This window comes from Coregonus clupeaformis, chromosome 1 (genome assembly GCF_020615455.1).
Source record: "Coregonus clupeaformis isolate EN_2021a chromosome 1, ASM2061545v1, whole genome shotgun sequence".
NCBI classification, from domain to species: Eukaryota; Metazoa; Chordata; class Actinopteri; order Salmoniformes; family Salmonidae; genus Coregonus; species Coregonus clupeaformis.
In genome coordinates, this window is record NC_059192.1 from 24072690 (window position 1) to 24144778 (window position 72089).

At 43.6% G+C, this 72089-nt stretch overlaps 2 protein-coding genes across 2 annotated transcripts; both read right to left on the bottom strand.

Moving 5' to 3' along the window:
- Positions 1-7217: 7217 nt before the first annotated feature.
- Positions 7218-38211, bottom strand: LOC121557798 (integrin beta-3). The gene is made up of 15 exons (XM_041871297.2): positions 38107-38211; positions 34671-34756; positions 32526-32730; positions 31851-32103; positions 25797-25959; positions 25508-25669; positions 23704-23799; positions 23476-23565; positions 19042-19176; positions 17587-18046; positions 14745-14967; positions 14418-14518; positions 13795-13914; positions 9608-9774; positions 7218-8684 (listed from the first exon to the last, which is right to left on the bottom strand). The coding sequence occupies exons 1-15, from the start codon at positions 38186-38188 to the stop codon at positions 8613-8615; spliced, it is 2415 nt and encodes an 804-aa protein (XP_041727231.1). The 5' UTR covers positions 38189-38211; the 3' UTR covers positions 7218-8612.
- Positions 38212-54132: 15921 nt separating this feature from the next.
- Positions 54133-57016, bottom strand: LOC121582224 (phenylethanolamine N-methyltransferase). Its single transcript, XM_041897897.1, has 3 exons — positions 56643-57016; positions 55041-55257; positions 54133-54589 (listed from the first exon to the last, which is right to left on the bottom strand). Exons 1-3 carry the CDS (start codon positions 56842-56844, stop codon positions 54148-54150), a joined length of 861 nt encoding a protein of 286 aa, XP_041753831.1. The 5' UTR covers positions 56845-57016; the 3' UTR covers positions 54133-54147.
- Between the last annotated feature and the right edge of the window lie 15073 nt (positions 57017-72089).

Here is a 72089-nt window from a genome sequence, read left to right on the forward strand (position 1 = left end):
AAAGTGTTCCTGGATTACATGATCATATCAGGAATGATGTTGCTCAATGTTCGCCTGTCCAGACAGAACGGACTATTCCCCTATTCACACTACTGAGCGGCAACCCAGCCAAAATCGTTTTATGTACTAATAGCACAAACTCATGGCGCAACGAACGCCATCAATGCCACGCCCCTTTTGAATTCCTTAACTCGATGCTCTCAGAGTTCTTGCTATTAGTTCAAATAAACATAACTGCATATTTGGACGTAGCTAGCTATTTTACAGTGAAAGCGAGGTAAGTTATCGGATAAGAAATGACCAATAATCTAGTATTTTCTGTAATTCTAGACTTTTATTTTAATCAGTTATGTGTATTGCTTTATCATCTTGTACACTGGAAGTGATCTTTACTCACTCTGGCCAACATTGTTGTTGTATGCTAACGTTAACGTTAACTTGTTGGTTCCTTGAAGCGTGTAGGCGTTTTAGTTACAGTAGCTGTTTAAAAATCTACTCGCTGTTAATATCCTTTATGTAAAAAGACAATCAATAATATCAATCGTGTAAGCACATGGAAATACTTTTTTGCGAATTATTTATTTCAGACTCTTGACTTAATTGGCGGGTTGTGAGTGACGGACTGTGAAACTCAATCTCCCATGATTCCGTAGTAACGGAACTGACCGTGTCATTTGCAATATAATTAATAAACTTAATTGTGTTGAATTCTGCACCAAACTTTAGAAAAAACATTGACTCTGCATATATTTTTTGGCATATAATGTACAATAGTAGAAGAACAATTGTATTTTTCATTTTAATTAGATCTGTGATAGTGTAGCTAGTTTCTTTATTGGCCTGTATGTGTCCAATATACAAATTACTGGTATGTCTTGTCTGTACAACCATTAAAATGATCAGAGAGAAAAAAATGAGAAAATCCTTTGTGCCTTAGTAGTTGCTCAGTGAAACATTATTGACAGTATATTGAGATGTTATTCACAGTACACTCAGAAAAGAAAGAGTGCTTTGGGACACCATTTGTACTTGTAGGGCAGGGTTCTTCAATTCTGGTCCTGGAGGGCCAAAACACCTCTGTTTTTCATCCTCTCCTTCTAATCAGGGGCTAATTCAGACCTGGGACACCAGGTGAGTGCAATTAACTACCAGGTAGAAATAAAAAACAGAAGTGTTTCGGCCCTCCAGGACCGGAATTGAAGAACCCTGCTGTAGGGGAACCCTCTTAAAAAAAAAAAAATCCAGATGAACCATTTAAGATCATATAATACTCTTTATTTTTTAGAGTGTTTATGATTCATTGTCCCACAGCTCACTGTCTTTATTGATGATCAGGTCGAACACAAAATGACTGTTGTAGCCTAAGTTTGTGTGCTGGGACAGCATCAGTGGACTAGACTGGGAAGGCTTACTGTCCAAGTCTACAGGGGCAACAGGGATGTGACCTGGCAATAGTGTAACCAGTAACACTATGACTTTGGCAAGACTGCCCTACAAAGGCAAAATACAGTAACTACAAATTTGGTAAAACATCTTTGATCTGTTTCCTGACACAAGAACAAGCCAGATGATCAAAATATATCATGGATTATCAGAAATTGCTGTCTGTCTAGAAAGAAAATTGTTTATAGTCAGATTGTGCAGTAAAAAACATTGCGTCTTTCCTGCGTTTTGCCTTTGTAGGGCAGAAGTGGGAGCCTAATAATAATATCTTACTACCAATATATAGCAACTATACAATCAAATATAGGCCTACAACATTTTACAATCATGGCGGAACCCAGTCTAAGTAGGCTACCCCTCAAGTAAGGTCATAGAAAAAAACAAAATAAAACTGTTGCATTAGGTCAAACGGACCTCCTAAATCTTTCTGTTGAGCACTTTGGCATTACAAGCCAGTTGCTAATAGTACTCCTAGAGTCATTGGAAGTACTATACAGATATCCAGTTTCTGTCTGGTTCTCTGCTCTGTCATGACCTCCAGAGAGTCTGGAGTCAGTCAAATAACTAACTCCAATAACTGAATCTGCCTTCTTAATCAGTTTATTGATCTTGTTTGTGATGTGGACAATTTAATATCCTCTACTTACTAAATAATCTAAATAATAAATAATCTAAATAATCCTCTACTTACTACCTCATTATGGAATTATGATTCACATAATATGACATGATGGTATGAGTATGATATTAAACAATTAGCCTTTTGTGTTCATATTGACAGATTTTAAAGATGCACATTGTCCTCAATTTCAGAAATGCCGGGATCAACAACAAAAAAAAGTGTCCAAGCTGTGCCCAAACCCTTGGGGTGAGGGCAAAAAAAGAAAGAAAAAAATGGAGGCTTGAAAAAATCTAAGAAGGGGTCCAGGACTGACGCTAAATTCGTCAGACTGTGGATAATGCATACCTCCATATGAGTTAAAATATTGTCGTCACAAGCATATCGGTTGATATTTTGTTTGTTGAGGCAGACACATCCACCAGCAAGGAGACTTGTGTGACTTTCCTTTGAAATTGTACAGAAATAATGAACATAACAATCTTTGGATGCAACTCAGCATTCTTTGTCCTCCAAACACGACGAGTTGAGTTTTTACAAAAAAGTTCTATTTTGGTTTCATCTGACCATATGACATTCTCCCAATCCTCTTCTGGATCATCCAAATGCACACTAGCAAACTTCAGACGGGCCTGGACATGTACTGGCTTAAGCAGGGGGACACGTCTGGCACTGCAGGATTTGAGTCCCTGGCGGCGTAGTGTGTTACTGATGGTAGGCTTTGTTACTTTGGTCCCAGTCTCTCTGCAGGTCATTCACTAGGTCCCCCGTGTGGTTCTGGGATTTTTGCTCACCGTTCTTGTGATCATTTTGACTCCACGGGGTGAGATCTTGCGTGGAGCCCCAGATCGAGGGAGATTATCAGTGGTCTTGTATGTCTTCCATTTCCTAATAATTGCTCGCACAGTTGATTTCTTCAAACCAAGCTGCTTACCTATTGCAGATTCAGTCTTCCCAGCCTGGTGCAGGTCTACAATTTTGTTTCTGGTGTCCTTTGACAGCTCTTTAGTCTTGGCCATAGTGGAGTTTGGAGTGTGACTGTTTGAGGTTGTGGACAGGTATCTTTTATACTGATAACAAGTTCAAACAGGTGCCATTAATACAGGTAACGAGTGGAGGACAGAGGAGCCTCTTAAAGAAGAAGTTACAGATCTGTGAGAGCCAGAAATCTTGCTTGTTTGTAGGTGACCAAATACTTATTTTCCACCATAATTTGCAAATAAACTCATAAAAAATCCTACAATGTGATTTTCTGGAATTTTTTTCCTCAATTTGTCTGTCATAGTTGATGTGTACCTATGATGAAAATTACAGGCCTCTCTCATCTTTTTAAGTGGGAGAACTTGCACAATTGGTGGCTGACTAAATACTTCCCCCCCCCCCCACTGTATAGGGCATACATTCATTAGCTGGCAATAAGTCATACTTCATCGGTATGTTTCTGGTCAATTTTGAAATATTGTTATAGTTTGATTGTACCACAGACACGATTGCCTCTACACAAAACATTTCTACATGACCGTTCTGTAACGTTGTGCCCTGCTGAACAGCTCCCGTATTTTTGGCAACAGCGACGTTTGATAGTAAAGCTCGCAATTATTACAATTAGAGGAAATTAATTGTACATTTTACAGGTTATGATCATAACTACAACTAAGTATCTGACATATAAAGAGGGAGAATGGTAAATATGCATTTCGAACAGTGTTGTCTTTGTGGTTTGCGTCACTGCTGTGTTTTTTCGGAACTGTGATACTTCCTTTGTTGGAAGGGTATCATGTGATCCTGTCACGTTTGTATTATTACTTTGTGATAGTATTCATAAATTATTGTAGCTGCATCTGTCTTTAATTTGAATCATGTTGACTTTTTCTTATGCAATATCTGTTTTTTATTAAATGTATGTAAAAATAATGACAAATGACATATTATCTCCCCTAAAACTGAAAAGTTGTGAACTACAAATATGGCGCCATTTTGTAGTTTATTTTTCTAACCCGAACCCTAATCGGATTCTTATCAATATCTTCGCCAATATCATTCTAATATGCGTGTAATGTACCTCCATTAAAACCTACCTAACGCTGTGCTGCATCAGCACATACCAACTCAATGTTTGAAGTGTTGCACTTTTTAAAAAGTGTTTTTCAGTCATTCATATTTAAGCTTGAAATGTGGGAGCCTCATAATTTAATTAAATCCCTTAGTAAACATTCATGTCAAGTAATGTTTGGATATGTTCATCAGTTCTTGACTTACAAATCCCAAAAGTTAGGAAAATTGCACCTTTGGGGGGCGCTAGTGAGCACCCCATGGCCAGCAGGGGTATGGGAATTGCACAGATATGTTTGATTCATCCCAAAGTCTGTGCTACAAAAAACAACTGTGAGCGGTGACTAACAGAGCCAAACTGAGCTGGCCTCATTGCTAGGCCTAATTTCTAACATATCAGCTTTGCACACTCTTGGCATTCTCTCAACCAGCTTAACCTGGAATGCTTTTCCAACAGTCTTGAAATAGTTCCCACATATGCTGAGCACTTGTTGGATGCTTTTCCATCACTCTGTGGTCCAACTAATCCCAAACCATCTCAATTGGGTTGAGGTCGGGGATTGTGGAGGCCAGGTCATCTGATGGAGCACTCCATCACTCTCCTTCTTGGTCAAATAGCCCTTACACAGCCTGGATGATAGTCCCACTAAGCGCAAACCAGATGGGATGGCGTATCGCTGCAGAATGCTGTGGTAGCCATGCTGGTTAAGTGTGCCTTGAATTCTAAATAAATCACAGACAGTGTCACCAGCAAAGCACCCCCACACCATCACACCTCCTTCTCCATGCTTCACGGTGGGAACCACACATGCAGAGATCATCTGTTCACCTACTCTGCGACTCACAAAGACACAGCGGTTGGAACCAAAAATCACTAATTTGGACTCATCAGACCAAAGGACAGATTTCCACCATTCTAAATAAATGTCCATTGCTCGTGTTTCTTGGCCCAAGCAAGTCTCTTCTTCCTATTGGTGTCCTTCAGTAGTGGTTATTTTGCAGCAATTCGACCATGAAGGCCTGATTCACTCAGTCCCCTCTAAACAGTTGATGTTGAGATGTGTCTGTTACTTGAACTCTGTGAAGCATTTATTTGGGCTGCAATTTCTGAGGCTGGTAACTCTAATGAACTTATCCTCTGCAGCAGAGGTAACTCTGGGTCTTCCATTCCTGTGTCGGTCCTCATGAGAGCCAGTTTCACCATAGCGCTTGATGGTTTTTGCGACTGCACTTGAAGAAACGTTCAAAGTTCTTCACATTTTCCGGATTGACTGACCTTCATGTCTTAAAGTAATGATGGATTGTCGTTTCTCTCTGCTTATTTGAGCTGTTCTTGCCATAATATGGACTTGGTCTTTTACCAAATAGGGCTATCTTCTGTATACCAACCCTTTTATTTTACCTAAAGGGGTCCTAAAATTCAAAATGAAATAGCTAAATTATCCATAATATGACCATCTTAAAACAATTCCATATGTCAGCTTAGAACCCCCGGCAACAAGATTGGAGAAATATGATGTCTTTCAGCATATCAGCATCTCTTCAGAAAACGCCAACGCAAGTGTAATGTGTTATCTTTGACACTGTTATGGAAGCAGACAGTATTTCAACCACATAAAATATGCAAACTGTAGTCTTATCAGAAACGTATTTTTATCGTTTTTTCTGCTTTTAATTTCCTTAGAACTGGTCAAACTGATGACATTTGGACATTTTACACAGGGCCAATCTTTCCTTTGTTTTGGAGTTATTGCGTTTTCTCCCCGGTCCCTAAACGAAACTGACAACTTTACCATTGTTAATTAGATTCGGTCTACTAATGCATTAATTCTATCAATGTAAGACATTATTCTGGTGAGCACTACTTTATTTATTGTTCTGGGGCAACAAGTTATGACAGAAGAGAAGCTGCATGTATTTAACTTGAGTTAACAAACAAATGTCCTACCAAATGTCAGAAATTATAAGCAGAAAGTTGTCCAAATTAGGGGTGAAAGTAGCCAGTAGGCTATACGACCCAGTCAATCAGCAAAATATATTATTGTGGATTGAACTGCCCAGGTAACCTACTTTTTTACGTGATTTGTTTGACAATCAGATGAAAACATCATCACACAACACCCATGATATGCGAAACTGAACCTGCGCAGACCGCGAAAAACAACAGTAAACGGGATAATATGTTTACATACCACAGTATCCCGTCGTAAAATCAGCATATCCCAGGCATTTTATCCGGGTTTCTCGTAACCGTTATACAAGTATTTTCGGGTTATTGTAAACAGGATATGATGTTTATGTGTCAACTCAAAAACAGAATACTTGAGTAGGCCTATCCCGAATAATACCGGGATATTGGTGTGCATGTAAACGTGGTCACTAACGGAATACATCGCTGATTCCAGAGGTTTGGACTGAATACATCACTTATTCCAGGGTTTGGGGTGGTCATCAGTCATCGACATTTTCTGCGGTGTATGAAGTGTCCAACAAAAGGCCTGCAATATGCATACAGGCCAGAAGAGGGCAGCATTGTTCTACACAATATGAATAATATGCTTAACAAACTGGCCCTTGGCCTCCTCGCTTTGGCCTCAGAGACACAAGCCCAGAGAGGATGGAAGGCTCTTTGACAAGCCCATCTCACAAGTAAAAAAGATTGAGTGGTTTATTTAACCAAAACTGCTAACCCCATTTCAGGGGTAAACTAAACAAGTCTTCACACACTGCAAGAAACCATAATCAACCTAATATATTGTTAATATATTAATTTAGTTTTACTCTGTAAACACTATTTTGTTGAGTATTCCAGTCATGCACTCTCACAGCGCAATATCAAAGTTGTTTTTAATTTTAAAACCCAGTAACCAATCATTCTGCATGCAGTGTTCTGCAATATTTAACTTTACAACAATTATATACTTAAGCAATAAATAGCAATTGCTATTATAAACTGGTTATAAATGTAATTAGAACAGTAAAAATAAATATTTTGTCATACCCGTGGTATACGGTCTAATATACCGTGGCTTTCAGTCAATCAGCATTCAGGGCTTGAACCACCCTGTTTATAATAAGAAACACATATCACACAAATTCAGTATCCATTTAAACCCATTATTTATTTATTTAAATGTTTCCCTTGCAAAAGTGGATATGAAAAACAATGTAAAAGAATTGCAAACATTTTTAAAACACAGACCCTGTGAATTTGATATGGAACGATGTCGTCATAGTAAGCGTAAGAGCGTACTCTGTGCTTCCTTCCTTTTCTGGTAATGGGATGTTTTGAGCAAATAAAAACAGTGTCCGGTGTCAGTGAAACCTATCATCAGTGACATCTTGGGGGCTGGAGGTCTAGTTAAAGTTAGGTCTTACAAATGATTGACAGCTTAACTGACCCATAATCAACAAGGGCAGTTGATTAAAGTAAACAAGTGCAACAATATATACAGTGAGCAAATATCTTAATAACACGTCACATTTATGAATACAAGACACTGACTATGATGCTAAAGGAGTAAATATACCATGTGATTGAGAGATGATTTGTGGTGTTGTGTCTGAAGAATGGTATACCTGAACATTATATTGACAATAACTGGGAATGTAAGAAGGCAGTGCTGGTTTCACATACAAACAAAGACTCCACACCTCTTTACCAATAGGTCATCTCACAGTAGGAGTCCTGATCTAGGATCAGGTTCCCCCTATCCATGTAATCCTATTCATTATGATCTGATCCTAAATCAGCACTCCTACTCTAATACGCTATAGATATGGGCCAATGTGCAGTACATAGAATCATAATGTACACCATAGCTGACGTAAAAACATTTAAGCATAATACTTTTGCATATCTGAGAGATATGTTACAAGTCAATGTCAACAGCTGAAGGAAACTATCTGTGAAATGTGAAAGCGAGAGAACCCAGAGGCGTTTTTCTGTTTTAGCAAAGTGACAGATCGCTAAACCACATCTCAGAAATGTTATTTGGCCAATGTGCTTATCATGTGGACAGGAAATTACAACACGCTGATGAGTAAGTGATGTCAAGCGTGTGCTATGAGTATCATTATTTGGCCTTCGCTTCTCTGTCACTAAAGAAAGAAATGTGCCTTATTCGAGTCACGTCTACCGTCGTACATTTATCTCTCAATGTAGCCTACTCTACTTTCATTAATGGACAGCTTAAGTTATATTTATGGATCGTGATAGAACTCAAAATTATGGATCGTGATAGAACTTGATGGTAGTTATTGTTGAAATGCCTCCTAAAAACATATTTGGTATCGTTTAAATACATATTTACAACAAACCACTACACAAATATTACATCTTCTTCTTGTGACAGTAGAGCCAGCACATGAAATCATAACATTCCAGAGGACATTGAAAGAATCCAATGGATGCAGTTATTTTAGTGATCCTTCAAATGATGCAGTCATTTCAGTGATCCTTCAAATGTTGCAGTCATTTCAGTGATCCTGGTTGCCATCACTCCTTGTTGCCTCTGTATGTGATGTTTGTGAAGGTTGAGGTGGCTCCTTTGTACAGGGGGTTATGGCCCTACAATTAAAAACAGAGAGTTTCAGAATGAATGTTATGGGGTCAACTACAGTTCAGCGCAAGTCAATTCAGTTGATGAATAGACATTTGTTTCTGGAAATGATTATTGTGCATTAGATTTCAAGATCCACCCATTCCTGAATTGACTTGAATGTGGGTTGTGAGTTGAACGTGGGCCTCAATTCAGGAGCTCTATGACGAGTTATGAACAGTAGCCTTACTTCAGACACATGGTACACCCGCCCGGCACTTGAGTTACAACAAATTGAGCACCTTTACGCAAGGAGGATTATGTGAGTTCTGGCATCCCATGCGCAGGATTAGGGGCACCAGATGAGGTCAGGACGGGACGTCTGATGGGAAGAGTGTGTGTGTGAGGCAGCCCCTGCCACTGCCAGTAAAGGCTAATTAGCGTAAGCTAATTTCAGTGCCAACCAAGCCACCCCTGGGGAGTGGAGGCTGCCTTTTCTTTCTGTATAGGGAGGAACATTGCAGCGAAAAAAATAATAAAAAGCATAATGAGAGAGAGAGTGAGAGAGAGACCCGACCTCCGCTTCCAACCAAACAATAGAAGTTTCAACAACACAAATGAACAAATATTTATTCTATTTTTTCTTCTTTAATACATTGCCTTGTATGGTAGGGGAGCAGTAGACACCATAGTATACCTGGTAGTTCATAGCCTTGCACTGTGACATCCTCAAATACAAAATTAAGTATAGAAAGCTGGCTGATTAATTGAATCCCACATCCGATTAATCTACTTCTGTTCTAAATGGTAGATTGTGCCCAGTTGAATGGTTGTAGCTCCCCTGGACCAGCGTTGTTGGCCACCCCTGGGCTATGGGTTGGTTTCAGCCTAGCAAGCCAAGAGTGTGTGTGTGTGTGCACAAGAGTGTGTGTGTGTGCATGTGCCCTCTTACCGTATCCCACTTGGCGTGGGCACGCTCCTCCACGAACTTGGCGAACTCACGGCGGTCATGAATGGTGACCAGTAGCTTCCAGATGAGCAGGCCAGCCAGACCCAGAAACAAGATGGCCCCGGCTACGGACAGCAGCACCACCAGGATGTCTGGACCTTTAGGGCAGTCTGGGGGAAGAGGGGCAACCAATGGATGTCTATTTTATTTATCTTTTATTTACTCTGGTGAAATCCCATTGAGATAGGAATCTCTTTTGTGAGAGAGCCCTGTCTACAATAATAAAATGTCAGCAAACTTCCACATAACACAATACAGCAATACACGAGGGCATCAAATATTAGTTGTCAGAAGCACAGAAAGACAAGCTTTTAACATTTGAGCCCTTAACAAAGCCTATTGTCCCTAAGCACTGTTTGCAAGTCAGTTTGACGCTTTTCGCATATGGTTAGGATTTAGGTAGGAGAAGCTGTTCTTAGATCAGGCTGAAAACAATTCCAAATGTCTCCAATAACTTTGTTGAAGAAGTGGGAGAGCTGTATCTGGTCTAAATATGTTTACATTATAAAGGCATTATATTAAGGCATTATACCATGGCATTGTTGAATACTCATTTCTGATACTGAACTAACTGTTAAATACTTAACCAAATAGCTACCCGGACTATCTGCATTGACCCTTGCACTAACCTTTTTGACTCATCACATACAGTGCATTCGTCCTGTGTAGCTCAGTTGGTAGAGCATGGCGTTTGCAACACCAGGGTTGTGGGTTCGATTCCCACGGGGGGCCAGTATGAAAAATATATGCACTCACTAACTGTAAGTTGCTCTGGATAAGAGCGTCTGCTAAATGACTAAAATGTAAAAATGTAATTCGGAAAGTATTCAGACCCCTTGACTTTTTCTACAGCCTTATTCTAAAATTGATTACATTATTTTTTTCCTCATCAATCTACACACAATACCACATAATGACAAAGTGAAAACAAGTTTTTAGAAGAAAGAAAAACAGAAATACCTTAATTACATAAGTATTCAGACCCCTTGCTATGATATTTGAAATTGAGCTCAGGTGCATCTTGTTTCCATTGATCATCCTTGATGTTTCTACAACTTGATTGGAGTCCACCTGTGGTAAATCCAATTGATTGGACATGATTTCGAAAGGCAAACACTTGTCTATATAAGGTCCCACAATTGCATGTCAGAGCAAAAACCAAGCCATGAGGTCGAAGGAATTGTCAGAGACAGAGACAACTCTTTGGCATCAATTCCAAGTGTCACGTCTGGAGGAAACCTGGCACCATCCCTACGGTGAAGCATGGTGGTGGCAGCATCATGCTGTGGGGATGTCTTTCAGCAGCGGGACTGGGAGACTAGTCAGAATTTAGGGAAAGATGAACGGAGCAAAGTACAGAGACATCCTTGATGAAAACCTGCTCCAGAGCGCTCAGGACCTCAGACTGGGGTGAAGGTTCACCTTCCAACAGGACAACAACCCTAAGCACACAGCCAAGACAAATAGGAGTGGCTTCCGGACAAGTCTCTGAATGTCCTTGAGTGGCCCAGCCAGAGCCCGGACTTGAACCCGATCGAACATCTCTGGAGAGACCTGAAAATAGCTGTGCAGCGACGCTCCCCATCCAACCTGACAGAGATTGAGAGGATCTGCAGAGAAGAATGGGAGAAACTCCCCAAATACAGGTGTGCCAAGCTTATAGTGTCATACCCAAGAAGACCCGAGGCTGTAATTGCTGCCAAAGGTGCTTCAACAAAGTACTGAGTAAAGGGTCTGAATACTTCTGTAAATGTGATATTTCCGTTTTTTTATAAAAAAAAAATAACTGTTTTGCTTTGTCATTATGGGGTAGTGTGTATAGATTGATGAGGGGAAAAAACTATTTAATCAATTTTAGAATAAGGCTGTAACGTAAAACAAAATGTGGAAAAAGTCAAGGGGTCTGAATACTTTCCGAATGCACTGTCTATCCTCCAAACACCGGCTTCTCAGGCATTATCACTTAAATAATGCACGGTCTAATTCAATGGCTATGAAGTTCATTCTTACAATGTTCTATGTTGGAGCTGCTTTTGAAAGCCAAAGTTGAATCGAAAACATTATTGGCATTGTTGAATTATATTTTCACAACAGTAAACTAGGACTGATGGTTTGGTTAGCTAAGCTAGCAAGTCTGTTTGGTTGGTTACCACGGCAAATAATGTAGCTATCTAGTAAACTTGCTAGTTAGCTACTTCAGTGGATGTTGAACACATTTCTACTGGCAAATGAAGAAATAATACAACTTTTCCATAGAACGCATAGCCCCTCGTTGATTATCCCTTACATAGCAAAACGGCTAGTGATGGACATGAGGAAGGGATGACCCATACCAGATGAGTTATACCTACTCCCCTTCACTCTGGTCTCTCGTTAGGTTCCATCCGTGTGTGTGTGTGTGTGTGTGTGTGTGTGTGTGTGTGTGTGTTTGTTGCGCAACATTCCGAGGAAGCAGGCAGGGGTGTACTTTTACAGCTACATCAAAGCAACTTCTTTGCTCCTACCTTCCAACTTCCCCTCTATGCATCATTCTTCTCATTCTATACCTGCCTCGCTCTAACTCAATTTCCTGTTGCTCTACCTCTCCTACTAGCTTCTCTTATCTCACGGCTCTATCCATCATCCCATCTTCATGGCTGAATAAGATGAGCCTGGACAATGTTAGGATATGATTATAGGATATGATTATAAATATTGGACATACAGTTACACTGGTTAAAAGTTCCCTTTTTTGTACTGCGTCGCGACTTAAATCAGTAAGTCCTACCCCATTCTAGCATTTCAAGTGTCTTTGTATGGCTTTGAATGGGTGATATGGTCCCCGACTCCTCATCAGAATACTCCACATTTTGATTCCACAAGTCGGTTTTATTTAGCCTGGTCTCAGATCTGTCTGTGCTGTTTTGCCAACTCCTACAGTATTGACAATATAAGTTGGCTACACAGCACAAGCAGATCTGGGACCAGGCTAGGTTTCATTAGTGTCTGTTTATAAAACGTAGGAGTCTGTACCGATTTTGTATGGGATGATGTTTCAGATTAAACATGCCTTGTTTATGGCAATATATACCATATGAGTATACACTCTTAGAAAAAAGGGTTCCAAACAGGTTCTTTGGCTGTCCCCATAGGAGAACCCTTTTTGGTTACAGTTAGAACTCTTTTGGGTAAAACCTTTCACCAGAGGGTTCTACATGGAACCCAATAGGGTTCTACCTGGAACCAAAAACGGTTCTTTAAAGGGTTCTCCTATGGGGACAGCTGGAGAACCCTTTTAGGTTCTAGATAGCACATTTTTAAGTGGAGGATATAGTAATTTTGTGCTAACCAAAGGTTTGTTTATTCTACCTCTGCTTATGTGAGTTGGACTTCAGGAATTCCAGTTCTGGCAGGCCCTACACATCAACTAAACCTAATACAAACCAAAATATGCGAGGCGGGTTCAACGTTTCTGTTTTCTATTTCTCCCTCTTTAACTCTCCCCCCCCCACCACCACCACCACCACTACCACTACCCCGCCACCTCTCTCTCCCTCATCCCTCCTTCCTCCCCAGAGGATTGTGAAGCGTCAGCGAGTTCCTCGGGAGCTGGGATGCTTGTTTACGAGCGTCTTTTTACAAGGTAGGACCGGTGCTTTGTGTTCAAGGGAATGTTTGGCTGCTACTTCCCTGCTACCCAAGTCGCGCCTAAATTGCACACGTGGGTCGATTAAAAGCAGGCCCAGGGACAGGCTTTCTCTGCGGGCTGTGGCTGTTAACAGCTTTTTGCAACCGACGACTCTTTCAACATGGCCGCTTAACAAGCAGATGGATGGATGGGGATGGATGGGGATGGATGGGGGTAGGTGGGATCAAAAGGGAGCACTGATTGAACACGAGGCTCCAAAGAGAGTGGGCCTGGTTGTGTTGGTTGGTGGTTGTGGTCTCATGTAGTCACTTTTACATTTGGTACGCAAAATAATAACAGCCATTAGTTCTTTTGTTCACAACATTTCAAACACACTTCTACTTTTGTCCAGTTTAGCATTTTGGCAAATACCGTTTAGCATTTTGTGGACACAAAAGATGTCCTCAAATATGTGTGTGTGTGTGAGTGCGCATTTGTGTGCGTGTGTATGTATGATTCTTACCAGGCTCTTTGACCACAAATAGGATGGACTTGCCACTGGCATCCTCATAATACTGGAAGCGCTCCACACAGTCATCCTCGTCCTTATAGGTGCAGTTCACAGCATTTTTATCATGGAACTCTGGGAGGCAGAGTGAAGGAAGAGGGAATCATCTTTCTCTTATCTTTACACAAAGTAGTCATATCATTTGATACGATGTCAGCCATCATGACAGTGGATAGTGTCATGCTAATTACAATTTCAAGACAGCTTCATGATGTTCATTTGGGTATTTATGTTGGGTATTAAACAGTGGTGGTTTGAAGCGTGTTTTTCAGTCAATGATTTGGTGTCTTATTTGCTTAAATGGACAACCATTTGGCTTTGTCGGTCACATATGCTGTGAACTGTCTGGACTAGATGGACATTTATACTCCAACCTTCGACCTGGCACAGTCAGAGGAGGATGGGCCTCACCTCTGAGTCTGGTTCCACTCATGGTTTCTTTCTTCTAGGGAGTTTAGCCTTACTACTGTGCTGCTGCTTGCTTTGGGGGTCAAGGTCGGGTTACTGTAAAGTACTTTGTGAATGTAGCTGTAAAAAGCAATTGAAATCGAATTGGATCAGAAATTGATTTGTCTTACCAAGGTCATCCACTAGCTGAATCTCGTCTCTGCAGATGCGGGTGCAGGTGTTGTCATTGAACAGCTTCCCTCTCTTGAAATGTTTACATTCCACACACTCTCTGTATCATTCCAGACACACACACACACACGCACGTCACCGTCTATTACTCACATTCTTCTCAACATGGGGCAATTACACATTCAATGACTCAACTGTCTGCGAGTCAGTTTAGCCTGAGTTGAACTGTACAGCACTTTATCTTAGGCACGACACTGTAGACGTCTCCTGTGTGTGTGTGTGTGTGTGTCTGTCTGTCTGTGAGTGTGTGTGGATACCGCACTCACTTCTTCATGGTGCAGGCATCGGGGCAGGTGGGGCACTTATCGCAGGTGGCCCCGTAGGCCCCCGGCTGGGTGCACTCGCAGGCCCCGCAAACACACTGGCCCCGGCCGCTACACAGCAGGCCAAGGCTGGACATACAGGTGTCAGTACGGCGGGAGCAGTTACAGTTCTCCCCCTGCCAGTCCGAGTCACACTGGCAGAACCCACAGTCACAGGTGCCGTGGCCTGGGGAGAAGAGAGAGAGGGAAGGAAGGAAGTAATGGGGGAGGAGGAAACGGAGGATGCAGAAATATGGGTGATGGGGGTGAGGGAAGGATAGAGGGAAGAGGAGAAGAAGAAGAATAGGGTATAGCAAAGACAGGAAGGTGAGAGAGGCGAGGAAGACGAGGAAGGTGAGTAGGGTTAAGGGAGAAGGAAGGGTGGAAAGTTGAGAGGGGGAGGAGAAAGCCAAAACATGGGTAATCGTTCAGGTGACTATAGTCTCAAATGTGTTCTTCCTATAATATATTTACAGAAGTTCATAATATTTCTGTGTACTTTTTGATGAATCCCAGTGAATGTGACATTAGAGATTGGTACGAATGAACACTATTTCTGAACCATGTTGAATACAGTCTTTTCATCAACAATCTATTTGCATTTCCAATCTCTTGATAACATATATGATAAATCATTGGTTACATAAGGAGATTTGCCATACATTCCACACATGTTCCAAATGGCACTCTATTCCCTATATAGTGCACTACTTTTCACCAGAGCCCTATGGGCCCGGTCAAAAGTGGGCACTGGTCAAAAGTAGTGCACTCAATAGGGAATAGGGTACCATTTTGGACGCAATGCATTGAACCCTATAAAGCATACTTGCGTGTTATCAAAAATCGCTAATGCACCCTAAATCCATCTGATAAAAAAAAGAAAAATGGGATTGGAATGGTGAGGAATTCCAGGAATTTAAAGCCAAATACTGGGAGGTAGCAAGTCCTGTTTCTGTAATAGTCGGAGCGCTGGAAGTGGAACTAATTCCATTGTTGTTTCTCTAGAACATGATGTGTCAGCGGTGTCTGGGTGCTTTTTTTGCCTCTGTGTGTGTGTGTGTGTGTGTGTGTGTGTATGTGTGTGTTATTTTGGTCCCAGTGCCAGTATGACAGTGACAGTGCAGAACATACATCTGTTGTTGTTGGTATATCACCACAAACCAGACTCCAGCTAAACAATAAGACAGGAAAACAATGAACGCAAGTGAGTGAACCGCCTCGATAACAAAATGACTAGTCAAAAACATACATTAAGGAAACCACAAGCCTTCCAACCACCACTCTCCTGTCATTATGCCATTCTCTAACTGCTTCTCTCTAAAACTGGTAAGCGGGCATTGTTCCCCACTCTGAACAATACACAACACACATACGCAGATACACACACCAGACCAGGTTTATTTTTAGCTCTATGACAGCATCAGCCAATGACAAAGCAGATAGGTATTTTCTCGATTATCATTGCACATTGGGAAATAGAGCAAATAAGGTTGTGAGAATTGGATTGGAGAGGGTAAATGTACGACTAAGCAGGCAGAGTACATGTTTTGCAGTGATGATGTTGGTTATAAGGGGATACAGGAATATGGGATACAAGCTAGTGACTTAGTGCTTGTGAGTGGATTTCAGTGAATGTAATGCTTTAAATCAAGAGTTATCAGAGCACTGGCCTAAAAGTGAATAGATTTACAGTACCCCAAATCCAGCATTACAGAAGGCCTTAATCCACTATTTGAAAGGGGCACAGATAATGTAGGCCTTTACATGTGTTCCCTGTGTTCAGTAGCCTTTTCGCCTTACCTCACAAGGCAGCCACTCTGGCATCGCTTACAGTTAATGACCTCAACCATTAGAGCTAAACTCTAAGGATGGTCATACATTAGAAATGTGCTTTCGTTGAACCACCCAAACTGAAGCTCAAATTGACACCACACTAACTACTTACTGTAAGAACTACTGTTAACACATTACTTAAAGCTTTCTTAAACTTGTGGTGCAGTTATAATGTATTGTAATACTTGACATAAGCATGATTAGCCTTTTTAGATCAAACTCAACCCACACTAACTACTTACACACAAACAATAAACCTTTAACTACTTGTTCTTTCTACGCGACATATGCAAAGTCGGAGCTTGGCAGGCACTTGTTCTATCATTACCTCAGGAGCTCAGCTCAAACACAAACACACCCGTCGAACGCATGGCTTAGCCCACACAGCTGCGGCACACAGCACAGAGCCACATGGTTGTTGTGAATGGAGCTAGCCCTTAGCAGAACAGAGAGAGAGAGAGAGAGAGAGAGAGAGAGAGAGAGAGAGAGAGTTAGCAGAACAGAGAGAGAGCGAGAGAGAGAGAGTTAGCAGAACAGAGAGAGAGAGAGAGAGAGAGAGAGAGAGAGAGACTGGCTGGCTGGCTGGCTGGCTGGCTGTTATTGTTGGTAATTCCTCCCAGTAAGGTGGGGATTGAGGATGGCTAATACTGGCCTGGAAAAAGCTTAAAGATTTTTCCCTAGAAACTCTGACAGAAACAACTGAATTTCTTCTGAGAATGTCTAAGTTTATCTTGGGAAATAGTGTTATAGAAGTTGTCTGAAGGTAAATCCCACCACATTAAAGGTCAGATTGTGATGAAAGATTATAGGGCAAAAACACTGAAATACCTATACAGTTATAGAACTTGCCGGAAATAAATTCCCAGCTAACTGAAATGTAAACACGTGACCAGACCAGGAAAAAGTCTGGGCTGTAGTTATAAGCACTTTGAAACCCCATCTTCCCATCCTCCCTCCTTCCCTCTACTCTCACCTGAGCACAGCTCGCCCTTGTAGCGCAGGCAGTTGAAGTCATCGCACTCGCACAACTTGCCCCACACCTTGCCAAAGTCGCTGCTGTGGCACACGCATTGGCCGCACACGCAGTCGCCCCTCCCAGTGCACACCGCTGCCCCAGGACCCCCTGCCCCCCCAATGCCCCCGGTGGAGGGAACACTACACCGGTCCTGTTCCTTGGCGCTGTAGTCACCCTCGGCACACTCGCACCGCGGCCCCAGTCGCCCCGGGTGACACAGGCAGATGCCGCACTCGTAGGTGCCGTTGCCATTGTTACAGACAGGGCTGAGTGGCTGGGCGTGGGCCTGGCACTTGCACTCGCACTCGAAGGTGACGGTGACGGTCAGAGAGTCCTTGAAGCCCACAGGCTTGATGACGAATGTCTTGCGCTTGTCCTTGGGGCAGCCGCGCGCCCGCGCCTCCACGCTGAAGGAGACCTGGGTGGAGGAGTGGAGAAGTAGAAGGGAGGAGGAGTGGAGGTAGAAGAGGTTAGGACAGTGAGTAGATGGGTAGCACACAGGAGGAATGTGTAATGTGAATATGTGGTTCTAGAGAAGGGGATGTTTAGTGTGTTTTTTTGTTTAGTAAGTTAAGTGTGTGTGTCTTGGGTGCGGGACTGCGGGTGTCTATGAGTATACGAGAAGTGTGCAGTGTATATGAGCATCTCTCTTTTCGGATGTTTTCTGTGTGTATATGACTGACCCCCTCCACATGCGAGTGCGCGTGTGTGACTGTCCTAAGCTAGACAGTTGGACATGGATCATGAGGCTGGCACGAGTGAGTCAGAGCACTGGGGCAGTGTGCAGGAAACGGGCTGGTGCCAGGCCCAGACACACACACAGACAAACACACACACACACACACACACACACACACACACACACATGAGTAACACACCCATCAAATGACAAGGCGAAAGAAAGAAATGTACCCCCTCCCCCATAATAGGAGAAAACAAATAAAGAGAATAAAAGAGGGAAGGAAGCAAGCTCCCTGGAGGAGCGCATGCAGATCCGTAATGACCTCTCAGGAAAATGAAATAATAATAAGGACGGAGTGAGAAAAGAGAGTATAGAGTTCCTTGACCCTGTTTGAATCCTTAAAAAATACACCCTTCCTTCGTCCCTTCCTTGAAGTAATCATTGATCTGACATGACTAGCTAGGTGAAAGTGTTTTAATGGAACCCTTCCTAATCTATCAATTTGTGCTAGATCAGTGATTACTTCAAGGAAGAGAGGAGGGAAGGGTGCATACATTTTTTTTTTTTTTTAAGTATTATTTGTTAAGGGCTCCGGAGAGGACCATGTCTTCTATTTTGAGTCTAGCAGGAGCGTATAGGCTAGGGATGACCTCTCAGGAAAAGGAGAAAAAATAAGGAAAGATGAAGTGATAGGAAGAACAGTTAAAAGAGAGGCGAAAAAGCCCTCTTACCGTGTCTCCTATCTTGAGTCCAGAGCAGGACTTGATGCCAGGGATGACCTCTCCATTGAGACAGGTGGCGCTGAAGGATAGAGACAGCTCCTCAGGTACCCCTTGTGTCTCCATGTCAATCACCGAGCGGATTTTCTGTCCGCAGAAATACACACAGATGAAACAAGCCATAAAACACACACATGAAACATAAAACACTAATATATCTGGATTGGATAAGTATTCAACCCCCTGAGTCAATACATGTTAGAATCACCTTTGCAGCCATTACAGCTATGAGTCTTTCTGGGTAAGTCTCTAAGAGCTTTCCACACCTGGATTGTGCAACATTTGCCTATTATTCTTTTCAAAATTCTTCAAGCTCTGTTGAATTGGTTGTTGATCATTGCTAGACAAACATTTTCAGGTCTTGCCATAGATTTTCAAGCAGATTTAAGTCAACACCGTAACTTGGCCAGCCGGGAACATTCACTGTCTTCTTGGTAAGCGACTCCAGTGTAGATTTGACCTTGTGTTTTAGGTTATTGTCCTGCTGAAAGGTGAATTCATCTCCCAGTGTCTGGTGGAAAGCAGACTGAACCAGGTTTTCTTCTAGAATTTTGCCTCTGCTTAGCTCCATTCCATTTATTTTTTATCCTGAAAAACTTCCCAGTCCTTAGTACAGACTGGGATATGTTCCAGGATTAATCCGATAACATTGAGGAGTTTACCACAACAGTCACGGGCTTCATCAATAATCAATAGGGCATAGACGATGTCATCCCCACAGTGACTATAAGAACGTATTCCAACCAGAAACCATGGATTACAGGCAACATCCACACTGGGCTAAAGGCTAGAGCTACCAGCTTACAATAAATGGGACACAGACATGGACGTATACAAGAAATCCCACTACGTCCTCCGACGAGACATCAAACATGCAAAATGACAATAGGAGGAAGGTGGAAACCTATTACACCGGCTACGACGCTCGTCGTATGTGGCAGGGCTTGCAGTGTCAGAGGAAGGCCCAAAAAAATTGCCTAAGACTCCAGCCACCCAAGCCATAGACTGTTCACTCTGCTACCGTCTGGCAAACAGTACCGGAGCATCGGCTCTCGGACCAACAGGCTCTAAGACAGTGTCTACCCCCAAGCCATAAGACTGCTAAATAGCCAGACTGCTAAATAGCCAGACTGCTAAATAGCCAGACTGCTAAATAGCCAGACTGCTAAATAGTCAATAGTCAATTAATGGTACCCAAACTATCTGCACTGACTCTATCTTGCACTGACCCTACACCCACTCACTAGACTTTATATACACACCATATATATGTAGACACTCACACACACACACACACTACACTGTCGCTCCCACACAAATCCCTAACACATTCAAACACTACATACACACACACATACCGACACAACACAAACAAACATACATACACACACTCACTTTCACACTCGTCATTTGCTGCTGCTACTCTGTTCTTTATTTTACTCTTATTATTATCTATCCGGATGCGTAGTCACTTTACCCTGCCTTTATGTACATATCTACCTCAAGTACCTTGTACCTCTGCACATTGATCTGGTACTGGTACAGTGGGGAAAAAAAGTATTTAGTCAGCCACCAATTGTGCATGTTCTCCCACTTAAAAAGATGAGAGAGGCCTGTAATTTTCATCATAGGTACACGTCAACTATGACAGACAAAATGAGATTTTTTCCCCCAGAAAATCACATAGTAGGATTTTTAATGAATTTATTTGCAAATTATGGTGGAAAATAAGTATTTGGTCAATAACAAAAGTTTCTCAATACTTTGTTATATACCCTTTGTTGGCAATGACACAGGTCAAACGTTTTCTGTAAGTCTTCACAAGGTTTTCACACACTGTTGCTGGTATTTTGGCCCATTCCTCCATGCAGATCTCCTCTAGAGCAGTGATGTTTTGGGGCTGTCGCTGGGCAACACGGACTTTCAACTCCCTCCAAAGATTTTCTATGGGGTTGAGATCTGGAGACTGGCTAGGCCACTCCAGGACCTTGAAATGCTTCTTACGAAGCCACTCCTTCGTTGCCCGGGCGGTGTGTTTGGGATCATTGTCATGCTGAAAGACCCAGCCACGTTTCATCTTCAATGCCCTTGCTGATGGAAGGAGGTTTTCACTCAAAATCTCACGATACATGGCCCCATTCATTCTTTCCTTTACACGGATCAGTCGTCCTGGTCCCTTTGCAGAAAAAACAGCCCCAAAGCATGATGTTTCCACCCCCATGCTTCACAGTAGGTATGGTGTTCTTTGGATGCAACTCAGCATTCTTTGTCCTCCAAACACTGACGAGTTGAGTTTTTACCAAAAAGTTCTATTTTGGTTTCATCTGACCATATGACATTCTCCCAATCCTCTTCTGGATCATCCAAATGCACTCTAGCAAACTTCAGACGGGCCTAGACATGTACTGGCTTAAGCAGGGGGACACGTCTGGCACTGCAGGATTTGAGTCCCTGGCGGCGTAGTGTGTTACTGATGGTAGGCTTTGTTACTTTGGTCCCAGCTCTCTGCAGGTCATTCACTAGGTCCCCCCGTGTGGTTCTGGGATTTTTGCTCACCGTTCTTGTGATCATTTTGACCCCACGGGGTGAGATCTTGCGTGGAGCCCCAGATCGAGGGAGATTATCAGTGGTCTTGTATGTCTTCCATTTCCTAATAATTGCTCCCACAGTTGATTTTTTCAAACCAAGCTGCTTAGCTATTGCAGATTCAGTCTTCCCAGCCTGGTGCAGGTCTACAATTTTGTTTCTGGTGTCCTTTGACAGCTCTTTGGTCTTGGCCATAGTGGAGTTTGGAGTGTGACTGTTTGGTTGTGGACAGGTGTCTTTTATACTGATAACAAGTTCAAACAGGTGCCATTAATACAGGTAACGAGTGGAGGACAGAGGAGCCTCTTAAAGAAGAAGTTACAGGTCTGTGAGAGCCAGAAATCTTGCTTGTTTGTAGGTGACCAAATACTTATTTTCACCATAATTTGCAAATAAATTCATAAAAAATCCTACAATGTGATTTCCTGGATTTTTTTCCCCTCAGTTTGTCTGTCATAGTTGACGTGTACCTATGATGAAAATTACAGGCCTCTCTCATCTTTTTAAGTGGGAGAACTTGCACAATTGGTGGCTGACTAAATACTTTTTTCCCCCACTGTATATAGCTGGTACTGTATATAGCTCCATTCTATTTTATTCCTCTTGTGTTAGTTACTATTGTATTATTTTTTTAAATACTTTTTTAAAACTCTGCATCATTGGGAAAAGTTTGTAAGCAAGCATTTCACTGTAAAGTCTACACCAGTTGTATTCGGCGCATGTGATAAATAACATTTTATTTTGATTTGATAACATGATGCAGCCACCACTATGCTTGAAAATATGGAGAGTGGTACTCAGTAATGTGTTGTATTGGATTTGCCCCAAACATAACATTTTGTATTCGGGACAAAAAGTTAATTGCTTTGCCACATTTTTTTGCAGTATTACTTTAGTGCCTTGTTGCAAACAGAATGTATGTTTTGGAATATTTTTATTCTGTACAGGCTTCCTTCTTTTCGCTCTGTCAATTAGGTTAGTATTGTGGATTAACTACAAGGTTGTTGATCCATTCTCAGTTTTCTGCTATCACAGCCATTAAACTCTATAACAGTGTTAAAGTCACCATTGGCATCATGGTGAAATCCCTAAGCGGTTTCCTTCCTCTCCGACAACTGAGTTAGGAAGGACGCCTGTATCTGTGACTGGGTGTATTGATACACCATCCAAAGTGTAATTAATAACTTCACCATGCTCAAAGGGATATTCAATGCTTGCTTTTTTTTTTTACCCATTTACCAATAGGTGCCCTTCTTTGCGAGGCATTGGAAAACCTCCCTGGTCTTTGTGATTGAATCTCTGTTTGAAATTCACTGCTTGACTGAGGGACCTTACAAATAATTGTATGGGTGGGGTACAGAGATGAGGTAGTCATTCAAAACTCATGTTAAACACTATTATTGCACACAGAGTGAGTCCATGCAACTTATGATGTAACTTGTTAAGCACATTTTTACTGAACTTATTTAGGCTGGCCATAACAAAGGAGTTGAATACTTAATGACTCAAGAGATTTCAGCTTTTCATTTTGTATTAATTTGTAAAGATTTCTAAAAACATAATTCCACTTCGACATTATGGGTTATTGTGTGTAGGCCAGTGACAAAAAAATCGAAATTCAGGCTGTAACACAACAAAATGTGGAAAAGGTCAAGGGGTGTGAATATTTCTGAAGGCACTGTAGATACAAACACATACACACACACACAGAGACTCATGCACGCACCTACCCACACGCAGACACACACAAAGACACAAACACAGACACACACACACGCACACACACGCAGGCCCACTCACCGCATAGGCATTCAATATGAGCTGGATGACATTGCCTGAGTCATTGGACAGGGTGCCCACAGTGGTCCCAGGAATCAGCTCACTGTAGTTCTGTCAAACAAATAATTGAATACATTTTAATTCCATTGTAAGTCAAAACATGTGAAGATTGGTGGAAACTTTCCAAGGACACTGTAAATCAAATGTGATTGATTGGTTGGTTGGATGGATGAATTAATTGTTACTGACCTGGTAGAGGGGCACCACAGGACTGGTGACAGCAAAGATGAGGTTGATGTTGTTCTCTGACATCTTCTCTGTGATCAGAGCCAGTGACGGGTAGTCCTGGAAGAGGAAGAGCAGGGTGAGGAGTTTTAAACACACGAGCACACACATGCATATACAGTGAGGGAAAAACGTATTTGATCCCCTGCTGATTTTGTACGTTTGCCCACTGACAAAGAAATGATCAGTCTATAATTTTAATGGTAGGTTTATTTGAACAGTGAGAGACAGAATAACAACAAAAAAAAACAGAAATAAATGTTATAAATTGATTTGCATTTTAATGAGGGAAATAAGTATTTGACCCCCCTCTCAATCAGAAAGATTTCTCGCTCCCAGGTGTCTTTTATACAGGTAACCAGCTGAGATTAGGAGCACACTCTTAAGGCAGTGCTCCTAATCTCAGCTTTTTACCTGTATAAAAGACACCTGTCCACAGAAGTATTTAATCAATCAGATTCCAAACTCTCCACCATGGCCAAGACCAAAGAGCTCTCCAAGGATGTCAGGGACAAGATTGTAGACCTACACAAGGCTGGAATGGGCTACAAGACCATCGCCAAGCAGCTTGGTGAGAAGGTGACAACAGTTGGTGCGATTATTCGCAAATGGAAGAAACACAAAATAACTGTCAATCTCCCTCAGCCTGGGGCTCCATGCAAGATCTCACCTTGTGGAGTTGCAATGATCATGAGAACGGTGAGGAATCAGCCCAGAACTACACGGGAGGATCTTGTCAATGATCTCAAGGCAGCTGGGACCATAGTCACCAAGAAAACAATTGGTAACACACTACGCCTTGAAGGACTGAAATCCTGCAGCGCCCGCAAGGTCCCCCTGCTCAAGAAAACACATATACAGGCCCGTCTGAAGTTTGCCAATGAACATCTGAATGATTCAGAGGAGAACTGGGTGAGTAGTGTTGTGGTCAGATGAGACCAAAATCGAGCTCTTTGGCATCAACTTAACTCGCCGTGTTTGGAGGAGGAGGAATGCTGCCTATGACCCCAAGAACACCATCCCCACCATCAAACATGGAGGTGGAAACATTATGCTTTGGGGGTGTTTTTCTGCTAAGGGGACAGGACAACTTTACCGCATCAAAGGGATGATGGACGGGGCCATGTACCGTCAAATCTTGGGTGAGAACCTCCTTCCCTCAGCCAGGGCATTGAAAATGGGTCGTGGATGGGGTATTCCAGCATGACAATGACACAAAACACACGGCCAAGGCAACAAAGGAGTGGCTCAAGAAGAAGCACATTAAGGTCCTGGAGTGGCCTAGCCAGTCTCCAGACCTTAATCCCATAGAAAATCTGTGGAGGGAGCTGAAGGTTCGAGTTGCCAAACATCAGCCTCGAAACCTTAATGACTTGGAGAAGATCTGCAAAGAGGAGTGGGACAAAATCCCTCCTGAGATGTGTGCAAACCTGGTGGCCAACTACAAGAAACGTCTGACCTCTGTGATTGCCAACAAGGGTTTTGCCACCAAGTACTAAGTCATGTTTTGCAGAGGGGTCAAATACTTATTTCCCTCATTAAAATGCAAATCAATTTATAACATTTTTGCTATGCGTTTTTCTGGATTTTTTTGTTGTTATTCTGTCTCTCACTGTTCAGATAAACCTACCACTAAAATTATAGACTGATCATGTCTTTGTCAGTTGGCAAACGTCAAAATCAACAGGGGATCAAATACTTTTTTCCCTCACTGTACACATGCACATGCACACACACAAACGACACATGATGCGCCAACCCGACTGACCATGATAGTAGACATGCTGTACATGTTCTCTGAGTTGAGGTGGCACTGCCCGTCATTGGGCTGCACGATACCCGCCAGGCGCCCGTCCAGCGCCACGTGGGTCTTGGCATCGGTGGTGAAGATCAGGAGGTGAGAGGCACCCTGACGCCAGCCGATCTTCTCCTGAGGTTGACCAACAGAGGATGGGTGAGTGAACAAAAATGGTAAAAAGATAAAGAGTTAGACACTGTGTGTGTGTGTGTGTGTGTTTGTGTGTGTGTGTGTGTGTGTGATGTTACACTGGCCTCACATTACACACAGCAGCCTGTATGATGGCGTCGAAGCCTCCCTCAGGGGCATCTCTGTTCCTGGACACGATCTGTTTCTTCACTTCCTCAGTGAAGCGGCCCACCTCCTCAGTCAGAGACAGCACATGCTTGTAGCCAAACTGGGGCAGGCATGTGGTGTTGATCCTGCCAATCAATTAATTCATTAATTAATCAATCAGAATCAATTAATTAATCAATCAATCCATCCATCCATTCAACCCACTGTTCTATTTGTACAAAGAGAGATTTTTAAAAAATATATTTACATCAGTGGAGGCTCCTCAGAGGAGGGGAGGACAATCCTCTGTGAATTTCTTTTTTAATGTTTTACTATAAAAAAAAAAAAGTTATCCTTTTTAGATAAAACTATATTAAATATATTCATGTCACCAAATAATTGATTAAAACACACTGTTTTGCAATGAAGGTCTACAGTAGCCTCAAAAGCACTCTGTGGGGTAGCACCATGGTGTAGCCGGAGGACAGCTAGTTTCCGTCCTCCTCTGGGTACATTGATTTCAATACAAAACCTAGGAGGCTCATGGGTCTCACCCCCTTCCATACACTTACACAGTAAGTATGACAACTTCCGGAGGATGTCCTCCAACCTATCAAAGCTCTTGCAGCATGAACTGAGATGTTGTCCACCCAATCAAAGGATCAGAGAACGAATCTAGTACTGAAAGCAAAAGCTACAGCTAGCTAGCCCTGCAGTGCATAAAATGTGGTGAGTAGTTGACTCAAAGCGAGAGAAAGACAATATTTAAACAGTTTTGAACAAATTAATTTCTTTAAAAATGAAGGAGAAGCAAGAGAGAGAGAGAGAGAGACAGCTAGCTATATTTTGTTGTAATTTGTTCACTTTCATTTACATTTTACATTTACGTCATTTAGCAGACGCTCTTATCCAGAGCGACTTACATTATTATTATTTTTTCATACCCCCTGTGGGAATCAAACCCACAACCCTGGCGTTGCAAACGCCATGCTCTATCAACTGAGCTCCCTCCCTGCCGGCCCTGCCTCCCCTACCCTGGACGACGCTGGGCCAATTGCGCGCCGCCCCATGGGTCTCCCGGTCACGGCCAGCTACGACAGAGCCTGGATTCGAACCAGGATCTCTAGTGGCACAGCTAGCACTGCGATACAGTGCCTTAGACCACTGCGCCACTCAGGAGACACTTTCACTTCGCTAGCGAATGCAGTTAGCTAGTTTAGCCTACTAAAAATACCTGGCTCAAAACAGAGAGGGATGCTATGTTAACTAGCTGGCTATGGCTATCCAACACTGGAACTCTTCCAAGTCAAGGTAAGCATTTGCTTTTATTAATTTATTGCCACCGGGGCCCACAGGTGTAACTGCTAAACTGCTTACTGACTGTACACTGTACTACATGACTGTAGCAGGTTTACTAGCTAGTTGTTATGTTGACTATGACGTTATTAGCTGATATGGTGAAAACTACAGTGAGGGAAAAGAATATTTGATACCCTGCTGATTTTTTACGTTTGCCCACTGACAAAGAAATGATCAGTCTATAATTTTAATGGTAGGTTTATTTGAACAGTTAGAGAAAGAATAACAACAAAGAAATCCAGAAAAACGTATGTCAAAAATGTGATAAATTGATTTGCATTTTAATGAGGGAAATAAGTATTTGACCCCTTCTCAATCAGAAGGATTTCTGGCTCCCAGGTGTCTTTTATACAGGTAACAAGCTGAGATTAAGAGCACACTCTTAAAGGGAGTGCTCCTAATCTCAGTTTGTTACCTGTATAAAAGACACCTGTCCACAGAAGCAATCAATCAATCAGATTCCAAACTCTCCACCATGGCCAAGACCAAAGAGCTCTCCAACGATGTCAGGGACAAGATTGTAGACCTACACAAGGCTGGAATGGGCTACAAGACCATCGCCAAGCAGCTTGGTGAGAAGGTGACAACAGTTGGTGTGATTATTCGCAAATGGAAGAAACACAAAATAACTGTCAATCTCCCTCGGCCTGGGGCTCAATGCAAGATCTCACCTTGTGGAGTTGCAATGATCATGAGAACAGTGAGGAATCAGCCCAGAACTACACGGGAAGATCTTGTCAATGATCTCAAGGCAGCTGGGACCATAGTCACCAAGAAAACAATTGGTAACACACTATGCCGTGAAGGACTGAAATCCTGCAGCGCCCACAAGGTCCCCCTGCTCAAGAAAGCACATATACAGGGCCGTCTGAAGTTTGCCAATGAACATCTGAATGATTCAGAGGAGAACTGGGTGAAAGTGTTGTGGTCAGATGAGACCAAAATCGAGCTCTTTGGCATCAACTGAACTCGCCGTGTTTGGAGGAGAAGGAATGCTGCCTATGACCCCAAGAACACCATCCCCACCGTCAAACATGGAGGTGGAAACATTATGCTTTGGGGGTGTTTTTCTACTAAGGGGACAGGACAACTTCACAGCATCAAAGGGACGATGGACGGGGCCATGTACCGTCAAATCTTGGGTGAGAACCTCCTTCCCTCAGCCAGGGCATTGAAAATGGGTCGTAGATGGGTATTCCAACATGACAATGACCCAAAACACATGGCCAAGGCAACAAAGGAGTGGCTCAAGAAGAAGCACTTTAAGGTCCTGGAGTGGCCTAGCCAGTCTCCAGACCTTAATCCCATAGAAAATCTGTGGAGGGAGCTGAAGGTTTGAGTTACAAAAACGTCAGCCTCAAAACCTTAATGACTTGGAGAAGATCTGCAAAGAGGAGTGGGACAAAATCCCTCCTGAGATGTGTGCAAACCTGGTGGCCAACTACAAGAAACGTCTGACCTCTGTGATTGCCAACAAGGGTTTTGCCACCAAGTACTAAGTCATGTTTTGCAGAGGGGTCAAATACTTATTTCCCTCATTAAAATGCAAATCAATTCATAAAATTTCTGACATGCGTTTTTCTGCATTTTTTGTTGTTGTTATTCTGTCTCTCACTGTTCAAATAACCCTACCATTAAAATTATAGACTGATCATGTCTTTGTCAGTGGGCAAACGTACAAAATCAGCAGGGGATCAAATACTTTTTTTTCCCCTCACTGTATGTAGACTGTGTGTACCAGATAGCTGTTATGATATGAAGGTTTGTCTTGGAAAGGTTTTTTCGCATGGTCACGGACAGCTGATGTATTGTGCACTGAAGTCTACAAGCAAAGGGAAAAGGTCAGAGGAGGAGAGTGTGTAGATGCTAGAAGGAATTATGCAACGAGCAAAATGTTCATGCTGTAAGTATGTGGCTACTATGAAAGTGAACCGTGTTTGCGTGTGATCAGGGGTGTATTCATTCCGCCGATTCTGTTGATGCAGGCAAGAGTGTGCAAGGCGGTATTGAATGTGTCACTGTCTGTCACCTTCATTACGTTGTAAACTTTCATTGATAGGCTAGGTTGTAGCAACCTCATGATGGGTATAGGGAAAATTTGAGAACCATGTACATTTTTACATTACATTTTACGTCATTTAGCAGACGCTCTTATCCAGAGCGACTTACAGGAGCAATTAGGGTTAAGTGCCTTGCTCAAGGGCAGATCGACAGATTTTTCACCTAGTCGGCTCGGGGATTAGAACCAGCGACTTTTTGGTTACTGGCACAACGCTCTTAACCACTAAGCTACCTGTCGCCCCAATGTAGTAGCCTAAACCTATTGATGTTACATTGAGCTGGGTGAATGGAATATGAATGACAGTCATCCATTGTGCTGTAATAGAAATAAGGCCATGCTCATAAAAAAAAATATTGTCTTCCCTCATTTTAAACGTCACCGACCGCCATTGATTTACATTGCATTCGGAAAGTATTCAGACCCCTTGACTTTTTCCGCATTTTGTTACGTTACAGCCTTATTCTAAAATGGATTAAATTGTCCCCCCCCATCAATATACACACAATACCCCATAATGACAAAGAAAAAACAGGTTTTTAGACATTTTTGCAAATGTATTATTGTATATATTGTGTACAGACAAAGTATATTACCTACATACAGTGCCTTCGGAAAGTATTCAGACCCCTTGACTTTTTCCACGTTTTGTTAGCTTACAGCCTTATTCTAAAATTAATTAAAAACATTTATTTCCCCTCATCAATCACACAATACCCCATAATGAGAAAGCAAAAACAGTTTTTTGTAAATGTTTGCTAATTTACTACAAATAAAAAACTGAAATATCACATTTTACATAAGTATTCAGACCCTTTACTAATTACTTTGTTGAAGCACCTTTGGCAGTGATTACAGCCTCGAGTCTTCTTGGGTACGACGCTACAAGCTTGGCACACCTGTATTTGGGGAGTTTCTCCTATTCTTCTCTGCAGATCCTCTCAAGCTCTGTCAGGTTGGATGGGGAGCGTCGCTGCACAGCTATTTTCAGGTCTCTCCAGAGATGTTCGATCCAGTTCAAGTCCGTCCTCTGGCTGGGCCACTCAAGGACATTCAGTCACTTGTCCCAAAGCCACTCCTGCATTGTCTTGGCTGTGTGCTTAGGGTCATTGTCCTGTAGGAAGGTGAACCTTCGCCCCAGTCTGAGGTCCTGAGCGCTCCAGAGCAAGTTTTAGGTGTCTTTTGGCAAACTCCAAGCGGGCTGTCATGTGCCTTTTACTGAGGAGTGACTTCCGTCTGGCCACTCTACCATGAAGGCCTGATTGGTGGAGTGCTGCAGAGATGGTTGTCCTTGTGGAATGTTCTTCCATCTCCACAGAGGAACACTGGAGCTCTGTCAGAGCGACCGTCACGTTCTTGGTCACCTCCCTGACCAAGGCCCTTCTCCCTTGATTGCGCAGTTTGACCGGGCGGCCAGCTCTAGTAAGAGTCTTGGTGGTTCCAAACTTCTTCCATTTAAGAATGATGGAGGCCACTGTGTTCTTGGGGACCTTCAATGCTGCAGAAATGTTTTGGTACCCTTCCCCAGTTCTGTGCCTCGACACAATCCTGCCTCGGAGTTCTGCGGACAATTCCTTCGACCTCATGGCTTGGTTTTGCTCTGACATGCACTGTCAACTGTGGGACCTTATATAGACAGGCGTGTGCTTCTCCAAATAATGTCCAATCAATTGAATTTACCACAGGTGGACTCCAATGAAGTTGTAGAAAAACATCTCCAGGATGATCAATGGAAACAGGATGATAAGTATCCAGATCCTTTGCTATGAGACTCGAAATTGAGCTCAGGTGCATCCTGTTTCCATTGATCATCCTGGAGATGTTTTTCTACAACTTCATTGGAGTCCACATAAGGTTTTCTGTTTTTTATTTTTAATACATTTGCAAAAATGTTCGACAGACCTGTTTTTGCTTTGTCATTATGGGTTATTGTGTTTACATTGATGCTGATTATTCTTTTTTTAATCAATTTTAGAATAAGGCTGTAACGTAACAAAATGTGGGAAAATTGAAAGGGTCTGAATACTTTCCGAATGCACTGTAGATATACAGTCCTGTTCTATTTTGGAGAGAGAGCGAGCGAGATAGAGAGACAGAAATAGAGAGAGTGAATGATAATGTGGGTGTGAGAGGAAGCAAAGCCTCAAATCTGTGAAAAGCGAGTTCAACTAAACCAGGGTGGAGTCAGACAATCTTGTAATTGCTGCTTAAACCCCTGTTGAGATCTCTGGATTACCTCTGTCTGACTCCTACATGCTGACTAAGCATCATCACCCACAGAGTCTCACAATGACTCAACAACAACAGCTAGCTTTTACACAAAACAGTTTAAAGGCACAACCTACAATTTCAACAGCCTGACCTTGCCACTGTTTGGTGAGATGAAGGACTGGGCTGGGGAAATGTAACCACTCTCAAGTTTAAAGAGGGAGTTATACAAGGACTGATAGTTCTTGGTGTTTTTTTGAGAGAAGTGTGCAAATGGGTGTCAATGTGGTTGAACAGAGCTTTCCTCTTCCCTATTCTAAAATATATATTTCCCATCTTAATGTTATTAACCTGTATAAATTAAGGATAAACTAAAACAAAGTTAACCCTAGTTTAATAACCCTGGTTTACCCGTGACAGGGGTTGAGCAGGGCCTCCTTGGGGGAGATGTACATGTAAGGCGACAGTGGCTTGTCCACGAAGGCTCCGAAGCCCATGCGCAGGTTGCTGGTGGTGCGTCCCATTTCCTTGGCCAGGCCTTTCCCCAGGGTGCGGAGGCGGAACAGGTCGTCGTTCATGGAAAAGGACAGGTCCATGAGGTAGTACAGGTCCACCGGGTAGTCCTCTACCTGGCGCACCTTCACTGTGAACCGCTTGGAGTCGTCTGACAGGGGGAGAGGTGGAAATTTGGGATGAGCTGGTCTGTATGTAATGACCTCACCGGGTCTCATGTAATAATATCACCTGGTCTGAGGGTGATGGAGTCTCAGTCTAATAATCTCACCTGGTGTGAGGGTGATGTGAAGTCTCACTTGGTCTGAGTGTGTAATAATCTCACCTGTTTTGAGTGCAATAATACCACCTAGTATCAGTGTAATAATCTCACCTAGTTTGAGTGTAATGATTTTACCTGTTGTCAGTGTAATAATCTCACCTGGTCTGGGGATTTAATAATCTCACTTGGCCTGAGTGTAATAATCCCACCTGGTCTCATTGTGTTAATCCCACTTGGCCAAAATGTAATAGGCATAATCTCTTTTGATCTGAGTGTAATAATCTCACCTGGTCTCAATCTAATAATCTCACCTGGTCTGAGGGTGATGTGAAGTCTCTGAGGTTGGATCTGGGTGGCGTCGACCGTGTCTCCGGCTGCCTTGTCGCTGAGGGGCCGGTCCTCTTTCACCTGCAGCTTGCTGGTGGGGAACTCAAGGGCGGTCTGATCACAGCCCGCCGCCACCAGGTTACGCTTCAGGTCACAACGAGAAGAGCCTGCCACCCCCTGCCCAAAGTCCTGATGGAACAATCCAGGAAGTTAGTTAGAGAAACAGGAAGTGTTTACTGATGGTTGATAGTTTGGCAACACTTTGTATAAAGTGTGACTTTTTGGGGCTCTTGAAGTATTAAGTAGCAGTACACATCATGAACAATATAGTTCCTGAAATGGCGTGCTGCAGTGCAGTGATCTCTCCCCTTCCTTCCCTTCAACAAAGCTAAAAGTAGCAGTTATAACACTGCCTATGTGTTGTGTGGGGAAGGCCATCTTGTTTTTAGCCAGGCCATGGAGGTGAAAGGGCAAGTCCTGACATGCCCCATACCATAGAAGGGTCGTTCCACGAATAGAGTACTTTTGCATCACTTTGATATTTTGATTAGAAATTGTGGACCAATATTGAATTTAAAAGCCTGTTATATTAAACGAAATGCCCTTTAATATAGACCACATGGAGAATTCAAGAAATCATATTTTTTATATGAATAAATGCTTGCTAAAGTGCCAAAATCCTTCATTTTAACATGTCAACCACCGTCAACCGGTGTCACTTCTAGGAAGATTTTAACCTACTTAATCCCAAAATGTCTCCAAATTTCACCATCATTGTAAGACCCTAGTTATTTTGTTGCTTTGACAAAGTCATTTCTGAAGATGATTATTTATTTCATGTGATTAGTGATTGATTTACTTCTGTCCCACATTTTAAGGTCAACCCTGTTACATGAACTGAACTCTTGTTTTAAAGGGATACTTTGGGATTTTGGCAGTGAAGCCCTTTATCTACTTCCCCAGAGTCTGATGAACTCATGAATATCATTTTTATGTCTCTGCATCTGGTATGAAGGAAGTTAGAGGTAGTTTCGCGAGCCAATGCTAACTAGCATGCTAGCAGTTATCATAGACTTCCAGTCATTGTGCTAACACTAGTTATCAATTGCGCTAACGCTAGTTAGCAACTTGCTTCAAACAGAGAAATAAAAATGTTATCCACGAGTTCATCTGACTCTGGGGAAGTAGATAAAGGGCTTCATTGCCAAAATCCTGAAGTATCTCTTTAATATGGTGAAACTATTCCTTTTTAAATATTTTTTTCAAAAGAAACACTGAACATCTAATAATCAAATCATAGAGTAAAAGGTGTGCTGGTTGTACTCTTTTTGGCAATTTCTGGTATTTTGTGGTGGAAAACTGAGCAGGCCGAGCATAACACGTAAACCCTGTTACCCATAAATAGACAGGCTAGAACTGTTTTAACAATTTCATATTATTTTTTTAAAAGCTTGCATTCAATTGCCACTCCCTGCTGCACACAACACGCTTCAATTCCCCCTGTCATAAGTGGATTCATGGCTGATTTAAGAAGAAATCGTCAACCCTGTTACTTTATTTGGCACTTAACAGGCACTTACTTGAGAGTTGAACATGTGCTTTTTCTAACACAATGTTAAAATTAGGTCAATTAACGTTTTTTTTTACCAAGTTACACTTCTCAAAAGACACTGAATTGGTGGAACGACCCAGAAATAGAATCATAGGGAGAATTCATGGAGAAAATGAATAAACATTTCAGGGAGGAAGGGACTAACACATGCCAGGGAGTTGCCAAAGGGCAGTCCCCAGCCATTGCCAGTAATTACAATTACAACACTATTCTGTGGCCCAACTAACGTCATGTCATACAATGAGAATTCATTGCTCTAACCATTTCCTGTGATTCATCACCAGATTGATTACAACATGTCCAAACAGGAGTCATCTGCGTGCTACAAGACTGTGTTAGCCTTCTGAGCTAAGCCTAGGCATTAGATCAGGGGACCTAGCATGAGTCTTTAGGTTATAGGCAAGCTTATTTTTACTCATCATGTAATCTATATTCACCAAACCATCTCTGTTACACAGGACAGTGATCCCTCAGGAAAGGAGAATTGAAGGACAAATTAGGGAGAATTTAGGCCCACCTCTTGGAAGCACCACGCACAGGTAGGATGTACAGCCAGACACTGCTTACATGTGCTGGCCCCTCGGGATGTACAGATGTTGGAACCTGGAATGACAGTGGAGTCACTCACCAAACTCTACGTAAACATAGCATGTAGACACACATGCACACACATATGCATAGTACACATACAGCAATCATACATATAGAAACGTGCAAGGTCGCACACAAACAAACAGGTTTCATAACAACAGAAAGAAGCACAATCTGCTAAATGTATTACTGACCCAATTCGGTGTGTGTGGCTCTTACAAAAAAGTCCTACAGGAATCATGCAGGAATTCGACCCTTTGTGAAGGAATTGTGAAGGTGTTGAAATTCCTGCAGGACCATGACAATTGCTGCAGGAATCCTGCAGGACCGAAACCTGCAGGATTCTGATATTCCTGCAGGATATGGAAATTCCTGCTGGACCAAGTAAATTCCAGCACGAATCCTGCAGGACTGAATCCTGATGTTGTTGGTGTACCAGCCATATTAAAACCAACTATCACCAAGTTTACCATAGCAGACATTCGTTTCCCTTTACACCAATACACATAAGCTGTTCATGTGATGTCACCATTACTCTCACTCTTTTACCTATGCTTTTACCATTTTTATTAAAAATCGCATATTTTCTTTCTCCTAGGAATCATATTTTATGCAATGCTGGTGAAATGGAACATGCCCGCTGTTGCTGCATTGAATAATACAATTGCTATGCAATCAGATATCTTGTGCTTTATGTGGATGAGGAAGGGATCCCGCGGGTTGTACTACAGGAAAATGGCCCTGCAAATCTTTTAGAATTACCGTCAGGAATCTTACCTACAGGATGTCCAACAGCATTGTGGGTCCATTTTGCTGTAGGTAGTGCTTCAGGAAATAATCCTGCAGGATTTATTTGAGGACTATTTTCAGGATTCCTGCTGGATTGTTTTCTTGAAGGACTACCTGCATGATTCCTACAGTTTCCTGTCCTACAGGAAAATGGCTCTGAAAATCCAGTGGGATATCCTGCAGGAATAGGAAGTCCTGCAGGATATACAGTGGGGAGAACAAGTATTTGATACACTGCCAATTTTGCAGGTTTTCCTACTTACAAAGCATATAGAGGTCTGTAATTTTTATCATAGGTACACTTCAACTGTGAGAGACGGAATCTAAAACAGAAATCCAGAAAATCACATTGTATGATTTTTAAGTAATTAATGTGCATTTTATTGCATGACATAAGTATTTGATACATCAGAAAAGCAGAACTTAATATTCGGTACAGAAACCTTTGTTTGCAATTACAGAGATCATACGTTTCCTGTAGGTCTTGACCAGGTTTGCACACACTGCAGCAGGGATTTTGGCCTACTCCTCCATACAGACCTTCTCCAGATCCTTCAGGTTTCGGGGCTGTCGCTGGGCAATACGGACTTTCAGCTCCCTCCAAAGATTCAGGTCTGGAGACTGGCTAGGCCACTCCAGGACCTTGAGATGCTTCTTACGGAGCCACTCCTTAGTTGCCCTGGCTGTGTATTTCGGGTCGTTCTCATGCTGGAAGACCCAGCCACGACCCATCTTCAATGCTCTTACTGAGGGAAGGAGGTTGTTGGCCAAGATCTCACGATACATGGCCCCATACATCCTCCCCTCAATACGGTGCAGTCGCCCTGTCCCCTTTGCAGAAAAGCATCCCCAAGGAATGATGTCTCCACCTCCATGCTTCACGGTTGGGATGGTGTTCTTGGGGTTGTACTCATCCTTCTTCTTCCTCCAAACATGGCGAGTGGAGTTTAGACCAAAAAGCTCTATTTTTGTCTCATCAGACCACATGACCTTCTCCCATTCCGCCTCTGGATCATCCAGATGGTCATTGGCAAACTTCAGACGGGCCTGGACATGCGCTGGCTTGAGCAGGGGGACCTTGCATGCGCTGCAGGATTTTAATCCATGACGGCGTAGTGTGTTACTAATGGTTTTCTTTGAGACTGTGGTCCTAGCTCTCTTCAGGTCATTGACCAGGTCCTGCCGTGTAGTTCTGGGCTGATCCCTCACCTTCCTCATGATCATTGATGCCCCACGAGGTGAGATCTTGCATGGAGCCCCAGACCGAGGGTGATTGACCGTCATCTTGAACTTCTTAAATTTTCTAATAATTGCGCCAACAGTTGTTGCCTTCTCACCAAGCTGCTTGCCTATTGTCCTGTAGCCCATCCCAGCCTTGTGCAGGTCTACAATTTTATCCCTGATGTCCTTACACAGCTCTCTGGTCTTGGCCATTGTGGAGAGGTTGGAGTCTGTTTGATTGAGTGTGTGGACAGGTGTCTTTTATATAGGTAACGAGTTCAAACAGGTGCAGTTAATACAAGTAATGAGTGGAGAACAGGAGGGCTTCTTAAAGAAAAACTAACAGGTCTGTGAGAGCCGGAATTCTTACTGGTTGGTAGGTGATCAAATACTTATGCCATGCAATAAAATGCAAATTAATTACTTAAAAATCATACAATGTGATTTTCTGGATTTTTGTTTTAGATTCCGTCTCTCACAGTTGAAGTGTACTACCTATGATAAAAATTACAGACCTCTACATGCTTTGTAAGTAGGAAAACCTGCAAAATCGGCAGTGTATCAAATACTTGTTCTCCCCACTGTATACTCTGCAGGATTCCTGTAGGATTTTTCATGCAGGATTCCTGTAGGACTTTTTTGTAAGGGTGTAGATAGCCTAATTCGGTGTGTGTGTACATGTGTGTGTTTGACATAAGACACCTTTTTAATAAATAGTGATTCTTCTTTGCAATCAATCAAATCACTTTTGGCATGCTTATTGAACTTCAAGGAATGGGACACACCTGCACACAAGCTCGCATGCACACACACGCACACACACACACACACACACACTATTAACATGATGAAGCTACTTATGACTGATGGTCCTCTTACTAGCACAATGCTAAGCCTATAATTCCCCTTTGTCATCTCATCAGGTGGTAAGGAATCATAATGGGAAACATGGAAACTGGAGGCCAGTCTCAAACAGTCTGAGGAGAGCACGGAGAGCGATGTGGACAGATTTAGGCAAATTACAACAAAACGAGTTTGGGGTTAAATTATTTTATCCATTTATCCAGTTATAATTAATTTAGTTTGATCAAATATAATGATTCTCTATAATAATATCCAAAATTATGTTACTGAATCTATGAAATGTTCATCTTTGTAACGATCTTACCATTTCATGGGACCGTTTAGAAACTACAGTGTCAAACTTGTGCTTGTAGCTGTAGCCTATTTCCCTGTCTCAACTGCGTTTTGCGCCCTCTCCCAACAATTATTAATTATTACACCGATGTTGAAAATGCAGCAAAAGCACACGGCTAGAAGTAGTACATTTAGATCACATAGTTCAAACTTACCCAAAACATCAATAACTGCAAATAAAACTAAATAACATATCCAAAGTTTAATCCTTTGCGTTATGTGAGTAGGGCTACACATCTTGGCGAGGGCACTTCGTCAGGACGAACGGCGCAGGCGTTTGGCAAGACAGTTCGTTTGGGCTACTTTAAATGCCCCCCTCCCTTCCGCCTTCGCTCAGTCTGCGATCCCATACAACTCCAAATAGAGTAAACTCAAAAGCACTTTTTTCCTCTATCCGGAAAGTCATAGCCTACTGCCTTTTGAGAAAAAAAAGCACAAGCATTTTATGCCCTTTTCTTATCCAAAAATAATATTCATCTGAATGTAGGCCTACCAGTCAATATACAATTATGAAGCACATTTTAGAACACTATATTTTAATGTTTAAGCTTTGTAAATACTTTTTGTCTTCAATATGTTGAATATTTGTATTAGGCCTATATCATAGCTATAATAGCTATAATAATACATAGTATTAAGTCTTATTATATTACATAACGTTTTTAAATACGATTGAAATACATGTATGACACATATGGAGTAACTTGATACTATGTTAGGTAGGTTTAAAATGGTCGGGTTTGAAGTTGAAATTTGGAATTTTCTTTGGTTTACTCAAGTCAACTAATATTTTAAAGATATTACCTACAGTATTGCTACAAATCGTCCTAGTAGTATTACAGACCACTACTTAGTTAAATAAAGTTTACAGTCAGAACAATATCCCATTGTGAACACAGTTATGAGTCAATTCTGCTGACATGGTCGCAATGAGTCAGTATGATAAGGTGTTGATTATGAAGCTGCTTTATGGCCCATCCGGAGTACTTCAGTTATTGCAGTGACACCGACACACACACCACACACACACACACACACACACACACACACACACACACACACACACACACACACACACACACACACACACACACACACACACACACACAGTCCATTGTCATATGTATGAAGAGTCCATTGTTATAATACAATCATTTGATGTACAATGTGTTATATGTTTTCAGTAAGTGCAGTAGCACACTTTCCCCTCAAGGAAATATGAGATGAGGGCAAGCAGTTCAACACAGGTAGGTCACATTAGGCTATTCACAATTTTGGGCATTTTTGGTCCATTATGACATCACAACTACATATTAATGTGAGCCCATAGAATTAGAATTGTCATTCTTATTCTATGTGTGAGCCAGCCAATTAGGTAGAACGGGAAACTTAAATCCGTTCTACCTAATTTCTACCAGCATGTTAAATGTGCAACCAGAGGGAAAAAAACTCTAGACCACCTTTACTCCACACACAGAGACGCATACAAAGCTCTCCCTCGCCCTCCATTTGGCAAATCTGACCATAACTCTATCCTCCTGATTCCTGCTTATAAGCAAAAACTAAAGCAGGAAGCACCAGTGACTCGGTTAATAAAAAAGTGGTCAGATGACGCAGATGCTAAGCTACAGGACTGTTTTGCTAGCACAGACTGGAACATGTTCCGGGATTCTTCAGACCGCATTGAGGAGTACACCATATCAGTCACTGGCTTCATCAATAAGTGCATCGATGATGTCGTCCCCACAGTGACCGTACGTACATACCCCAACCAGAAGCCATGGATTACAGGAAACATCCGCACTGAGCTAAAGGGTAGAGCTGCCGCTTTCAAGGAACGGGACTCTAACCCGGACGCTTATAAGAAATCCCGCTATGACCTCCGACAAACCATCAAACAGGCAAAGAGTCAATACAGGTCTAAGATTGAATCGTACTACACTGGCTCTGACGCTCGTCGGATGTGGCAGGGCTTGAAAACTATTACAGACTACAAAGGGAAGCACAGCCGCGAGCTGCCCAGTGACACAAACCTACCAGACGAGCTAAACCACTTCTATGCTCGCTTCGAGGCAAGCAACACTGAAGCATGCATGAGAGCACCAGCTGTTCCGGATGACTATGTGATCACGCTCTCCGTAGCCGATGTGAGTAAGACTTTTAAGCAGGTCAACATTCACAAGGCCGCAGGGCCAGACGGATTACCAGGACGTGTACTCCGAGCATGTGCTGACCAACTGGCAAGTGTCTTCACTGACATTTTCAACATGTCCCTGACTGAGTCTGTAATACCAACATGTTTCAAGCAGACCACCATAGTCCCCGTGCCCAAGGACTCTAAGATAACTTGCCTAAATGACTACCGACCCGTAGCACTGACGTCTGTAGCCATGAAGTGCTTTGAAAGGCTGGTCATGGCTCACATCAACAGCATTATCCCAGAAATCCTAGACCCACTCCAATTTGCATACCGCCCTCAACAGATCCACAGATGATGCAATCTCTATTGCACTCCACACTGCCCTTTCCCACCTGGACAAGAGGAACACCTACGTGAGAATGCTATTCATTGACTACAGCTCAGCATTCAACACCATAGTGCCCTCTAAGCTCATCACTAAGCTAAGGATCCTGGGACTAAACACCTCTCTCTGCAACTGGATCCTGGACTTCCTGACGGGCCGCCCCCAGGTGGTAAGGGTAGGTAACAACACATCTGCCACACTGATCCTCAACACGGGGGCCCCTCAGGGTGCGTGCTCAGTCCCCCTCCTGTACTCTCTGTTCACCCATGACTGCATGGCCAGGCACGACTCCAACACCATCATTAAGTTTGCCGACGACACAACAGTGGTAGGCCTGATCACCGACAACGATGAGACAGCCTATAGGGAGGAGGTCAGAGATCTGGCCGTGTGGTGCCAGGACAACAACCTCTCCCTCAACGTGACCAAGACAAACGAGATGATTGTGGACTACAGGAAAAAAAGAGGACTGAGCACGCCCCCATTCTCATCGACGGGGCTGTAGTGGAACAGGTTGAGAGCTTCAAGTTCCTTGGTGTCCACATCACCAACGAACTATCATGGTCCAAACACACCAAGACAGTCGTGAAGAGGGCACCGACAAAGCCTATTCCCCCCTCAGGAGACTGAAAAGATTTGGCATGGGTCCTCAGATCCTCAAAAAATTATACAGCTGCACCATCGAGAGCATCCTGACTGGTTGCATCACCGCCTGGTATGGCAACTGCTTGGCCTCCGACCGCAAGGCACTACAGAGGGTAGTGCGTACGGCCCAGTACATCACTGGGGCAAAGCTTCCTGCCATCCAGGACCTCTATACCAGGCGGTGTCAGAGGAAGGCCCTCAAAATTGTCAAAGACTCCAGCCACCCTAGTCATAGACTGTTCTCTCTGCTACCGCACGGCAAGCGGTACCGAGTGCCAAGTCTAGGTCCAAAAGACTTCTCAACAGCTTCTACCCCCAAGCCATAAGACTCCTGAACAGCTAATCATGGCTACCCGGACTATTTGCACTGCCCCCCCACCCCATCCTTTTACGCTGCTGCTACTCTGTTAAGTATTTATGCATAGTCACTTTAACTCTACCCACATGTACATATTACCTCAACTACCTCAACTAGCCGGTGCCCCCGCACATTGACTCTGCAACGGTACCCCCCTGTATATATAGCCTCCCTACTGTCACTTTATTTTACTTCTGCTCTTCTTTTTCTCAACACTTTTTTTATTGTTGTTTTATTTTTAAACTTTTTTTTGTTTAAAATAAATGCACTGTTGGTTAAGGGCTGTAAGTAAGCATTTCACTGTAATGTCTGCACCTGTTGTATTCGGCGCATGTGACCAATACAATTTGATTTGATTTGATTTGATTTGATGTCACAACTGATCAATACATTCCAAATGTCAATTTGAACATTCTGGTGACTGACTACTGAACATAAAACACCAGTACCAAGCCAATCTACCAGAATCCCCCTGAGATATAGTTATTACAGTAAATCACAATAAAATATAGAAAGTGTTACCAGATAAAAGATGCTGCTTTCAATCTCCTTAATGCTGAGGAGATTCCTGCAGCCGCTACAGGAAGATAATGCTTTAACAGGGAACCTTGGTGCTGCCAGTGACAACTCTCTTCAGCCTACCACACCATCTCAACCCAAGGCCACTGAGAGGCTTCCAGACCTCAACCAGAAGGTTCTACACATCTCGCATTCACTCTCCAGAATCGCAGTACTGGAGGAAGAAGGCCATCTGCAATGGGAAGAGTCAAGGACTGCATGTAGCTCCAACATCTCAGCAGAGCGGGGAGGCTACTGTTCCTCCCATCCGGAAGCTACTGCATCCCATCCGCAACAAGAGGGATCAAACCTGTGTGGTGAAAGACATCTACCTCCATTTCACCAAGCCATTGAAGGCAGTCCATGGAGCCAAAATAGTCGCCAAGATGCCACTGCCTCCCATTAGAGCCAGAGTGCCAAACAATGATGCCAAGAAGGAGCCATTCCAGCCAGTCAGACCAGAGGGCAGCCCTCGTCCTGCTGCTTCAAAGATCAGAAGGCAGGTTGTGAAGAAACACATTCAGTTCAAGACCCTAACTGTACAGGATCTATCACCATGCCCCGATGAGATGGTATGGGTTGTCTTCAATTCGGAGGCTGAGCAGGTGATGGCATATCTGAAGGCTAAGCTGATCAGTGTCACCCAGGAATTAAACCTGATCAAGGGTGTGGCCAAGATGGATGCTCAGGCTTTGGAGGAGAAAAATGCAAAGGAACAAGGTGAAGAAGTACATCTGGGAGATCTGCCTGATGAAGGTGGATACTGACCTATGGGAGATGATGAGATAATGAAGAGGAGGAAGAAAGGAGGAAAGAGGTGATGAAAAACGGAGGAGAAGAGGGCAGTGTGGCAAGTAAGCCAAAGCAGACAGCAGCCAAGAGATACATGAGCAGGGACAGGGTCCAAGTCAAGAAGAGTGTGAATGAGGAGGATGAGAAAAAGAAGAACGGAGAGGTAAATTAGTCTACTGCTGATCTAGTTCAGTGTTGTGATCATGTTTAGGCTTATTTGTATTACATACTGTATGTTGTATAGTTTGCCCATCTGATAACGAGGAGGACCACAATGGAAATAAGTCTGTTGACTTTGTGTTTTTTATCCTTGAGCATTTTAATGTGTGTAGTGTTGTATTCACAATGGCTGAAGCAACTCAATGTGGCCTATTTTAAATTTGTCACATAAATAAACAAATTCATTCCTTCATTCAGGTGGTAACAAAACATAGATTTGAAGCCGTGTGAGCACTGCGGCCGGTGCTTTGATCCTAGCCGCCTGGAGAAACACAGCAAGATCTGTGCCAAGCTCTCCTCCAAGAGCTCTAGACGGGGGGTCTATGAATCCACCAAGCACCGGCTCAAGGGCACTGAACTGGCCGGCTACGTGAAGCGATCTGTGGTGTGATGTACCAAGGGACCTGGGTCTGTCTGGAAATTACCACTCTTTTTGATTGAACAGAGAGACAGGACAGACAGATAGACAGACAGACAGAAAGGAGGAGGAGATAGACAGGACAGAGAGGAAGAGCGGTGGGGCTGGGATTCGAGAACACGCCAAAACAGACATAGATGTGCTGTTGGCATCGGCGGTGACTGCTATAGACCAATGTCAGACCAACTGCTAGACCACCTGTTATTCAAAAGATGACCTCTACTTTGGAATCGGCGACAATTCCAATAAGAGGCAGTACTACTAGGAGGCAGTATTCTACCCAGAACCATCTAAATCAACAGTGTTCAGCAGTTCCTCAAATCCACAGAAACACCTGTAGTTCTCCAATAAAATAAGGAATCCAAAGAACTCATTCAAACTGTTTCAGTCAGATGTGTTGCAGGAAAGTAAAGGAAATTCAATATTATTGCATAGTATTCCTTTAATAACTTCTGCTCTCCATACCTGTGCATTTCAAATCAAATCAAATCCCCGGTACAGAGTCAATGTGCGGGGGCACAGGTTAGTTGAGGTAATTGAGGTAATATGTACATATGGGTAGAGTTAAAGTGACTATGCATAGATAATAAACAGAGAGTAGCAGCAGCGTAAAGAAGGGGTGGGGTGGGGGGACAATGCAAATAGTCCGGGTAGCCATGATTATCTGTTCAGGAGTCTTATGGCTTGGGGTAGAAGCTGTTAAGAAGCCTTTTGGACATAGACCTGACGCTCCGGTACTGCTTGCCGTGCGGTAGCAGAGAGAACAGTCTATGACTAGGGTGGCTGGAGTCTTTGACATTTTTTAGGCCCTTCCTCTGACACCGCCTGGTATAGAGGTCCTGGATTGCAGGAAGCTTGGCCCCAGTGATGTACTGGGCCGGATGCACTACCCTCTGTAGTGCCTTGCGGTCGGAGGCCAAGCAGTTGCCATACCAGGCGGTGATGCAACCAGTCAGGATGCTCTCGATGGTGCAGCTGTAGAACCGTTTGAGGATCTGAGGACCCATGCCAAATCTTTTCAGTCTCCTGAGGGGGAATAGGCTTTGTCGTGCCCTCTTCACGACTGTCTTGGTGTGTTTGGACCATGATAGTTCATTGGTGATGTGGACACCAAGGAACTTGAAGCTCTCAACCTGTTCCACTACAGCCCCGTCGATGAGAATGGGGGCGTGCTCAGTCCTCTTTTTTTCCCTGTAGTCCACAATCATCTCCTTTGTCTTGATCATGTTGAGGGAGAGGTTGTTATCCTGGCACCACAAGGCCAGCTCTCTGACCTCCTCTCTATAGGCTGTCTCATCGTTGTCAGTGATCAGGCCTACCACTGTTGTGTCGTCGGCAAACTTAATGATGTGTTGGAGTCGGGCCTGGCCATGCAGTCATGGGTGAACAGGGAGTACAGGAGGGGACTGAGCACGTGTTTAGTCCCAGGGTCCTTAGCTTAGTGATGAGCTTTGAGTGTACTATGGTGTTGAACGCTGAGCTGTAGTCAATGAATAGTATTCTCACACAGGAAGCATTCCACTTCCTTGTCACCTGTGTGCTTTTATGTGAACCTTAATTGGAACAGCGCCGGAGAAGATGGCTGCCGTTTTACAGCCCTCTAACCATTTGTACTATTATGTGTGTTTTTCCGCGTTATTTGTAATTTATTTTGTACATAATGTTTCTGCCATCGTCTCTTATATCCAAAAAGAGCTTCTGGATATCAGGACAGCGATTACTCACCTCGTATTGGACGAAGATTTTTTCTTCAACGAGGCGGCAGCGAAGGATATCATACAGACACCCGACAAGGCCCAAATCCCCGTCATTCGCGTGAGGAAGAGACGGAGATATCGTGGACGTAGATCGGGGTGCCTTGTAAGGATCCGACGGCGAGCGAGTAAACTGCCTCTTCCATCAATCCCATTAGCCAATCTTCAATCATTGGATAACAAATTGGATGACCTAAGATTACGGTTATCCTACCAACGGGACATTAAAAACGGTAATATCTTATGTTTCACCGAGTCGTGGCTGAACGACGACATGGATAACATGCAGCTAGTGGGATATACGCTACATCGGCTGGATAGAACGGCTGACTCCGGTAAGACAAGGGGTGGCGGTCTGTGTATATTTGTAAACAACAGCTGGTGCACAAAATCAAATACTAAGGAAGTCTCGAGGTTTTGCTCGCCTGAGGTAGAGTATCTTATGATAAGCTGTAGACCACACTATTTACCAAGAGAGTTTTCATCTATATATTTTCATAGCTGTCTATTTACCACCACAAACCAATGCTGGCATTAATATTGCACTGAATGAGTTGTACAAGGCCATAAATCAACAGGAAAACGCTCATCCAGATGCAGCGCTCCTAGTGGCCGGGGACTTTAATGCAGGGAAACTTAAATCAGTTCTACCTAATTTCTACCAGCATGTTAAATGTGAAACCAGAGGAAAAAAAACTCTAGACCACCTTTACTCCACACACAGAGACGCATACAAAGCTCTCCCTCGCCCTCCATTTGGCAAATCTGACCATAACTCTATCCTCCTGATTCCTGCTTATAAGCAAAAACTAAAGCAGGAAGCACCAGTGACTCGGTTAATAAAAAAGTGGTCAGATGACGCAGATGCTAAGCTACAGGACTGTTTTGCTAGCACAGACTGCAACATGTTCCGGGATTCTTCAGACAGCATTGAGGAGTACACCACATCAGTCACTGGCTTCATCAATAAGTGCATCGATGATGTCGTCCCCACAGTGACCGTACGTACATACCCCAACCAGAAGCCATGCATTACAGGAAACATCCGCACTGAGCTAAAGGGTAGAGCTGCCGCTTTCAAGGAACGGGACTCTAATCCGGACGCTTATAAGAAATCCCGCTATGCCCTCCGACGAACCATCAAACAGGCAAAGAGTCAATACAGGACTAAGATTGAATCGTACTACACTGGCTCTGACGCTCGTCGGATGTGGCAGGGCTTGAAAACTATTACAGACTACAAAGGGAAGCACAGCCGCGAGCTGCCCAGTGACACAAGCCTACCAGACGAGCTAAACCACTTCTATGCTCGCTTCGAGGCAAGCAACACTGAAACATGCATGAGAGCACCAGCTCTTCCGGATGACTATGTGATCACGCTCTCCGTAGCCGATGTGAGTAAGACTTTTAAGCAGGTCAACATTCACAAGGCCGCAGGGCCAGACGGATTACCAGGACGTGTACTCCGAGCATGTGCTGACCAACTGACAAGTGTCTTCACTGACATTTTCAACATGTCCCTGACTGAGTCTGTAATACCAACATGTTTCAAGCAGACCACCATAGTCCCCGTGCCCAAGGACTCTAAGATAACCTGCCTAAATGACTACCAACCCGTAGCACTGACGTCTGTAGCCATGAAGTGCTTTGAAAGACTGGTCATGGCTCACATCAACAGCATTATCCCAGAAACCCTAGACCCACTCCAATTTGCATACCGCCCCAACAGATCCCCAGATGATGCAATCTCTATTGCACTCCACACTGCCCTTTCCCACCTGGACAAGAGGAACACCTACGTGAGAATGCTATTCATTGACTACAGCTCAGCATTCAACACCATAGTGCCCTCAAAGCTCATCACTAAGCTAAGGATCCTGGGACTAAACACCTCCCTCTGCAACTGGATCCTGGACTTCCTGACGGGCCGCCTCCCAGGTGGTAAGGGTAGGTAACAACACATCTGCCACACTGATCCTCAACACGGGGGCCCCTCAGGGGTGCGTGCTCAGTCCCCTCCTGTACTCTCTGTTCACCCATGACTGCATGGCCAGGCACGACTCCAACACCATCATTAAGCTTGCCGACGACACAACAGTGGTAGGCCTGATCACCGACAACGATGAGACAGCCTATAGGGAGGAGGTCAGAGACCTGGCCGTGTGGTGCCAGGACAACAACCTCTCTCTCAACGTGACCAAGACAAAGGAGATGATTGTGGACTACAGGAAAAAAAAAGAGGACTGAGCACGCCCCCATTCTCATCGACAGGGCTGTAGTGGAACAGGTTGAGAGCTTTAAGTTCCTTGGTTTCCACATCACCAACGAACTATCATGGTCCAAACACACCAAGACAGTCGTGAAGAGGGCACGACAAAGCCTATTCCCCCTCAGGAGACTGAAAAGATTTGGCATGGGTCCTCAGATCCTCAAAAAATTCTACAACTGCACCATCGAGAGCATCCTGACTGGTTGCATCACCACCTGGTATGGCAACTGCTTGGCCTCCGACCGCAAGGCACTACAGAGGGTAGTGCGTACGGCCCAGTACATCACTGGGGCCAAGCTTCCTGCCATCCAGGACCTCTATACCAGGTGGTGTCAGAGGAAGGCCCTCAAAATTGTCAAAGACTCCAGCCACCCTAGTCATAGACTGTTCTCTCTGCTACCGCACGGCAAGCGGTACCGGAGTGCCAAGTCTAGGTCCAAAAGACTTCTCAACAGCTTCTACCCCCAAGCCATAAGACACCTGAACAGCTAATCATTGCTACCCGGACTATTTGCACTGTCCCCCCCACCCCATCCTTTTTACGCTGCTGCTACTCTGTTAATTATTTATGCATAGTCACTTTAACTCTACCCACATGTACATATTACTTCAACTACCTCAACTAGCCGGTGCCCCCGCACATTGACTCTGCACCGGTACCCCCCTGTATATATAGCCTCCCTACTGTTATTTTATTTTACTTCTGCTCTTTTTTTCTCAACACTTTTTTTGTTGTTGTTTTATTTTTACTTTTTTTGTTAAAAATAAATGAACTGTTGGTTAAGGGCTGTAAGTAAGCATTTCACTGTAATGTCTGCACCTGTTGTATTCGGCGCATGTGACCAACATTTTTTGATTTGATTTGACAAGTGACCCATGACCCAACATATATTGCTCTCTAGTGCAGGGGTTCCTTTTTTCTTCGTTAATCACCAATTAAGGTGTCTATAGCGTTGTGAACCACCATAAGTGTTGAGCGGTGAAAACACATACTAAGACCAAAAAATTATAAAAATTACAATACCAGTCAAAAGTTTGGACACACCTACTAATTCAAGGGTTTTTCTTTATTTTTACTATTTTCTACATTGTAGAATGTCACCGGAGAATAGAATGGTGCTGGAGAAGATGGCTGCCGTTTTACAGCCCTCTAACCAATTTTACTATTATGTGTTTTTTTCCGCGTTATTTGTAATTTATTCTGTACGTAATGTTTCTGCTATCGTCTCTTATAACCAAAAAGAGCTTCTGGATATCAGGACAGCGATTACTCACTTCGTATTGGACGAAGATGATTTATTCAACAAGTCGGACACGAAGGATATCCTACAGACACCCGACAAGGCCCAAATCCACGTCATTCGCATGAGAAAGAGACGGAGATATCGTGGACGTAGGTCGGGGTGCCTTGTAAGGATCCGACAGCGAGCGAGTAAACTGCCACTTCCATCAAGCCTATTAGCCAATGTTCAATCATTTGAAAATAAATTAGATGACCTAAGATTACGGTTATCCTACCAACGGGACATTAAAAACTGTAATATATTATGTTTCACCGAGTCGTGGCTGAACGACGACATGGACAACATACAGCTAGCGGGCTATACACTACATCGGCTGGATAGAACGGCTGACTCCGGTAAGACAAGGGGTGGCGGTCTGTGTATATTTGTAAACAACAGCTGGTGCACAACATCAAATACTAAGGAAGTCTCGAGGTTTTGCTCGCCTGAGGTAGAGTATCTTATGATAAGCTGTAGACCACACTATTTACCAAGAGAGTTTTCATCTACATTTTTCATAGCTGTCTATTTACCACCACAAACCAATGCTGGCATTAAGATTGCACCGAATGAGCTGTTTAAGGCCATAAGTGAACAGGAAAACGCTCATCCAGAGGCAGCGCCCCTAGTGGCCGGGGACTTAAATGCAGGGAAACTTAAATCAGTTCTACCTAATTTCTACCAGCATGTTAAATGTGCAACCAGAGGAAAAAAAACTCTAGACCACCTTTACTCCACACACAGAGACGCATACAAAGCTCTCCCTCGTCCTCCATTTGGCAAATCTGACCATAACTCTATCCTCCTGATTCCTGCTTATAAGAAAAAACTAAAGCAGGAAGCACCAGTGACTCGGTTAATAAAAAAGTGGTCAGATGACGCAGATGCTAAGCTACAGGACTGTTTTGCTAGCACAAACTGGAACATGTTCCGGGATTCTTCAGATAGCATTGAGGAGTACACCACATCAGTCACTGGCTTCATCAATAAGTGCATCGATGACGTCGTCCCCACAGTGACCGTATGTACATACCCCAACCAGAAGCCAAGGATTACAGGCAACATCCGCACTGAGCTAAAGGGTAGAGCTTCCGCTTTCAAGGAGCGGGACTCTAACCCGGACGCTTATAAGAAATCCCGCTATGCCCTCCGATGAACCATCAAACAGGCAAAGAGTCAGTACATGACTAAGATTTAATCGTACTACACTGGCTCTGACGCTCGTCAGATGTGGCAGGGCTAAAAAAACTATTACAGACTACAAAGGGAAGCACAGCCGCGAGCTGCCCAGTGACACAAGACTTCCAGACGAGCTAAACCACTTCTATGCTCACTTCGAGGCAAGCAACACTGAAGCATGCATGAGAGCACCAGCTGTTCCGGATGACTATGTGATCACGCTCTCCATAGCCAATGAGAGTAAGACTTTTAAGCAGGTCAACATTCACAAGGCTGCAGGGCCAGACGGATTACCAGGATGTGTACTCCGAGCATGTGCTGACCAACTGGCAAGTGTCTTTACTGACATTTTCAACATGTCCCTGACTGAGTCTGTAATACCAACATGTTTCAAGCAGACCACCATAGTCCCCGTGCCCAAGGACACTAAGATAACCTGCCTAAATGACTACCAACCCGTAGCACTGACGTCTGTAGCCATGAAGTGCTTTGAAAGGCTGGTCATGGCTCACATCAACACCATTATCCCAGAAACCTTAGACCCACTCCAATTTGCATACCGCCCCAACAGATCCACAGATGATGCAATCTCTATTGCACTCCACACTGCCCTTTCCCACCTGGACAAGAGGAACACCTACGGGAGAATAATATTCATCGACTACAGCTCAGCATTCAACACCATAGTGCCCTCAAAGCTCATCACTAAGCTAAGGATCCTGGGACTAAACACCTCCCTCTGCAACTGGCTCCTGTACTTCCTGACGGGCCGCCCCCAGGTGGTAAGGGTAGGTAACAACACATCTGTCACACTGATGCTCAACACGGGGGCCCCTCAGGTGTGCGTGCTCAGTCCCCTCCTGTACTCCCTGTTCACCCATGACTGCATGGCCAGGCACAATTCCAACACCATCATTAAGTTTGCAGACGACACAACAGTGGTAGGCCTGATCACCGACAACGATGAGACAGCCTATAGGGAGGAGGTCAGAGACCTGGCCGTGTGGTGCCAGGATAACAACCTCTCCCTCAACGTGACCAAGACAAAGGAGATGATTGTGGACTACAGGAAAAATAAGAGGACTGAGCATGCCCCCATTCTCATCGACGGGGCTGTAGTGGAACAGGTTGAGAGCTTCAAGTTCCTTGGTGTCCATTTCACCAATGAACTATCATGGTCCAAACACACCAAGACAGTCGTGAAGAGGGCATGACAAAAGCCTATTCCCCCTCAGGAGACTGAAAAGATTTGGTATGGGTCCTCAGATCCTCAAAAAATTCTACAGCTGCACCATCGAGAGCATCCTGACTGGTTGCATCACCGCCTGGTATGGCAACTGCTCGGCCTCCGACCGCAAGGCAGTACAGAGGGTAGTGCATATGGCCCAGTACATCACTGGTGCCAAGCTTCCTGCCATCCAGGACCTCTATACCAGGCGGTGTCAGAGGAAGGCCCTCAGAACTGTCAAAGACTCCAGCCACCCTAGTCATAGACTGTTCTCTCTGCTACCGCATGGCAAGCGGTACCGGAGTGCCAAGTCTAGGTCCAAAAGACTTCTCAACAGCTTCTACCCCCAAGCCATAAGCCTCCTGAACAGCTAATCATGGCTACCCAAACTATTTGCACTGCAATATGTAGTAATCAAAAAAGTGTTAAACAAATCATAATATATTTGAGATTTGAGATTTTTCAAATAGCCACCCTTTGCCTTGACGACAGATTTGCACACTCTTGGCATTCTCTCAACCAGCTTCACCTGGAAGGCTTTTCCAACAGTCTTGAAGGAGTTCCCACATATGCTGAGCACTTGTTGGCTGCTTTTCCTTCACTCTGCAGTCCGACTCATCCCAAACCATCTCAATTGGGTTGAGGTCGGGGGATTGTGGAGACCAGGTCTTCTGATGCAGCACTCCATCACTCGCCTTCTTGGTCAAATAGCCCTTACACAGCCTGGAGGTGTGTTGGGTCATTGTCCTGTTGAAAAACAAATGATAGTCCCACTAAGCCCAAACCAGATGGGATAGCGTATCGCTGCAGAATGCTGTGGTAGCCATGCTGGTTATGTGTGCCTTTAATTCTAAATAAATCACAGACAGAGTCCCCAGCAAAGCACCCCCACACCATGACACCTCATCCTCCATGCTTCACAGTGGGAACTACACATGCGGAGATCATCTGTTCACCCACACCGCATCTCACAAAGACATTAAATTTGGACTCCAGACCAAAGGACAAATTTCCACCAGTCTAATGTCCATTGCTCGTGTTTCTTGGCCCAAGCAGGTCTCTTTTTCTTATTGGTGTCCTTTAGTAGTGGTTTCTTTGCAGCAATTTGACCATGAAGGCCTGATTCACACATTCCCCTCTGAACAGTTGATTTTGAGATGTGTCTGTGACTTGAACTCTGTGAAGCATTTATTTGGGATGCAATTTCTGAGGCTGGTAACTCTAATGAACTTATCCTCTGCAGCAGAGGTAACTCTGGGTCTTCCATTCCTGTGGCAATCCTCATGAGAGCCAGTTTCATCATAGTGCTTGATGGTTTTTGCGACTGCACTTGAAGAAACTATCAAAGTTCTTGAAATGTTTTGTATTGACTGACCTTTATGTCTTGAATTAATGATGGACTGTCGTTTCGATTTGCTTATTTGAGCTGTTCTTGACATAATATGGACTTGGTCTTTTACCAAATATGTCTGTCTTCTGAATACCACCCCTACCGTGTCACAACACGACTGATTGGCTCAAACGCATTAAGAAGGAACGAAATTCCACAATTTAACTTTTAAGAAGGCACACCTGTTAATTGAAATGCATTCCAGGTGACTACCTCATGAAGCTGGTTGAGAGTATGCCAAGAGTGTGCAAAGCTTTCATTTTTTGTAACAATGCACACAAAAGTTCATCCCCTGACCTACCTGGATATCTGCTGCTATCCACAAGTGGAACCACTGCTCTAGTGTACAAATTAAGTGGAATATACAAATTATTTTGTAGTTGAGAACAGACTGGAATGAAATAGGACAGTCAGAAACAGGTAACAGTTCAATGTTTTTATTTAACTTCAGGCAAAGTCAGTGAAGCCCCAAGCCAAGTTAACGTTGACCAACAAGCCAAAAGTAGCCAGAGAGAATAATACATAACCCAATAAGAGACCACAATAAAAATACATTTTAAACATACAAAGTGGTTGGTTAATGGTTTGGAGAGCATGGAACTTTGATGTAAAAAACAATCCAAATCAATTGAGACTTAAAGCCTATTTAGTCCTATCTGTGACAAACAAACACTTTTTTAAACAGCCATCAACATTGCCAATCGCTGACTAAACCTAAAAGACTAACCTTAACCCTCATAGAAAATAACTTAATTGTTAGATTTACATGACTTCTCGGGTCGAAGTTGAAGTACGAAAACATACTTGGGTCTTCCACCAACCTATCAAATTCAGGCTCTATGAAGTAATTGCCTTTGAATGCATTGGTAGCAAACCCAAATACTCAGTGGCTGCATTTACACAGGCAGTCCAATTCTTTTGACCAATCAGATCAGCTCTTTTGAGAATAATTGGGCAAAAGATCAGAATTGGACTGCCTATGTAAACGCAGCCAGTGGGTTCAAGACTAAGATCAAGATGCTGCAGGTAGTTCATTTCAACAGCAGAGGGCAGAAGTATACCTTTTATTCTTGAAGTCAAATGTCAGTGAAGGGCCGTAAATGTTAATTGGATTTCTATTGTGGAAATTGTTAACAATCTTCCTCTCCTACTCTTTCTCTCGTTCACTTTTCCCATTCAAAATGCTATTTTATTTATGTGTTTTAATCTTATTTTATTGTTTACTTCCTCACTCTTCTGATCCAATCTTTCCCCTCTCTCCTCCTCTTTTTAAATACAGTTTGCCTTATCACTAATCCAACATCCTCCACCACTTCTTCACTTTTTTCATTCCTTATCTTCCTCATCATCTATTGTTTACCTTCTGACCACATCTCTTTTAGACTTTGACTCATCCTAGTCCCATCCAACCTCTCCTCCTCCTCCTCCTCCTCCTCCTCCTCCTCCTCCTCCTCCTCCTCCCCTCCCACAAACACCCACCCACCTATCTTCCTCCTCCTCCTCCTCCTCCCCTCCCACCTCCACCCACCTACCTTCCTCCTCCTCTCCTTTCCTCCTCCCCCTCCTCCTCCTTCTCCTCTATGGCTTCCTGGCCTTCACAAAGAACACGCCCGTCACGTCGTCCACCCCCACCTTCATGCCCTGGGGCAGCGTGTACACCTCCAGCCTCACCAACGTGTACCCACTGGCCCTCACGCTGGCACACACCTGGGCCTCATCCAGGGGCACCACAGGGATGCGCACACCTGGCCCCCCCATGTAGTAGCTCTCACCCAGGGCCCCAATCAGGAGCAGGTGGCCCCCGGGCCGGAGGAGGCCCCTGATGTGACCCAGGGCCCGGGTGAAGGAGGCAAGGTCGGGGCTGACGCTTTCTAGGCAGAAGCAGGACACCAGGCAGTCGGCGCCGGCTGTGGGGAGCTGGGAGTCAAGGGGGAGGGGGCGGGGGAGGTGCACGTCGATGGGGAGAATGTCGGAGACAACCGAACGCAGGCGTGCAGCTTTCTCGGTCCATGCTGAAGGGCTGATCAGAACAATAAAACAATTAACAACAATAAACATATATTATTTAATGGAGACCTGACGTTTTCAACCCAGATCTGGACAGGTGTCAAACGTCAGTCCTCGAGAGCCAGTCCCTTGCACTTACTTGACCAATCAATTTCATTGATATGCTAGGAAGTCAGTCCCCGCACCTGGTTTCCCAGGTCTAAATCTGAATTAGAGTTTATAGGCAAGAGTGAAAACCAGCAGACACTTCTAATGCGTCCCTCAAGGAGTTGAGTTTAACACTTCAAATCATATTCATTAGGCACCAAATGGAAGAAAACTGACTGAAACAGGAAGGGACAACCTGTTCAACCTGTTTAACTTGTCCAATATGAAACGCTTCTTTTCGTTTTCCGTTGCAAATCTTTTGCGACGGTGTGCACTAATTAGTACGACCCTTGTCTAACACTAACATCAGCACCCACCTTCGGCCTTCCAGCTTGCAGACATGCTGCAGGTAGGGCGTCCAGTCCAGGCTGCTGTAGCCCTTGCCCTCGCCCTGCAGCCAACGCCTCAGCTCCTGCCTGTTCACCTCCAGGAAGTCTGTGAGGAACACCGTGTCGAACACCTCGCAAGCGCTCAACACCTGGTATAGAGTGGGCCCTGAGCCCACATCCACCAACACCTCACCTCCCACGTCACCTGGGGGGGTAGATAGAAGGAAGGGGAAAAAGGGAGGTAGAAAGAAAGGGTAGAGATAGATTACAGTTTAGTAGACGCTCTTATCCAGAGCGACTTACAAGTATGGTTAAGTGCCTTGCTCAAGTGCCTTGCTCAAGGGCACATCGACAGATTTTTCACCTAGTCGGCTCGGGATTAGAACCAGCAACCATTCGGTTACTGGCACAACGCTCTTAACCACTAAGCTACCTGCCACCCCCCACTTCATTGCTTCCACTTACAGTCCATTCAGATCTGTGCACCCTAAAGGGCTAGGGGGAAGGTGTAGGGACGCATGGTGGGTCACTGATCAGCACTGACCAATGAGATGGATGCTATTTGAACAAACCTGATTGGTAGTGTAAAAGGGTGGGAGAGAGAGGGAGAGGAGGGTAGGGGAGGAAATAGAGAGAGTAAGGGTGGGAGAGAGAGGGAGAGGAGGGGGGAGTAACGGTGGGAGAGAGGGAGATGACCGAAGGGGTCGACAGAACGAGGTGTAGAGAGAGAGATGTGATACAACATTAAACACACTCACCCCTCTCCATTTACAAATATACTGTACGTGCACAAAAACACAGATATAGTACATATTTCATATATCACACCCTCAGTGAAAAATGTAATTCATACTGCCGCTGATAGACAAACAGACAGATGCACACACACACACACACACACACACACACACACACACACACACACACACACACACACACAGGAGTTGAGTTTAACACCTCAAATTGGATCCATTAGGCACCAAATGGAAGAAAACTGACTGAAACAGTTTTCTTCCACACACACACAGACTCAAACAAGCACGCACACACGCACGTGTAACGGAGTTAAGAACGTACCGTAAGGTCTCTCCACAGCAAGCTTGAAATGTCGCTGATGGAGCTATCGAATTAGATATTTTTCGGTAGCTCAAACCATTGCAACATTGTCAAGGAGAGCAGTCACGTGTGTTTGTGAAGCAGAGGATCACTGGTTCGAGCCCAGTATGGGGCAGTCGGAACATGTAGTTAGCTGTTAGCAACATGCTGACCCCTGTTACAGTGGTACCGTGGCCCGGCTTGGCAGTTTGGCTCAACTCAACGGCTGGAGTAGCTCACTGTGTAGCGAGTTTAGAAGGGACGAGTGTAACGGAGTTAAGAACATACCGTAAGATCACTCCACATCAAGCTTGAAATGTCGCGGATGGAGCTATCGAAATAGACAAACCGTTGGAACGTTGTCAAGGAGGGCGGTCACTTGTGTTTGTGAAGCAGAGGATCACTGATTCAAGCTCAGTATAGGGCAGTCGGACAGTGGAGTAAGCTAAGCTGTTAGCAGCACACTGATCCCGTTACACACACACGCTCACTCACCCTCGGTAAAAGCTCTGTGCAGACATCCTAGTTTCCAGGGTACGATGCTGTCTTGCCGGTCAAAGTCCGCCCGCGGTGGCATGTAGTTATACTGTAGATAGGCTGCCGGGTCAAAGCCTTGGTAACAAGCTACCATAGCCGCCACACCCTTCTCTCTCTCTCTCTCAATCTCTTCTTTTAACTTTTTCACCTCCCTGTCCATGCCTTTTTTCTCTATCAGAACCCCTCTTTCCCACTGTTTCCACTCCTTTTCAGTTCTCCCTTTTCTGCCTTTCTATCAGTGGGTCAGCAGGTGAGTGGAAAACGGTCTCTGTCTCCCCCAGTATTAATACCTGTGTGTGTGTTGTGTTGTGCGTGTGTGTTCAGTGTGTGCGTGTGCTTTGTCTATGTCTGTCTGTGTTCCTAAGCTTTGGGGCAGTCTCTCTCTCTCTCTCTCTCTCTCTCTCTCTCTCTCTCTCTCTCTCTCTCTCTCTCTCTCTCTCTCTCTCTCTCTCTCTCTCTCTCTCTCTCTCTCTCTTATCAGACAAGATAGCGATCCCCTCAGCCTCTTTCTGGGACGGTGTGACCACCTGATACCTTTGGGCCATCCACTATTCCACTTCCCCTAGCCCAGGGGGACTGATACCATCACACAGAGGGCTTTCTCCCCAAGGAAATCCACTAATGGCTGCCCACACAAGCACTTCAAGGCCCCCAACCCCTTATAGACTCTCTTATCTCCCCCATCGCAAAAAGGAGCTCTCAGGCAAAAACAAACATAGAGGTTTAATCACTGTCAATTATCAGTCAGGCGGCCATTTTGTTTTGCTGTACAGGGGGAAAGAGAGGAAAGAGAGGAAAGTTGGGATGTTTAGAGAGATTGAAGTGGAAGGCAAAGATTGTTGTATGGATGAGGTAAGACATTTAGCTTAAGACTTCTGTACTAACAAAGACAGCTACAACTCAAATGAACAATGTCTGGTGAAATGTTGTGTCCATTTTAACCCTCATGCTACCAACATATTTTACATACAGTGGGGAAAACAAGTATTTGATACACTGCCGATTTTGCAGGTTTTCCTACTTACAAAGCATGTAGAGGTCTGTAATTTTTATCATAGGTACACTTCAACAGTGAGAGACGGAATCTAAAACAAAAATCCAGAAAATCACATTGTATGATTTTTAAGTAATTAATTTGCATTTTATTGCATGACATAAGTATTTGATCACCTACCAACCAGTAAGAATTCCGGCTCTCACAGACTTGTTAGTTTTTCTTTAAGAAGCCCTACTGTTCTCCACTCATTACCTGTATTAACTGCACCTGTTTGAACTCGTTACCTGTATAAAAGACACCTGTCCACACACTCAATCAAACAGACTCCATCCTCTCCACAATGGCCAAGACCAGAGAGCTGTGTAAGGACATCAGGGATAAAATTGTAGACCTGCACAAGGCTGGGATGGGCTACAGGACAATAGGCAAGCAGCTTGGTGAGAAGGCAACAACTGTTGGCGCAATTATTAGAAAATGGAAGAAGTTCAAGATGACGGTCAATCACCCTCGGTCTGGGGCTCCATGCAAGATCTCACCTCGTGGGGCATCAATGATCATGAGGAAGGTGAGGGATCAGCCCAGAACTACACGGCAGGACCTGGTCAATGACCTGAAGAGAGATGGGACCACAGTCTCAAAGAAAACCATTAGTAACACACTACGCTGTCATGGATTAAAATCCTGCAGTGCACGCAAGGTCCCCCTGCTCAAGCCAGCGCATGTCCAGGCCCGTCTGAAGTTTGCCAATGACCATCTGGATGATCCAGAGGAGGAATGGGAGAAGGTCATGTGGTCTGATGAGACAAAAATAGAGCTTTTTGGTCTAAACTCCACTTGCCGTGTTTGGAGGAAGAAGAAGAATGAGTAAAACCCCAAGAACACCATCCCAACCGTGAAGCATGGAGGTGGAAACATCATTCTTTGGGGATACTTTTCTGCAAAGGGGACAGGACGACTGCGCCGTATTGAGGGGAGGATGGATGGGGCCATGTATCGCGAGATCTTGGCCAACAACCTCCTTCCCTCAGTAAGAGCATTGAAGATGGGTCGTGGCTGGGTCTTCCAGCATGACAACGACCCGAAACACACAGCCAGGGCAACTAAGGAGTGGCTCCGTAAGAAGCATCTCAAGGTCCTGGAGTGGCCTAGCCAGTCTCCAGACCTGAACCCAATAGAAAATCTTTGGAGGGAGCTGAAAGTCTGTATTGCCCAGTGACAGCCCCGAAACCTAAAGGATCTGGAGAAGGTCTGTATGGAGGAGTGGGCCAAAATCCCTGCTGCAGTGTGTGCAAACCTGGTCAAGACCTACAGGAAACGTCTGATCTCTGTAATTGCAAACAAAGGTTTCTGTACCAAATATTAAGTTCTGCTTTTCTGATGTATTAAATACTTATGTCATGCAATAAAATGCAAATTAATTACTTAAAAATCATACAATGTGATTTTCTGGATTTTTGTTTTAGATTCCGTCTCTCACAGTTGAAGTGTACCTATGATACAAATTACAGACCTCTACATGCTTTGTAAGTAGGAAAACCTGCAAAATCGGCAGTGTATCAAATACTTGTTCTCCCCACTGTATACTCTGCAGGATTCCTGTAGGGTTTTTCATGCTGGATTCCTGTAGGACTTTTTTGTAAGGGTGTAGATAGCCTAATTCGGTGTGTGTGTACATGTGTGTGTTTGACATAAGACACCTTTTTAATAAATAGTGATTCTATTGTGGGGTCATTTTGACCCCAAGACGAAACCATCGGAAAAAGTAACAATCATAGCAAAATATTAACTTAATTCTTATCAAAACATCATTATACATGTAATTAATGTAATCTGGAAAAAAAACTGGGAAAAAACTGACTGTTATTTTAGCAAAATTACAGTTCATTTGCATATTCTGTCAAACGAAGATATAAATGTTTCCCTTAAGTAATGTGCAGCTTTTTTCAAAGTACAATCCACATTAGTACTAAAAAGCTGATTTACCACAATTTGTTGTAGTATCATTTAGTTTTTAGAATGTTGAAGTACATATTTATTTAGTAGAAACGACTGCTATAAAGGGGTGGTACACCTACATTTGAAATATACAATACCAGTCAAAAGTTTGGACACACCTACTCATTCAAGGGTTTTTCTTTATTTTTACTATTTTCTATATTGTAGAATAATAGTGAAGACATCAAAACTATGAAATAACACATATGGAATCAGGTAGTAACCAAAAAAGTGTTAAACAAATCAAAATATATTTTATATTTGAGATTCTTCAAATAGCCACCCTTTGCCTTGATGAAAGCTTTGCACACTCTTGGCATTCTCTCAACCAGCTTCACCTGGAATGCTTTTCCAACAGTCCTGAAGGAGTTCCCACATATGCTGAGCACTTGTTGGCTGCTTTTCCTTCACTCTGCCGTCTGACTCATCCCAAACCATCTAAATTGGGTTGAGGTCGGGGGACTGTGGAGGCCAGGTAATCTGATGGAGCACTCCATCACTCTCTTTCTTGGTCAAATAGCCCTTACACAGCCTGGAGGTGTGTTGGGTCATTGTCCTGTTGAAAAACAAATTATAATCCCACTAAGCCCAAACCAGATGGAATGGCGTATTGCTGTAGAATGCTGTGGAAGCCATGCTGGTTATGTATGCCTTGAATTCTAAATAAATCACAAACAGTGTCACCAGCAAAGCACCTCCACACCATAACACTTCCTCCTCCATGCTTTACGGTGGGAACTACACATGCAGAGATCATCGTTCACCCACACCGCTCTCACAAAGACACGGCGGTTGGAACCAAAAATCTCACATTTGGACTGCAGACCAAATAACACATTTGTCCATTGCTCGTGTTTCTTGGCCCAAGCAGGTCTCTTTTTATTACTGGTGTCCTTTAGTAGTGGTTTCTGATTCACACAGTCACCTCTGAACATGTTGATATGTGTCTGTGACTTGAACTCTGTGAAGCATTTTTCTGGGATGCAATTTCTGAGGCTGGTAACTCTAATGAACTCATCATCTGCAGCAGAGGTAACTCTAGGTCTTACATTCCTGTGGTGGTCCTCATGAGAGCCAGTTTCATCATAGCGCTTGATGGTTTTTGTGACTGCACTTGAAGAAACTTTAAAAGTTCTTGAAATGTTCCGTATTGACTGACCTTTATGTCTTAAATTAATGATGGACTGTCGTTTCGCTTTGCTTATTTGAGCTGTTCTTGCCATAATATGGACTTGGTCTTTTACCAAATAGGGCTATCTTCTGTATACGCCTCCTACCTTGTCACAACACAACTGATTGGCTCAAACGCATTAAGAAGGAAAGACATTCCACAAATTAACTTTTAAGAAGGCATACCTGTTAATTGAAATGCATTCCAGGTGACTACCTCATGAAGCTGGTTGAGAGAATGCCAAGCGTGTGCAAAGCTGTCATCAAGGCAAAGGGTGGATATTTGAAAAATATAAAATATATTTTCATTTGTTTAACACTTTTTTGGTTACTACATGATTCCATATGTGTTATTTCATAGTTTTGATGTCTTCACTATTATTCCTCAATGTAGAAAATAGTAAAAATTACGAAAAACCCTTGAATGAGTAGGTGTGTCCAAACTTTTGACTGGTAGTGTACGTAATTTCATTGACAAAAAGTGATTCATCCATTGATCTTGAGAGACAATGACCAAAAATATGGCTTTATTTACTCACCCCACAGCCAGCATTAGCATCGCTGGTAGTGAAACAATGGGAGTGGTAGGGCGGGACCTATGGCAGGATGCTTCAAAAAGCCTGCCCGAATCCTCAAAATCACTTCAAACCATACATTTACATTTACATCATTTAGCAGACGCTCTTATCCAGAGTGACTTACAAATTGGTGCATTCAACTTATGATAGCCAGTGGGACAACCACCTTTTTCTTGGGGGGGTTTGGATCAAGAAGATCATTCTGAGAGAGATAGCAGGAGAGTTGGCTAGAGATGGCACGCTCAAGAGTTTTGCAGAGAAAAGAAAGAAGGGATACTGGTCTGTAGTTGTTGACATCGGAGGGATTGAGTGTAGGTTTTTTGAGGAGGGGTGCAACTCTCGCTCTCTTGAAGACGGAAGGGACATGGCCAGCGGTCAGGGATGAGTTGATGAGCGAGGTGAGGTAAGGGAGAAGGTCTCCGGAAATGGTCTGGAGAAGAAAGGAGGGGATAGGGTCAAGCGGGCAGGTTGTTGGGCGGCCGGCCGTCACAAGTCGCAAGATTTCATCTGGAGAGAGAGGGGAGAAAGAAGTCAAAGCATAGGGTAGGGCAGTGTGAGCAGGACCAGCGGTGTCATTTGACTTAATAAATGAGGATCGGATGTCGTCAACCTTCTTTTCGAAATGGTTGACGAAGTCATCCACAGAGAGGGATGAGGGAGGGGGAGGAGGAGGGGGATACAGCAGGGAGGAGAAGGTGGCAAAGACCTTCATAGGGATTTGTAAGTCGCTCTGGATAAGAGCGTCTGCTAAATGATGTAAATGTAAATGTAAATGGTTAGAGGCAGAGGCTTGAAATTTAGAGTGGTAGAACGTGGCTTTAGCAGCGGAAACAGAATGTAGAGAAGAGGGAGTGAAAAGATGACAGGTCCGCAGGAAGTCTAGTTTTCCTCAATTTCCGCTCGGCTGCCCGGAGCCCTCTTCTGTGAGTTTGCAATGAGTCGTCAAGCCATGGAGCAGGAGGGGAGGACCGAGCCGCCCGGGAGGATAGGGGACATGGAGAGTCAAAAGATGCAGAAAGGGAGGAGAGGATTGTTGAGGAGGCAGAATCAGGAGATCGGAGGGAGAAGGATTTAGCAGAGGGAAGAGATGATAGGATGGAAGAGGAGAGAGTAGCGGGAGAGAGAGAGCGAAGGTTGCGACGGCACATTACCATCGGAGTAGGGGCAGAGTGAGTAGTGTTGGAGGAGAGCGAGAGAGAAAAGGATACAAAGTAGTGGTCGTAGACTTGGAGGGGAGTTGCAGTGAGATTAGTAGAAGAACATCATTTAGTAAAGATGAGGTCAAGCGTATTGCCTGCCTTGTGAGTAGGGGTGGGTGGTGAGAGGGTGAGGTCAAAAGAGGAAAGGAGTGGAAAGAAGGAGGCAGAGAGAAATGAGTCAAAGGCAGACATAGGGAGGTTAAAGTCACCCAGAACTGTGAGGGGTGAGCCATCCTCAGGAAAGGAACTTATCAAGGCGTCAAGCTCATTGATGAACTCTCCAAGGGAACCTGGAGGGCAAGGATGTTAAGCTTGAATGGGCTAGTGACTGTGACAGCATGGAATTCAAATGAGGAGATAGACAGAGGGGAAAAAGAGAGAATGTCCACTTGGGAGAGATGAGGATTCCTGTGCCACTGCCGCGCTGACCAGATGCTCTCGGGATGTGCGAGAACACATGGTCAGACGAGGAAAGAGCAGTAGGAGTAGCAGTGTTTTCTGTGGTAATCCATGTTTCCGTCAGCGCCAAGAAGTCGAGGGACTGGAGGGTAGCATAGGCTGAGATGAACTCTGCCTTGTTGGCCGCAGAACGGCAGTTCCAGAGGCTGCCGGAGACGCGGTGTGAAGCGTTTGTATAGCCTGTGCAGAGAGGAAAGAACAGGGATAGACAGACACATAGTTGACAGGCCACAGAAAAAGGCTACAATAATGCAAAGGAGATCGGAATTAAATTAACTAAACATCTGGGAAAGCGAGAGAGCGGGGCCTCCCTCACTTATGTTTTACTGAAACACTCAAATATAACTCTCCCAACTTCCACTTTAGAAATGATAATTGTTGTAAACTACAGCGGTTCAATGTTTTCTAGGAATAGACTCTAACTTCGTTTATTCAGCTAGCTAACTTGGTACAGTATTCTTCAGTGAAAACCGTCCAGGGCACCGAATCCTATGACGCCATAGCCAACTAGCATGCCAGCCTCCAATTACACGGTTTAGCACCAATACTCGGTTACAACAAACCAGTGTGTTAACACGCCAAACAGATCATTCGTGTCCGTGTAAGTTGTGTAAAGTTTTGGGTTAGTTTTGACAGTTTGAGTGAGTATGTCATCAACTTATTCAGCCAGTTAGTTAGCTAGAATAGTTAGCATACTAGCTAGCCATTGCTCTCTGTCAACGAACCACCCCTCCTCCGATGGCACGAAACACACAGAGAGAGCCAAGCTAACGTTAACTAGTCACCCATGTCCCGAATTCCCTTAAACGACTCTTGTTACCAGTATGTAAAAACAAAACAAAAATAAATGTAGGTTATTAATTACCCTTAGTAGCTACTGTTAGCCAGTTAAGTGCAAAGCTAGCCACTGAAACGATTCAGCCAGTTCGCATTGGAAACAACTATCCACAGTTGCTAATAGTTACCAGTAGCTACCCGCTAGCTAGCTTTATTGGTCCAGGTAGTGGGTTAGCTAGCCTCGTGCTTCACCGGGCTAAGTCGAATACAATACTTACCTACAATAATTACCTACAATAACCTACAATAACTACCTAGATAAACTACCTACAATACCTACCTACAATCTAAATACATGGTTTAAGCTTTACTCGACACCGTATAAGAAGCCAAGCTTACCTCCCGCTAGAGCAACCAAAATACCATAAAAATATGCATATATAGAATATTTGAGGATATTATAGGAGAATAAACACCAACACAGCACTATGTGTACACATACCAGGGTATCTGGTTTCTGTATTACAATTATATTAAGTATTCATACCACTGACAGACTTTTATGAGCTGTTTTGACTGCAACTAAGCATATGTAAGGTAATTTGAATTTTGTACAGGTCATAGTCTTTTTTTCATTTTTTTCAGTTATAACCATAGGTGAATACACAAGGTGCTCTATCTCTGCAAGTGATCTGTCTATGTGGTCAGAATCTCTGATACAGATCCCCCTCCACCCTCTGGACGAATGTATAACTTAATATTATGTCTCCAGAGAAACCTGGATTCAAATAATACTTATATTTTTATTTTCCCTAGAATAACTACTTTTCGGAGAATACACACCAATACAGCTTTCTATGTACAGTGCCGTGAAAAAGTTTTTGCCCCCTTTCTGATTTTCTCTATTTTTGCATATTTTTGATACTGAATGTTATTAGATCTTCAACCAAAACCTAATATTAGATAAACGGTACCTAAGTTTACAAATAACCCAAAAAAAGTATACCTATTTTATTTATTTAATTAACAAAGTTATGCAACACCCAATTCCTCTGTGTGGAAAAGTAATTGCCCCCTTACACTCAATAATGGTTGTGCCACCTTTAGCTGCAATGACTGCAACCAAATGCTTCCTGTAGTTGTTGATCAGTCTCACATTGCTGTGGAGGAATGTTGGCCCACTCTTGCATGCAGAACTGCTTTAACTCAGCAACATTTGTGGGTTTTCAAGCATGAATTGCTCGTTTCAAGTCTTGCAACAACATCTCAATTGGGATTAGGTCTGGACTTTGACAAGGCTATTCCAAAACTTCAAATTAGTTGCTTTTTAACCATTTTCATGTAGACTTGATTGTGTATTTTGGATCATTGTCTTGCTGCATGACCCAGCTGTGCTTCAGCTTCAGCTCACAGACAGATGGCCTGACATTCTCCTGTAGAATTCTATGATACAGAGCAGAATTCATGGTTCCTTCTATTAAGGCAAGTATTGTACACTGTCATGTGATAAGTTGTATAGAAAAAGTAAAATCTTAGGCGAGTACATGGGGAGCTATGTCCAGTGGTGTACAGTACTTAAGTAAAATTCTTTACACCATACATTATCCCTGCCAAAAGTACTTGTTACATTTTGAATGCTTAGCGGGACAGGAAGATGGTCCAATTCATGCACTTATCAAGAAAACATCACTGGTCATCCCTACTGCCTCTGATCTGGCGGACTCACTAAACACACATGCTTCGTTGGTAAAGGATTGTCTAAGTGTTGGAGTGTGCTGCTGGCTCTCCATAAGATTTTTTTGTTTTAAACAATTGTGCCGTCTGGTTAATATAAGGAATTTGAAATGATTTTTACTTTTGCTTTTACTTTTGATACTCAAGTATATTTTAGCAATTACATTTACTTTTGATACTTAACTATATTTAAAACCAAATACTGTTTGACTTTTATTCAAGTAGTATTTTACTGGGTGACTTTCACTTTTACTTGAGTCATTTTCTATTAAGGTATCTTTACTTTTACTCAAGTATGACAATTAAGTCATTTTTCCACCACTGGCTATATCTCTGCAGATTATCTGTCTATCTGGTCTTGGAAGAAATAGAGACTCGCGCACTGTCTAAAAAATGAATAAATCCAAACCTGAGGCTTGAATGCAAAATAAAGATGTTTATTGAAACATCATAGTGCCCAATGAATATATAATAGTGCAAGAAAGTGCATAAATAAAAGGTCAAAACAAAATCACTGATACAGGTCCCCCTCCACCCTCTGGTGGTATGGATAACTTGTAATGGTGTCTCCAGAGAAACCTAGATTCAAATAAAGGTCCTTTCTATCAAATGATTATAGGCGTAATTAGGTGTTAGGCGCAAAATTACCCTAAAGGACTTGCATTTGTTTAAAGTCAATTCAGATTTTTTTATTAAGAACAAGTTGATTGACAAAGTCATGAAAAAATTGAAGAATTTAATAAACCACCTTTGGGCTATGATCAAAAATATGCTTCTGGTAGTATGATAGTTAAATACATGTCTGTGTGTGTTTGTAGGTCTTTCAGAAGGGTTGGGGTAAAGAAGAGGATGGATTTCTGTGCACTGTAAGGAAAATACAGGAGATTATTTTTCTAAAAGGTTAAAAGAGCAGCAGTATTTATTTAACAATCTACCATTACAGCTTCATTGACATTTTTTGCTAATTTTGTTTATGTTTTATAAAAATATAAATTGTAAAAAAATCTACATTGAAGTAATCTATGTCAAATATGGTGGTGTCCTTGGTAATAAAATGATGTGCAAGTGTGTATTTGGTGATAGCAAGGCTACGGTAATGTTTTCCTTTTATTCTACATACTGTACATCTTTGTCAGTCATTATGAGAGAGGGGATTATAAGGTTCTGCAAAAAGATGATTCTGACATAATTGGTTTTAAAGTTCCAAACCCTCATAACACAATCCCAGTCCCATCCACCAGATATGAATAACTGTATTATAATAAAGCTACGGTCTGGGTTTTGGGAAGCTGTTCAGTCATTCTTGATATTTACTCATTTATATTTTGAAGGATATAACTTAATTCAACTCATGAGCTTAGTTCAACCGTCGGTCTTTATCATAACCCAAAATATAAGGTTTTATTACTCCATTTTTTACAAAGAAGAAGACTGTAAACATACAATGTATAGCTTCAAACTATAATTATTGTGATCTCATGGAAGCCCAGCACAGGCTATCCCACACTAAGCCCACACCAAGCCCACACCAGCCCAACACGGGCTAGCTCAGCACAGGCTAGCCCACACCAAGCCAAACATGGGCTAGCACGTGCTGGTTCAACGGTTACGGGGCCCTCATTGGACCCATGCGGGTGCGGTAGAATAGCATCATCCCAATGGGGGAAAGAATTTTATACTGTTCCACTCACTTGTAGCAGTGGGGGTTAATTCGAATTTGGGGGCGTAGTTTACACACAGTTCTTTTTGTGCACCAGTCACTGAGAATGTTGTTCCAGTTTAAGTTTTCTGTTGTATGATTCCAATAAATGTTGAACGCTTGTACACTGCCATTCAAAAGCTTTTTAAAGGCTAAAATAAATGCATGTGACATTTTACAAACTTATGTTGCTAGATAGTAAAATTCAAGGCTCGTAAATGTTACAATTTATGAAGTACTGTGACAGTATTTGAATAAACTTGTAATAAATACATTATTTTGACCCCTAATTGGTAGTTACAGTCTTGTCCCATCGCTGCAACTCCTGTACGGACTCGGAAGAGGTGAAGGTCGAGAGCCATGCCCCCTCTTCAACACAACCCTGCCAAGCTGCACTACTCGCTTAACCCGGAAGCCAGCCGCACCAATGTCTTGGAGGAAACACCGTACAACTGGCGACCTAAGTCAGTGTGCATGCGCCCGGCCCGCCACAAGGAGTCGCTAGAGCGCGATGGGACAAGGACATACCGGCAGGGTAAACCCTCCCCTAACCCGGATGTAGCTCTCTTCACGACAACAGACACAGGCTGGTTCCTTGAAATGGGCGTTTATTGCCTTGCACATCTTTTTCTCCGATGCATCCACGTCACGCCGTGAGAACTCGTTGGCTGCTTGTACTGAAAAGAGGTTCTTGAATCCTTAAAGTCCCTTGAAAGTCCCTTTAATGTCTTTCTTGGCCTCTGCCATCAACAATAATAACTCAGACTAAGATCTGCTTGGAACATAAAAACACAAACAATGGCCTAACGTTAATTTGACCTGTTACATCACATTTAAATTCTTACCTATACACCAATAAATCATTTATTTATTTACTACATCAAATAAACCATTACTTATGTATTAATCATGCATCGTGAACACAGCATCTACGTAACACCACTTATACTCCCACCAAATCACTCATTGACTTGGAATGTGGGATTTTCTTTTAAACAAAAATTATGAAATAATTAATTAAATGTTTTAAGTCTGAATGAACGTGATGAACGTATGTGATTTAGTTAGCCTCTAGTAAGGTAACTACCTTGTGAATAAGCCTTTCAAGGTGGACTGATCTAGTGTGTGGTTTTCCTTTACCAAGTGTAGTGTCACTGACTAGGATGAGCTTCTACAACCCTGGCAAGCTTCCACTCGTTTCTTGGTGAGCTGTCTTTTGAATTCCCTGACAAATTTCTGGAGCCTGGCGATGGCTCTCACTGCTCTGGACCAGTCAGAAAAATTAATGAAGCGATTCGCTATTGAATTCACTTATTTCGTCTTGACTCCGCTGCCAAAGAAAGTCGGGTCCTTTCAGCCAGTTAGACTCTTTCAGCTGAACTGCACTCAGCCCTCTTGAGGCGTAGTCGGCTGGGTTATTTTCAGAGCTGACATATCGCCATTGTTCAGGGTTTGTGCTTGATCTTATGTGTTGGATCCGGTTTGCTACAAACGTGTGAAACCTCTTGGCGTCGTTGTTCACGTAGCCAAGGACCAGCTTTGAGTCCATCCAGTAACACTCTTGCAGGTTTTCAATCTCAAGCTCTCTTTTGACGACATCACCATTACGGACTGAAGTCACAGCTGATGACAATTCAAGTCTTGGGATAGTTGTTAGTTTGGTAGGGGCTACTCTTGCCTTCCCCATGACAAGTGAGCAACTGATGTGTCCTGTTTCACTTATAGCTCTGAGATACGAACATGCACCATCTCCATTGAGACTTGCATCTGAAAAGTTGTGAAGCTCGTATCGCTTGACCTCGCCAAAGCTTGATGAAAGGTGGCTTCTTGGAATCTTCTGGGCTGCAAGGTGAGGCAAATCCTTAAGCCATGACTCCCATTGTGGCAGAATGTGCTCGGGGAGATCTTCGTCCCAGCTTACTTTGTCTCTGCATAGCGTCTGAAGGATCTGTTTGCCAACTAGTATGAAGGGAGCCACAAACCCCAGCGGATCATAGACGGAAGCGACGGTTGAGAGAACACCTCTCCTTGTCAGTGGATTTTCCTTAACTACGACCCTGAATTGGAATTCATCTGTTTCGACGCACCACTGAACTCCAAGTGCTCGCTCGATGTGAAGTTCTCCTAGGGCCATGTCTAGATCCTTGGATTGGGCACGTTCTGCAAGTGGTATAGCGGCAATCACTTCTTTGTCGTTGGACACGAACTTGTGCAGCCGAAGGTTTCCTGTTTTGCACAAGGCTCTTGCCTCTTCCACCAAATGTATGGCTTCAGCAGGTGACTTTACGCTTATTAAGCCATCGTCGACGTAAAAGCTTCTCTGGATGAACTTGATGGACTCTTCACTGAACCTTCCATGACCCTGCGATGCCAGATGCTTGAGTCCAAAGTTGGAGCAGCCAGGGGATGAAGCTGCCCCAAATAAGTGCACCTTCATTCTGTACACAGAGGGTTTGGAGTCTAGATCGCCTTTGTCCCACCAGAGGAACCTTAGGTGGTCTTGGTGTTCCTTTGCAACGTGAAACTGATGAAACATCTTTTCAACATCACACATTATGGCGACTGGACCTTTTCTAAATCGACATAGCACTCCAACTAATATGTTAGTCAGGTCTGGCCCGGTCAAGAGATGCTCGTTTAGGGAGGTTTCTTGACAGCATGCCGAACAGTCGAAAACCACACGGATCTTCCCAGGTTTGTGGGGGTGGTAGACTCCGTGGTGCGGAATGTACCATGCTGGTTGGTTATCTAGTTCAGGCTGTGGAACCTTCTCAGCATCTCCTCGGGTTATTATGTCATTCATGAAATGGACATAATCCTCATAATACTGCTTATTTCTCCTCAGTCGTCGCTCTAATGAGGTGAGCCTATGAACTGCACATCGTTTATTGTCTGGGAGATTAGGTTTGTCCGTCTTGAAAGGAAGTGGGAGTTCATAGTGGCCGTCTTCCTTCTGCCTTATAATTTCTTTCACTTTAAACAAGAAGAGAAGGTTTTCCTGAGAAACTGGGTTGTCATCTGCAGTGTGATCTGTGAAATCAGATTCGAGGACCTTGATTATGTCTGTTGGATTGATCTCTTTGACTTGAGTTTTGCACACAAAGTGTACTTCTCTCTTCAGCTCAACTGATGGCTGCACGGCAGGTGTCACTTGTCGCACTATGATTCTGTGACTAGTTCCTATTGCATTACCGTAGTCACTTGCTTGAGTCGAGAAGCCAACAATGCTCCAGCCGAGATCAATTCGCTGTGCATATGGATGATTTTCTTCACCGGACAGGATCTCCCTTGGAAGAAGGGCTTGTTGACAGTTATAGCCGATCAGAAGGCCTACTTCGCAATCCAGTGGTGGTGGAATCTTGTCTGCCAATTGTTCCAGATGAGGCCATTTTAGAGCTGTTTCAGCAGTTGGAATGTGCGACCTGTCTGCTGGAATGAATTCTCATGTGAAATGTGGTGGCAATGGGATCCTTTTCTCTAAGTTGTACCCTCTCACTTGTAGACTTGTCAGTTTCTGACAGGGTATGACTGTTGACCTTGTAGACAGCCGCAAACTGACATTCTCTTTGTTTGTGTTGAGGTCTTGGGCCACTTCATCTAAGATGAAAGTCGTATCGCTTTGCGTGTCTAAGAGCGCGTAGACGAGAACTTCTTGATCTGGCTGTTTTGTGGACGAGACCCAGACTGGTATGATTGAGGACGTTTGTTTGCTTAGGCCTTCTTGTATGACTCTGCTGGTAATTGCTGCTGCAGCTATTTATTTGGTGTCTGCTCTGTGCTTTGAGTAGTCGTCTACCTTTGGAGGTGTTGACCTTTGATGTTCCTTGAACTTGTCATCATGCAAACATGTCGGGTGTCTCTTCTGACATCTTTCACATGTACTCTTGTTATCACACATTCTTGAGTGATGACCAGTCTTCAAACATCCAAAGCAAAGCTTTTCTGCTTGCATAAACTTGACACGTTCTTGAACCGTCTGTTCACTGAACTTTCTGCACTTGACGAGGACATGTCCTGTTCTTTTGCAAAAAATGCATGATGGGATGTTGCTCTGTGTTGTGTTTGTGGACAGTGTCTTTGCTTGAATGGTTTGACTTCGTGGATGCTTTGGTTTCTCGCTTTCCACAATCTTGAGCGCTTGTATTGAGGATATAGGATTGCAAGTGAGATCTGCTTCCTTCGACAGAAAGTCTACAAACACTTTGAATGGTGGGTACCCAGTGTTTGCTTGTCTGACTTCCATCGTTTTGCGGTTCCAACTGGATACCAGCCAATCTGGCAACTTCAGCAGAATATTTTGACTCTCATTGCAGTCATTGAGAACTTCCAATGTCTTAATGTGGGGCATTGCAGCCTCACAGCTCTTGAGGAAGTCTGCAAAGTCTCTTAGTTCACAACCATCCTTAGAGCTTGTCTTTGGCCATCCATGCAGCTTGTCTCTGAAGGACTTCCCAATTATGAATGGGTCTCCGAAACGTTTTTGCAACAGCTGCCAGACTGAGTTGTATGCTGCTTCAGTGCCTAGTAGGAACAATCCTTCAACAGCTTTCTTTGCGGCACCACCTAAGTACTTTCTTAGGTAATACAGTTTTTCATTCTTTGGAATGTTTTTAATGTTTCGAAAGATAGCTGCCAGTCCTTGAATTTCAAAGGATCTCCAGTGAATAATGCAGGCTCTGGTGTTGGGAGACGATTGGCATTTATAGCTTCTGCTAGCATGTTGACCAGATCAGAGCTGTTCTGCACTTGATGCATGGACATTGAAGTTGGTGGAGCTTGAGGTACCAATTGTGGACT

What these genes read in the sequence shown, in the direction of transcription:
- LOC121557798 (XM_041871297.2), bottom strand. Translation starts at nt 38,188, where the DNA reads ATGTGTAGCCCTACTCACATAACGCAAAGGATTAAACTTTGGATATGT. An exon ending in CTGTGGTGCCCCTCTACCAG is followed by an intron (nt 23,566 to 23,703) that starts GTCAGTAACAAT and finishes TTTGTTTGACAG; the next exon opens with AACTACAGTGAGCTGATTCC. An exon ending in ATTTGTGGTCAAAGAGCCTG is followed by an intron (nt 9,775 to 13,794) that starts GTAAGAATCATA and finishes CTCTTCCCCCAG; the next exon opens with ACTGCCCTAAAGGTCCAGAC.
- LOC121582224 (XM_041897897.1), bottom strand. Translation starts at nt 56,844, where the DNA reads ATGGACAGGGAGGTGAAAAAGTTAAAAGAAGAGATTGAGAGAGAGAGA. An exon ending in GCACAGAGCTTTTACCGAGG is followed by an intron (nt 55,258 to 56,642) that starts GTGAGTGAGCGT and finishes CTACCCCCCCAG; the next exon opens with GTGACGTGGGAGGTGAGGTG. An exon ending in TGCAAGCTGGAAGGCCGAAG is followed by an intron (nt 54,590 to 55,040) that starts GTGGGTGCTGAT and finishes TGTTCTGATCAG; the next exon opens with CCCTTCAGCATGGACCGAGA.